Here is a 72,089-nt window from a genome sequence, read left to right as displayed (position 1 = left end):
AGTACGACACCGAGTTCTTATCGACGCAGGCTTCATCTGGACGTAAGTTTTGTTACGTTTAGACAGGGTTTGAATTTATGATATTGTCAGAATTGAATACGAATCAGATATGATGTTTCTGTCACAGTAGACATTGTATAACTGAAGTCAGATTAAAGAACAGACTGATTATGAAATTGTTATGAATTTCAGAATTTATTTGACTGAGATTCGATATCAGATTTGTGTTATCATTGAGATTACGAGTTATACCAGTATTGATTATGAGTTCTGGTATTATATTTGTGATGTTGAGATTGACGGAGTTATTCAGATTGTATTGTTATGCCGTCGAAACATCAGTTGATTTATATTTGATCAGAGTCAGTATTAAAGAGAGTGTACTGTTACGTTATTGACATTGATCAGATTGTATTTTGATTTGAGTATTAATCAGAACAGATTCTGAACTGAGATATATACTGATATTGTATTTATGTGATTGTCATTACCAGACTGGGTATGGACAGATTGGAAGACAAGACCTCATCTTCATCAGATCGAGAAGATAAAGGTATAAATAAATGTTGATTCGGGATTGCACAACTCGAGTTAGGTTTTACTTGAGTTTCTCTAAATCACATACTTTATTTTATTGCATTGATATTTGCAGATTATCAAATTGATATGTTAAGTTTATTGAATTATAGCAGAGCCAGAGTTTAAGTTTAGGGCAGATCAGCCTAGCTAGGGCAGAACCGCCAAGTCTTTGTCAGAACTGCTAAGACCCTAGACTTGTGGTATATCGATGAGCTTAGATGTAGATCGACTTCTATTGTAGACACTCGATATAGCATGCCCAAGTCTAAGTCTTTGTCAGAACTGCTCAGACCCTAGACTTACGGTGTATCGATGAGCTTTAGATGTAGATCGACGTCTATTGTAGACACTCGATACAGCATACCAAAAGTCTAACTTAGATCGGGATCCCAGGATTAGAATAAGAGATGAGCCGAGTCTTAGATATTGAGACTAGAGTTTGATCTACAGATCCGTATGAATTTATGTTTCGTAGATTACGATTCATGTTTCATTTACAGACTGGTATTGATACATGTTGTTTGAGTATGCTACATGTGATAAGATATCATTCATGCTTTTATGTTTTATATGATTGCATGTATACATTGTTTATACTGGGATATTTATATATCACCGGAGTTATCCGGCTGTTGTCTTGTTTTGTATGTGTGCATGACAACAGGTGGGGCAGGATCAGGGTCAAGAAGAAGATGAGAGATCAAGATTAGAGTGGTGATTCCGGACTTGGATATAGATAGGTTTTATTACTTGATTGTAGTAGTTAAACCTTAGTTAAACTAGATGCATGTTGTACAGGATTTGTATTATTATACTGGTTTGTATAATAGCATGATTCCATTACCTTCCGCATTTTAAAAGAAAAATTTTTAGACCCTGTTTATCTTAACCGATAAATAAACCCCAAAGAAGATTAAGAAGATGATTAGCGTCCGGGTCCCCACAAAGGTTGTGGCCGACATCAATACACTAAACACGATAAGCATCATGTCATTGTCTTAGGCTAACACAATCTAAAATTTTGAGATATGATAGTGATTATTAGCCCAAAAAAATTAATCGACATGCATTGTATTTAAGAAATTTTTAAAATTAGCGAAAAATAGTTTTTTTATATTTTATAATTATATTATTTTTTCAATTTAAATATCTATTCATTTTCACTAATTTTTAATAATATCATCCCGTGCATCGCACGAGTTAAATACTAGTATATTTAAAAGCAGAGTTATTTGACAAAAAAAACCTTTTCAGATCTAAGCGCTTTTTTATCAATATTGTGAGATCCGAAAATGTATTTCGAAGAGATGCCAAAAGTTAAGAAAACCATGAAGATCTGGGTGGAACATCACCAGATTTAAACAGATCTTGTGCCCCAGAAACAGATCTTTAGATCCTTTTCGAAAAAGGATGAATAATGCTTTAAAAAACATGTTTTAAAGCATTCATATTTCGGCGTGAAGATTAAAAAATCCGAGTATGCATCTGTACATCTAATAAAACTGTAGCGACTAATTTACCAGAAAATTTGATAGTAGATCTAAATAAATTAGTCACCGTATCATCATTTTTTCTGAGGTAGAGAAATAATGTAGTGCCCAAATTTAATACACGTATAACCCATGCATTCATTTAATTATTAAATCATTTAAATTAATTTTAAATGAGTTTCGACGATGCATGATTTATTTAAATGCATTATTTTAAATTAATTATGTTTATGCGATGCACGTTAAAACGTTTTTCGAGTTTCATGTTTCAGGCGATTATTCGAAGCGGGATTGAGGAAAAGACCCGGTGACGATTTTTGGCAATTTAAAATGTGGTATTTTATTTTAAGTTGAGGATGGGGAAATTTATTAAGTTATCAAGTTTTAATATTTTAAAACATTATTGTGTATTTAGATATTCAAGAGTTTGAAACTTTTAAAATTGGTGTGTAATTATTTTAATTGTAGAGTTTGATTAAATTAGTGTGTGTTAACTTTTATTAGTATTTTAAATAGTCTATTTAGCTAGAGTTTCTCCTAATTAAAACACACACACACGTTACACACACTCACACACACTTACACGTTTTTACACACACTAAACACACACACTCACCTTACGTTTCAGATTTTTTATTTTTAAGAGAGAAAATTCTAGGGTTTTTCTCCCCATAGCAGCCGCCCCCTCCTCTGAACTTTTCCAGCAAGCTTTGTGAATTTTCTTCAAAGAATTTTAGCGTCACAATCGTCCCGGATCAAGCCTCGCTCCATCTCCGCTTCGGTGTCGTCGTACGGTACTTTTAAATATCAAAAAGGCACGTATAATCTGTTCTTGCTGTGTCGATCAAGTCATATATTGTATTGCATTGTTTTTATGCGTAAAAGTTATGTATGATGATAGTAGTTTAAGCGGATCATGAATCGGATCAATTGCGAAGGAAAATTTTTAGATCTAAAACTCGTTTTTACTGTTCATGTCAAAACTGCGATTATTCCGTTCATATTTTGGGAAAACTTTCAACGGCAAAAACGTAGAAATTTTCGATACCTTTGATTTGATATATGATTCGAAATTTTTGGACGAAAAATGAGTGAGTTATGATATTTTCCGTGCAACTGCGCAAACTGAAATTTAAGAAAATTATGTTATTGATACGTTTCTTGAAGTTTTAAGTTGCAGGCTTCGTTGGAAATCGACGGGCGATTGTTGCTGCGTACGGGTATGTTAGTAATGATGTTAAGAGTGTTTTTGAGGTTACGTTTCATGTCGATAGGCACTCGAGCTAATTGGAAGTCGTAGGAGACAGTTTGATGTCAATTGCCATATTTTGGGTCGTGGGTGTCGTAGAGCGAACACTGTTGTTTTGAAACGTTTGTACAATTTGGGTTTATGTTATGGTATGCTAGGATGAGTCTCGAGGTGTTGGTGCTTGGTCCGTATAATCGAGTCTAGAAGGATAAGCATTGGGTGTTCAGAATTTTCGTAAGTTCGCGATCACAGTGGGTACACGGACCCTGACACGGGGTCCGTGCCTTTGTTTTCTCCTCGACGTCTTTTTCCAGTATCTACACGGACCCCTACACGGATGAGGGCACGGGGTCCGTGCCTTTGGGTTTCACTTATTGTCTTTTTCCAGTGCCTACACGGACCCTCACCCGGACCCTGACACGGGGTCCGTGCCTTTGCTTCCTTTCGGTGTCTACTTCCAGTACGTACACGGACCCCTACACGGATGTAGGTACGGGGTCCGTGTCCTTCTATTTTTTTGGGAAAAATAATATAGTTTGTTTTGAGGTTGATGTCATGATTTAGGGCAAGGATTATCGAGGTCGTGTCATGGGAAATTTTAGAACGTCCTAAGTAATGATCGAAATCGAGAGTAAGTATGATTTCTACGTTAAGTTATGTGAGTTGAGCATACAAGTTTATGTTAGTATGTTGCAGCAACGGCCCCGATCGAAGCCCAACGAATCCCTCAACGCCAAGTAAGTATGTATGACGTGCAATAAAATATGTTAAGTTTTTGAGGTATGCTAAATGTCTTGTGACCAAGTTATGTTAGGATTGGAAATCGTTAAATTATGAACGGGGACCAATCCGCTCGTTAAATTATGAACGGGTTAGATCGTGGTTGTGAAGCGTTAAATTATGAACGTGGATCAACTGGCCTGTTAAATTATGAACATTGATCTTATGTATGCGGCAGTGGATACGTCCATGTCAGCCCAGTACTGTGGTATAGTCTGATCAGGCTCTTTTACGTTATGGGTCACTTGCTTTGAAACATCCTCTACGCAAAAATGATGACGTTATTTATGTTTACGTATGCAGTATGTTTATGAAAGTTTGAGTTATGGCACGTCGAAGTATGTATGTACGTATGTTCAAGTTTTAATGCGCAAATTCAAGTTTCAATTATGTATGTCCTATTTTAAAGTTGCATGCGATCTTATTATGTAGTACTCGTTATTCCAGTTTATACGTGTTGAGTCTTTAGACTCACTAGACTTGATCGATGCAGGTGACTATGTTGAGGAGACGGGAGGTGATAACCAAGGGGCAGGCTTGGGCTGAGTGGCAGGCTAAACCCGATGACCGCAAGTTTATGTTTATGCAAATTTTTAAAATACTCTGATGTTTTGATTTGAACGTGAGACGTTTTGAGACAGTTTATTTTAGCAAAATTTTATTGGTAACGGATGATTGTGAGATTTATTTTTATGAATGTTGAGTGACGACCGTATGAATGTTTTATTTAAGAAAATTTTTAATTTTTCCGCAAATTTTAAGTAGTGTAAAATACGGTTCGTTACAGTTGGTATCAGAGCGGTGTTCTTGTAAAGGGTTGCGCCTACTGCCAGTCGCAAGAAGCTCTCGAAGTCACACCTCAAGTCTGTAAGTTTTAAAGTTTTGAGTTACGCTATGTACTATGCATTAGATCATGATTTCAGCATGTTTATGTTTTAAAGTTCAAATTTTGTGCATCTTATGATATTGGTATTATATTCATGCATGTTGGGTTTACGTGTTGGGTAATTGTTGGAACAGTATGCCTCCTAGACGTATGGTTAACCAGGAAGATAGGACTGAGGACAGGGAGCACCGAGAGGAGGAAAGAGCCAATCCTCCACCTCCACCACCACCTCCAGATATGCAGGCACAGATGCTTGCAGGCATGACGCAGTTCTTCGCGCAGTTTGCGAGGAACCAGACTGCTGTAGGCCCCGAGGAGAGGCCTAGACCTGAGGCGGTATATGAGAGGTTCCGGAGGATGAGTCCGAAGGAGTTTGCGGGTACCACTGACCCGATGATAGCTGAAGGGTGGATCAAGTCCATCGAAGTGATTTTCGACTTTATGGAGCTGGCGGATGCTGATAGGGTACGTTGTGCCATTTTCTTATTAACTGGAGACGCCAGGCTATGGTGGGAGAGTGCGTCAGTGGCAGTCAATTTACAGGTGCTGCCTTGGAATGGTTTTAAGGAGGTGTCTACTCCAAGTACTTCACTGAGGAAGTACGAACCCGACTCACCAACGAGTTCATGACGCTGCGGCAAGGAGATAGTAGCGTGGCAGAGTTTGTGAGAAAGTTTGAGCGGGGGTGTCACTTCGTGCCCCTCATTGCGAATGATGCCCAAGCAAAGTTGAGGCATTTTCTGAATGGTCTGCGGCCGATCCTACGCCGTGACGTCCGAGTAGCTGGTCCCACTTCTTATGCAGTCGCCGTGTCCCGAGCTTTGGCGGCAGAGCAGGACCAGCGAGATATTGAGTCTGACAGGCAGGGCAAGAGGCCCTATCAGGCTCCACCGCAGCCTCACCATCAGCAGCAGAATCAGCGACCCCACTTTAAGAAACCGTATCCGGGGCCGCCAGCGAAGAAGCGTTATCATGGACCACCAAAGGGCAAGGGTCCAGTTCAGCAGCAAGGGACGCCTCAGAAGCCCGTTGCCTTCCCCGTGTGTCCTAAATGCAATCGTCAGCACCCGGGACAGTGCTTGTATGGATCTGGCAGGTGCTTCAAGTGTGGAGCTACAGATCATATGCTGAAGGAGTGCCCGCAGTGGAAGCAGCCAACCCAGGGCAGGGTATTTGCCATGCATGCACAGGAGGCGGACCCAGACACTACTTTACTTACCGGTAAACTTTTCTACCTAAGTTCAGTACTATTTGATTTGCATGTGGAAGTTTACTTGGGATAAGTAGGATGCTAGTATTGTTTGAGTATATTTGGGTTACTATCTTGTTAGTGTCTTGGGATATAAGTTGTGTTGTGCTAACGCTTCTCAGGGAATATTTTCATAAAGAGATTAGCTACGACTGCACTGATAGATTCAGGAGCCACACACTCCTTCATATCAGAGACGTTTGCCAATCATTTAGACCTCAATTCCATTGGCCTAGACGTGAATTTTTTGGTAGTGGTCCCATCAGGGGAAGAGCTGTTAGCTACCAGTGTGGTCAGAGATATCGACCTAGAACTGCATGGCCACCTAGTGTATGCAGATTTAATCATATTGCCGATGCCAGAATTCGACATTATCTTGGGCATGGACTGGCTGACTAAGAATAGAGTTCTGATAGATTTTCAGAAGAGGTCAGTTTTAGTTAGACCGCCGGGCATGGAGCAATTTCTTTTTGAGCCAGCCAGATGGAGAAGCTTTCCTCGCATGATTTCATGCATGCAGGCGAGAAGTTTGATCTCCAAGGGATGTCAGGCCTTTTTGGCTAGTATTATTTCAGCGCCTGACGTGCCCACTCCATCTCTGTCAGAGGTACCTGTAGTCGAAGAATTTCCAGACGTCTTTCCTGATGACGTCATCGGCCTTCCACCAGAGAGAGAGGTGGAATTTGCAATCGATCTCGTGCCAGGCACAGCGCCAATCTCTAAGGCGCCATACAGGTTAGCTCCAGCTGAGATGTTAGAGCTCAAGCAGCAGATTCAAGAGCTCCTCGACAAAGGCTTTATCCGCCCCAGTTTCTCACCGTGGGGCGCACCAGTGCTCTTTGTGAAGAAGAAGGATGGGAGCATGAGGTTGTGCATCGATTACCGTGAACTAAACAAGGTAACGATTAAGAACAAATACCCGTTGCCTAGAATCGAAGACTTGTTCGATCAGTTGCAGGGAGCTACCGTGTTCTCTAAGTTAGATCTTCGATCAGGGTATCATCAGCTTAAAGTTAAGGATGCAGATGTTCATAAGACAGCTTTCAGGACCAGATACGGGCATTACGAGTTCTTAGTAATGCCGTTTGGATTGACCAACGCTCCAGCAATTTTCATGGATCTCATGAACCGAGTATTTCAGCCGTTCCTCGATCAATTCGTCATAGTATTCATTGACGACATTCTTATTTACTCGAAGAGCCATGAGGAGCACAACCAGCATTTGAGGACAGTTTTGCAGACCTTGCAGAGTCGCAAGTTATTTGCGAAGTTCAGTAAGTGTGAATTTTGGCTGCAGAAAGTTGCATTTTTGGGGCATATAGTATCCAGCAGTGGTATTGAGGTGGACCCATCGAAGGTGGCAGCTGTTAAAGAATGGGTTGAGCCAAAGAACGCATCTGAAATCCGCAGCTTTTTGGGTTTAGCAGGCTATTACCTGTAAGTTTATTAAGGGATTTTCGTCCATAGCAGTGCCGCTCACCTCACTAACCAAGAAAAATGCAAAGTTTGTGTGGAGCAAGGAATGCCAGAAGAGCTTCGACACCTTGAAGCAAGCTCTTATTTCAGCGCCAGTGCTAGCCATGCCGACAGGGCAAGGCGAGTTTGTGCTTTATACCGATGCATCTAAGCTCGGATTAGGCGCAGTGTTGATGCAGCAAGGTCGGGTCATAGCTTATGCTTCCAGACAGTTAAAGGTGCATGAGAAGAACTACCCGACTCACGATTTGGAATTAGCCGCCGTTGTCTTTGCATTGAAAATTTGGAGACACTACCTATACGGCGAGAAATGCCAGATTTTCACCGACCACAAGAGTCTCAAATATTTCTTCACGCAGAAAGAGTTGAATATGAGACAGAGACGGTGGTTAGAACTTGTGAAAGATTACGACTGCGAGATTAGCTACCATCCGGGAAAAGCTAATGTTGTCGCAGACGCCTTGAGCAGAAAAGTGGCAGTGGTAGCTCAGTTGACAGCTCAGAGACCACTACAGTCGGAGATTCAGAAGTTTGGTCTAGAGATTTATCGTGATGGCAAGCTCCTAGGCTGTCTAATCTGACAGTCAAATCTGATTTGCTAGACCGAATCCGAGCAGGTCAGTCTTCAGATGAGCAGTTACAGAAATGGAGACTGAAAGACGAAGCCAAGGGCAGTGTGCTGTACACAGTTTCAGACGGCATTGTGAGATACAGAGGTAGAATGTGGGTGCCTAGTGTTGGTTCGATCAGACAGGATATTTTGACAGAGGCACACGCATCTCCGTATTCCATTCACCCAGGAGGCACCAAGATGTACAAAGACCTTCAGTTATTGTATTGGTGGCCAGGGATGAAGCGAGACATCCGTAGGTTCGTATCAGAATGTCTCACTTGTCAGCAAGTAAAAGCTGAACATCAGAGACCAGCAGGGTTGGTAAAGTCACTCCCCATCCCCGAGTGGAAGTGGGAGAACATTACTATGGATTTTGTTGTTGGGTTGCCGAGATCAGTCAGAGGATCAAATTCTATTTGGGTTATAGTGGACCGACTCACTAAATCAGCGCATTTCCTGCCAGTGAAGACGACTTTCTCCATGACCCAGTATGCGGATCTTTATATCCAGGAGATCGTCCGGTTGCATGGTTTCCCAGTCTCTATTGTGTCCGACAGGGACCCGAGGTTTACATCGTCCTTCTGGAAGAGCTTACATGCAGCCATGGGGACGAAGTTGCTTTTCAGTACAGCGTTTCACCCGCAGACAGATGGCCAGTCTGAGCGAGTGATTCAAGTTTTAGAGGACTTGCTAAGGGCGTGCATGATTGATTTTCAAGGAACTTGGGAGTCTAGACTACCTCTAGTGGAGTTCACATACAACAACAGCTTCCAAGCATCTATTGGTATGGCTCCCTATGAGGCGTTGTACGGGAGGAGGTGCAGATCACCAGTTCATTGGGATGAAGTTGGTGAGAGGACAGAACTTGGCCCAGAAATAGTTCAGCAGACTGCAGACGTGGTGGTCAAGATTCGGGACAGAATGAAGACCGCCCAGAGCCGTCAGAAGAGTTATGCTGATAAGAGGAGGAGAGATCTCGAATTTTCAGTGGGTGATCACGTTTTCGTCAAGATAGCACCTATGAAGGGTGTTATGAGATTTGGAAAGAGAGGCAAGTTGAGTCCGAGGTTTATTGGACCGTTTGAGATCTTGGACAGAGTTGGGACGCTAGCGTATCGTGTAGCCCTTCCGCCGAATCTGGCCGGGGTGCACAATGTGTTCCATGTCTCGATGCTAAGAAAATATTTAGCTAATCCTTCTCATGTTCTGAGTTATGAGCCACTGCAGTTGACTCCAGACCTGTCTTACGAGGAGAAACCAGTCCAAATCCTAGACAGACAGGAGCGCAGACTTCGGAACAAGACGACCAAGTTGGTCAAAGTTCAATGGCTGAATCAATCGGTGGAAGAAGCCACTTGGGAATCAGAGGCCGACATGAGACTTCGCTACCCGGAGTTATTCGGTAAGACTTAATTTCGAGGACGAAATTTTTATAAGTGGGGGAGGAACTGTAGTGCCCAAATTTAATACACGTATAACCCATGCATTCATTTAATTATTAAATCATTTAAATTAATTTTAAATGAGTTTCGGCGATGCATGATTTATTTAAATGCATTATTTTAAATTAATTATGTTTATGCGATGCACGTTAAAACGTTTTTCGAGTTTCATGTTTCAGGCGATTATTCGAAGCGGGATTGAGGAAAAGACCCGGTGACGATTTTTGGCAATTTAAAATGTGGTATTTTATTTTAAGTTGAGGATGGGGAAATTTATTAAGTTATCAAGTTTTAATATTTTAAAACATTATTGTGTATTTAGATATTCAAGAGTTTGAAACTTTTAAAATTGGTGTGTAATTATTTTAATTGTAGAGTTTGATTAAATTAGTGTGTGTTAACTTTTATTAGTATTTTAAATAGTCTATTTAGCTAGAGTTTCTCCTAATTAAAACACACACACACACGTTACACACACTCACACACACTTACACGTTTTTACACACACTAAACACACACACTCACCTTACGTTTCAGATTTTTTATTTTTAAGAGAGAAAATTCTAGGGTTTTTCTCCCCATAGCAGCCGCCCCCTTCTCTGAACTTTTCCAGCAAGCTTTGTGAATTTTCTTCAAAGAATTTTAGCGTCACAATCGTCCCGGATCAAGCCTCGCTCCATCTCCGCTTCGGTGTCGTCGTACGGTACTTTTAAATATCAAAAAGGCACGTATAATCTGTTCTTGCTGTGTCGATCAAGTCATATATTGTATTGCATTGTTTTTATGCGTAAAAGTTATGTATGATGATAGTAGTTTAAGCGGATCATGAATCGGATCAATTGCGAAGGAAAATTTTTAGATCTAAAACTCGTTTTTACTGTTCATGTCAAAACTGCGATTATTCCGTTCATATTTTGGGAAAACTTTCAACGGCAAAAACGTAGAAATTTTCGATACCTTCGATTTGATATATGATTCGAAATTTTTGGACGAAAAATGAGTGAGTTATGATATTTTCCGTGCAACTGCGCAAACTGAAATTTAAGAAAATTATGTTATTGATACGTTTCTTGAAGTTTTAAGTTGCAGGCTTCGTTGGAAATCGACGGGCGATTGTTGCTGCGTACGGGTATGTTAGTAATGATGTTAAGAGTGTTTTTGAGGTTACGTTTCATGTCGATAGGCACTCGAGCTAATTGGAAGTCGTAGGAGACAGTTTGATGTCAATTGCCATATTTTGGGTCGTGGGTGTCGTAGAGCGAACACTGTTGTTTTGAAACGTTTGTACAATTTGGGTTTATGTTATGGTATGCTAGGATGAGTCTCGAGGTGTTGGTGCTTGGTCCGTATAATCGAGTCTAGAAGGATAAGCATTGGGTGTTCAGAATTTTCGTAAGTTCGCGATCACAGTGGGTACACGGACCCGTACACGGACCCTGACACGGGGTCCGTGCCTTTGTTTTCTCCTCGACGTCTTTTTCCAGTATCTACACGGACCCCTACACGGATGAGGGCACGGGGTCCGTGCCTTTGGGTTTCACTTATTGTCTTTTTCCAGTGCCTACACGGACCCTCACCCGGACCCTGACACGGGGTCCGTGCCTTTGCTTCCTTTCGGTGTCTACTTCCAGTACGTACACGGACCCCTACACGGATGTAGGTACGGGGTCCGTGTCCTTCTATTTTTTTGGGAAAAATAATAAAGTTTGTTTTGAGGTTGATGTCATGATTTAGGGCAAGGATTATCGAGGTCGTGTCATGGAAATTTTAGAACGTCCTAAGTAATGATCGAACTCGAGAGTAAGTATGATTTCTACGTTAAGTTATGTGAGTTGAGCATACAAGTTTATGTTAGTATGTTGCAGCAACGGCCCCGATCGAAGCCCAACGAATCCCTCAACGCCAAGTAAGTATGTATGACGTGCAATAAAATATGTTAAGTTTTTGAGGTATGCTAAATGTCTTGTGACCAAGTTATGTTAGGATTGGAAATCGTTAAATTATGAACGGGGACCAATCCGCCCGTTAAATTATGAACGGGTTAGATCGTGGTTGTGAAGCGTTAAATTATGAACGTGGATCAACTGGCCTGTTAAATTATGAACAGGGATCTTATGTATGCGGCAGTGGATACGTCCATGTCAGCCCAGTACTGTGGTATAGTCTGATCAGGCTCTTTTACGTTATGGGTCACTTGCTTTGAAACATCCTCTACGCAAAAATGATGACGTTATTTATGTTTACGTATGCAGTATGTTTATGAAAGTTTGAGTTATGGCACGTCGAAGTATGTATGTACGTATGTTCAAGTTTTAATGCGCAAGTTCAAGTTTCAATTATGTATGTCCTATTTTAAAGTTGCATGCGATCTTATTATGTAGTACTCGTTATTCCAGTTTATACGTGTTGAGTCTTTAGACTCACTAGACTTGATCGATGCAGGTGACTATGTTGAGGAGACGGGAGGTGATGACCAAGGGGCAGGCTTGGGCTGAGTGGCAGGCTAAACCCGAGGACCGCAAGTTTATGTTTATGCAAATTTTTAAAATACTCTGATGTTTTGATTTGAACGTGAGACGTTTTGAGACAGTTTATTTTAGCAAAATTTTATTGGTAACGGATGATTGTGAGATTTATTTTTATGAATGTTGAGTGACGACCGTATGAATGTTTTATTTAAGAAAATTTTTAATTTTTCCGCAAATTTTAAGTAGTGTAAAATACGGTTCGTTACAGTTGGTATCAGAGCGGTGTTCTTGTAAAGGGTTGCGCCTACTGCCAGTCGCAAGAAGCTCTCGAAGTCACACCTCAAGTCTGTAAGGGATTAATCGGGACACCGAGAAATGTATTCAGAAATAAAATTATGAAAATATGAGCATGCAAGACCGCACCCGCGGTAAGGGTTGGACCGCACCCGCGGTGGTGCTACTGGAAAATGGAGAAGACTGCCGAAGCAATACCGCACCTGCGGTAAGTAACAGCACCGCACCCGCGGTGCAGCAGCGACCGCACCCGCGGTGCTGCGTGTTGTGCGGAAATTGTGCCACCTCGTTGAATACATGCACGGATATATAAATATCATTCATTCCTTCGAAAATTCAGTAGGAAAATCGAGAAAAGTTGGAGAAACTTTGTTGGAAATCCTTACGCCTTTTCTGAGAAATCCGTCCGTCTGATTTTGAATCCGACTTCGGTATTGAGTTCCTGGCAACGTAGGCTACAACTGGACGTAAGTTTTAATACGTTTTGACATGTTTTAGAATTATGATATTGTCAGAATTGAATGGAATTCATATATGATGTTCTTGACATATTAGACATCGTGGAATCGAAGTCAGATTAAGAAACAGACTGATTATGGAATTGTTATGATTTTCTGATTATAATCAGTTGATACCGGACAGATTTGGATTATGGATTGATTATAGATTGTATTGGATATGAGTTATGGATTGTAACTGTTATCTGGTGATATAGTATTGACGGGGATATTGAAATTGTACCGTTATACCGTTGATTTGAATTAAATCCAGATTCATCAGATTGTTATTGAGTTGAACGGTATATTGACATGAGATTATTGATATTGTCATTGCCAGACAGGCTGTGAGTTCAGGACATCGACTGAGCTAGAAACCGACGAAAGAAAGGTATAAGTCAATGCGGTATTGGGAGATCGACTTGAGTCGGATTAGACTTGAGTTTCCCTAAATCACATACTTTACTTTATTGCATTGATATTTGCATTGATTTGATTGAGGTACTTGTTCTCTTGATTATAGATAGCAGGTATCAGATGAGTTATCTTGTGACAGAAGTTCCTGATAGTGGTGGAATCGCCACGAGAACATTGCACGATGTCTCAAGATAATGATAATAGCGATAGAGCTACAGTCCATGACGGATAGGCCAAGGACACCAGATGTTTGGTTATATCGAGTAATAGGAATTGGAATTCTTCTATTACGGAATTCGATATAGGAACACCGGATATGGTTATATCGAGTAATAGGAACAGAGTTCCTTCTATTACGGAATTCGATATAGGAACACCACATTTGGAAACCGGGATCCCTAGACTAGGATAGAGTCTAGTCTGAATTGTAGAATTGAAATTATGTTTCAGATTTGGATACATATTACTGTTACCTGATTACATGCTTTATATTTGTTTATATGATTGCATGTTTCGTTGATTTATACTGGGATTTATTCTCACCGGAGTTATCCGCTGTTGTCTTGTCTGTATGTGTACATGACAACAGGTGGGACAGGATCAGGGTCCAGTAGATGAGGAGAGATCGTGATTAGAGTGGAGGCTCCGGACTTGGATTAGAGATAGGGTTGAGCACTTGACATTAGTGGTTAAACCTTAGTTTATTTTGAATGCATGCAGTACAGGACTTGTATTGTATTTTATATACTGAGATGTATATATGTTTGATTTCACTACGTTCCGCATTTAAAAAAAAAATTTAGACCCTCTTTTAATTGATTAATTAGTCCCTAATTGTGATTAAGAATTTGATTAGCGTCCGGGTCCCCACAACAGGTGGTATCAGAGCGATAGATCCTTGAGATTGAGATAGGAGCTAGTGAGCGGGGTAGAATGAGTTTTCTTTCCTGCTTTTGATTGCTAGCATGATTTACTGCTTTATAATGCATGTTTATCTGTTTATCTGATTTGATTTGAAAACATGTATTATTGAGATTGAATCAGAACCGATTCTGGATCAGCAGTAAGATGATCGGAGGAGGACTGAAATAGACTTTGGGTTTGGGATTGCTAATCCTTCTGATTTCAGATATGCCTCCGAGGAGAATGCCAGAACAGGGGAGTACCTCGAATCCTCCCATGGATGTGACACCTACAGCAATGGAGAAATTGCTGAAAAGGTTTCAGTCATTTCATCCACCGACTTTGAAAGGAACGGAGAACTCCGTGGAATGTGAAAGTTGGTTGGACGACATTGAATCATTGTTTGAATCTTTGGAGTATACTGAGGAAAAGAGGGTGAAACTGATAATACACCAGTTGCATGACGTTGCTAAACACTGGTGGATCACGACTAGAAGGGCATTGGAACAACGAGGTACGGCCATTACCTGGAATGTGTTTAAGACTGAATTTTATCTACGGTTCTTTCCAGTATCTTATAGGAAGGACAAGGGAGCCGAATTTGCAAACCTGAAACAAGGCCAGTTAAACATTGAGGATTATGTGGCTAAGTTTTCGACATTGCTCCGATTTGCTCCTCATGTGGCGGGGAGTGATGAGGCCGTTGCAGACCAGTTTATAAATGGCCTAAATCCTGAGATTTTTACTTTGGTGAATACTGGAAGGCCAAACAACTTCACCGATGCCCTGAACAGAGCCAAGGGAGCCGAGGCAGGCCTGATGAGGCAGAGAGAGGCTTCGTTTGTGCTTCCAGCACCGGGACAGCAACCACCTCCTAGATTTGAAGGTGGCAGCAGCGGTAGCGGAAAGAAGGATTTCTTGAAGGCTAGATGGAAGCAATTCAAGAAATCAGGGACTACCTCGTCCAGTTCGAGTGGCTCTAGACAGACCGGTCAGAGCCAAAGCTATGCAGGACCGTACTGTGATACTTGTGGAGGAAGGCATTCCACATATCAGTGCCGAGGAGTAGTTGGCAGCTGTCGTATCTGTAGACAGCAGGGACACTTTGCCCGAGTGTGTCCACAGCGAGGTGTCCAGGGATCGCAGGCAGCTGAGTCATCTGGATCAATGGCTCAGGCAGGTAGACGACCATCTGCCGTTAATTCCTTTCAGCCAGTACCGTCTACTCTGTCACAGCAGAGGCCAGGAGGGGGCCAGACCGCGAGCCAGCCTCCTAGACAGCAGGCCCGATTGTTTGCTTTGACTGAGGAGCAGGCACAGGATGCACCTGACGATGTAGTTGCAGGTAACTGTTTTATTTCTGGTTATCCTGCATATGTATTGATTGATACTGGTGCATCACATACTTTTATTTCTGAGAGGTTTGCATTGAGTCGTGCATTACCCATTGAGTCATTGTCTGCGGTAGTGTCTGTTTCTTCCCCATTAGGAACAGGTTTGATATCAGTGAAATCTGTGAAACCTTGTATACTGCAGTACGATGGACATACGATTGAGCTAGACTGTATTGTGCTTGGTTTATCTGATTTTGATTGCATTATCGGTATCGATATGTTGGCCAAGTACCGAGCTACAGTCGATTGTTTCCACAAGATTGTTCGATTCAGACCTGAGATGGCTGAGGAGTGGAAATTTTATGGTAAGGGTTCTCGTGCTAGAATTCCTTTGATATCTGCAATGAATATGACTCGATTATTGCAGAAGGGAGCGGATGGATTCCTGGTATATTCAGTTGATTTACTGAAAGTCGAGCCCATCATTGGCGGACTTGCCAGTGGTGTGCGAATTTGCTGATGTCTTTCCAGACGAGATTCCTGGATTGCCTCCGATTCGAGAGATAGACTTCCGCATTGAGTTAATGCCAGGAACAGTTCCGATTTCGAGAGCTCCTTACAGGATGGCACCGATCGAGTTGAAAGAATTGAAAGAACTGTTGGAGGATTTACTGGCCAAGGGATATATCAGACCGAGTGTATCTCCTTGGGGTGCTCCAGTACTGTTCGTGAGAAAGAAAGACGGGTCGATGAGACTTTGTATCGACTATCGGCAGCTGAACAAGGCAACGGTAAAGAATAAATATCCATTGCCTCGTATTGATGATCTGTTTGATCAGTTGCAGGGTTCATCGGTGTATTCCAAGATCGATTTGAGATCTGGATACCATCAACTGAGAGTCAGAGACTCTGATATCTCAAAGACAGCATTCAGAACCAGGTATGGACACTATGAATTTATTGTCATGCCCTTTGGTTTGACGAATGCACCAGCAGTATTTATGGGATTGATGAACCGCGTCTTTCAGAAATACTTAGATGATTTTGTGATCATATTCATTGATGATATATTGATTTATTCAAAGAATATGATTGAGCATGCTAGTCATCTGAGGACTGTGTTGCGCATTTTGAAGGCAGAGAAACTGTATGCTAAATTGTCGAAATGCGAGTTTTGGCTGAAACAGGTTGTGTTTTTGGGTCACATTATATCGGGAGACGGTATATCAGTTGATCCCAGTAAGGTTGAAGTCGTGATGAGTTGGCCGAGACCTACATCTGTGCCAGAAATTCGCAGTTTTATGGGTTTGGCAGGATATTATCGCCGATTCATTAAATATTTTTTGAGTATTGCCAAATCGATTACGCAGTTAACTCAGAAGAATGCTCCGTTTGTTTGGTCAGAAGACTGTGAATCCAGTTTTCTGGAATTGAAAAAGAGATTGACCAGTGCGCCTGTGTTGACGATTCCTTCAGGTACTGGTGGATTTGTCGTTTACTGTGATGCATCTCACCGAGGATTGGGTTGTGTTTTAATGCAGCGAGGGCATGTGATTGCTTATGCCTCGAGACAGCTGAAACCTCATGAAACTCGTTATCCAATTCATGATCTTGAATTGGCAGCCATAGTCTTTGCATTAAAGATATGGCGACATTATTTGTACGGTGAGAAGTTTGAGATATATTCTGATCATAAAATCTTGAAATATCTGTTTTCACAACCTGAATTGAATATGAGACAGAGAAGATGGCTGGATTTATTGAAAGACTTCGATTGTGAAATCAAGTATTATCCAGGGAAGTCCAATGCAGCAGCTGATGCACTGAGTCGAAAGGTATGTGCACTATCCTTATCGACGATTGGTGTATCGAATTTGATTGAAGACTGCTGTTTGTCTGGATTAATATTTGAGACAGATCGTCAGCCTCTGAGATTGTGTGCTGTTCGAGCTGAACCAGAGCTGCTTTTGGAAATTAAAACCGCTCAGAAAGTTGATCAGAATGTACAGAATTCGATTGCGATGGTCAGAACTGGACATCAATCGGAATATCAGGTTTGTGACAATGTCTTGTATGTGAATAATCGTATTGTTGTGCCAAATGTTTCAGAATTGAGACAGCGAATACTGACAGAAGCGCACAACAGTCGTTTTAGCATTCATCCTGGTGGCAGGAAAATGTATAATGATTTAAAGACACAGTATTGGTGGAAACAAATGAAATCTGATGTGACTGAATTTGTAGCCAAGTGTCTGAATTGCCAACAGGTGAAGGCTGAAAGAAAGAAACCTGGAGGACTGTTGCAGAGTTTTTCCATTCCTGAATGGAAATGGGATCACATTTCCATGGATTTTGTGACGCAATTACCGAGATCCTCCAGAGGTTGTGATGCGATTTGGGTCGTGATTGATCGATTGACCAAATCTGCATGTTTTATTCCATACAAGATGACATATAGATATGATCAGATGGCCGATATCTATGTCCGAGAAGTGATTAGATTGCATAGAGTGCCGAAGTCGATTGTTTCAGACCGAGATCCTCGGTTTACTTCGCACTTCTGGCAGAGTTTGCAGCAAGCTCTTGGTACGAAATTACATTTGAGTACCGCATATCATCCACAGACTGACGGACAGTCAGAACGTACGATCCAGACATTGGAAGATATGCTGAGAGCTATAGTGCTGGATTTTAGCACTAATTGGCAAGAAGCATTGCTACTTTGTGAATTTTCGTACAACAATAGCTATCAAACGAGTATTGAGATGGCACCATTTGAAGCGTTGTATGGAAAGAAATGCAGATCCCCATTATATTGGGATGATATCTCTGAAGTTCCTGAGACTGGACCTGATATGATCAGAGATATGACTGAGAAAGTAAAATTGATTCAGAAGAAAATGAAGGCAGCTCAGGACAGACAAGCCAAGTATGCCAACATCAGACGACGACCGTTGGTATTTGAGGCTGGAGACCGAGTATTCCTGAAAATTTCGTCTTTCAGAGGAGTTGTCTGATTTGGCAAGAAAGGGAAACTGTCTCCACGATATGTCGGTCCATATGAGATTCTCGAAAAGATAGGAGATCGTGCCTATCGACTTGCATTACCGCCTTCATTATCTGGAATACATGATGTCTTTCATGTATCAATGCTGCGGAAATATCTCCCTGATGATTCTCACGTAATTCAACCAGACGAGACTGAGCTGGATGAGACATTGAGTTATGTCGAGAAACCGATCCGGATTATAGATCGTAAAGAAAAACAGCTCAGAACAAAGAGGATTCCTCTTGTGAAAGTTCAATGGACTCGTCATGGCGTTGAAGAGGCCACTTGGGAGACTGAATCAGATATGAGACAGGAATTCCCAGCATTGTTTCACTGATGTAAATTTTTGATACAGTTTCTGTATATATACTCCTTATTGATATGATTGAATGCTTGTGATTTCGAGGACGAAATCGTATCTTAGGGGGGGAGAAATGTAATGCCCAAGAATTAATCACTGTAATTAACGATGATTGATTTATCATTTCATGTGATTAGGAAGGGATTAATCGGGACACCGAGAAATGTATTCAGAAATAAAATTATGAAAATATGAGCATGCAAGACCGCACCCGCGGTAAGGGTTGTACCGCACCCGCGGTGGTGCTACTGGAAAATGGAGAAGACTGCCGAAGCAATACCGCACCTGCGGTAAGTAACAGCACCGCACCCGCGGTGCAGCAGCGACCGCACCCGCGGTGCTGCGTGTTGTGCGGAAATTGTGCCACCTCGTTGAATACATGCACGGATATATAAATATCATTCATTCCTTCGAAAATTCAGTAGGGAAATCGAGAAAAGTTGGAGAAACTTTGTTGGAAATCCTTACGCCTTTTCTGAGAAATCCGTCCGTCTGATTTTGAATCCGACTTCGGTATTGAGTTCCTGGCAACGTAGGCTACAACTGGACGTAAGTTTTAATACGTTTTGACATGTTTTAGAATTATGATATTGTCAGAATTGAATGGAATTCATATATGATGTTCTTGACATATTAGACATCGTGGAATCGAAGTCAGATTAAGAAACAGACTGATTATGGAATTGTTATGATTTTCTGATTATAATCAGTTGATACCGGACAGATTTGGATTATGGATTGATTATAGATTGTATTGGATATGAGTTATGGATTGTAACTGTTATCTGGTGATATAGTATTGACGGGGATATTGAAATTGTACCGTTATACCGTTGATTTGAATTAAATCCAGATTCATCAGATTGTTATTGAGTTGAACGGTATATTGACATGAGATTATTGATATTGTCATTGCCAGACAGGCTGTGAGTTCAGGACATTGACTGAGCTAGAAACCGACGAAAGAAAGGTATAAGTCAATGCTGGTATTGGGAGATCGACTTGAGTCGGATTAGACTTGAGTTTCCCTAAATCACATACTTTACTTTATTGCATTGATATTTGCATTGATTTGATTGAGGTACTTGTTCTCTTGATTATAGATAGCAGGTATCAGATGAGTTATCTTGTGACAGAAGTTCCTGATAGTGGTGGAATCGCCACGAGAACATTGCACGATGTCTCAAGATAATGATAATAGCGATAGAGCTACAGTCCATGACGGATAGGCCAAGGCACCAGATGTTTGGTTATATCGAGTAATAGGAATTGGAATTCTTCTATTACGGAATTCGATATTGGAACACCGGATATGGTTATATCGAGTAATAGGAACAGAGTTCCTTCTATTACGGAATTCGATATAGGAACACCACATTTGGAAACCGGGATCCCTAGACTAGGTTAGAGTCTAGTCTTAATTGTAGAATTGAAATTATGTTTCAGATTTGGATACATATTACTGTTACCTGATTACATGCTTTATATTTGTTTATATGATTGCATGTTTCGTTGATTTATACTGGGATTTATTCTCACCGGAGTTATCCGGCTGTTGTCTTGTCTGTATGTGTACATGACAACATGTGGGACAGGATCAGGGTCCAGGAGATGAGGAGAGATCGTGATTAGAGTGGAGGCTCCGGACTTGGATTAGAGATAGGGTTGAGCACTTGACATTAGTGGTTAAACCTTAGTTTATTTTGAATGCATGCAGTACAGGACTTGTATTGTATTTTATATACTGAGATGTATATATGTTTGATTTCACTACGTTCCGCATTTTAAAAAAAAATTTAGACCCTGTTTTAATTGATTAATTAGTCCCAATTGTGATTAAGAATTTGATTAGCATCCGGGTCCCCACAGTAGATCTAAATAAATTAGTCACCGTATCCATTTTTCTGAAGTAGAGAAATAAAAACTATGAAAATCTGGGTGGAACATCACCAGATCTAAACAGATCTTGGGCCCCGAAACAGATCTTGAGATCCTTTTCGAAAAAAGATGAATAATGCTTTAAAAAACATGTTTTAAAGCATTCATATTTCGGCGTGAAGATAAAAATTTCCGAGTATGCCTCTGTACAAGCCATGGATTTCGGCTTGAAGATTAAACACTCGAAAAATATGAAAAAAAATCCGAGTATGCATCTGTACACGACATGTAATTTTAGATCTAAATTCTTTTCCATATCTTCACGCCGTAACCAACGTAATTTCAGTCATGAAAAAAAAATTAGATCGAAAAATACGAAAAATCAAAATGTAAACATTCTTCATGAATCAAAAAACGAAAAACAAAAACACAAAAATCGTGATTTTCGGTGCAAAACAAAAATAAGAAGAAAGAAATGAAATTTTTTTGTGTTTGAGATAAAATGTAGAAAGAAATGAAGGGATACGAAAAGTCATCCCTGGAGCCGGTTTTTTATGTGAGTTGTGTGTGGAAAAAAATGAGGGCAAGTCTAGAAACATCCCCATAAATATAGACTTGATTTAGGGCTTATTTAGTTGGGTTGGGCTATTTTAATGGTTTTTTAGTTGGATTGGGCTTCTTTTATATTTATTTTGTTGGGTTGTTCATTTGTTGTCTTCAAAATTGTGAGGAAAATTAATGGGCTATTTCAATACCATGACACTTATGTATAAATATAAGTTTAGTATAAGATGTTATTGTATAGGCACTGCATCCGTGTTTTCAAAATTTGGAGGAAAATAAATAGGTTATTTCATAAAAAAATAGCCTGATTTTAAATTTTATTTTATTTTTTAGGTCTAATATATTTAATTCACTGATAGTATGAAATCATAATTTTCGTTTCAATTTATCAACTTTAATCTTATACCAAAATTTCACCAATTAATTAAGATGAATAAAAAATAATCGTACGTCAAAGAACTATATACTTGAGATAATTTTTTCTTGTGAATTATCATTCTAAATGTTTCTTTTATAATTAGTTCCAATTATTTTTTGTTGTTAATATTTTAACAGAAAATATGGATTTGAGAGCCAGAGTATCTCAACAATTTAGCTTTCATGGTTCAGTCAAAATGCTGATTCCAACATCAATATCTCCGTTAAGTGATATTACAAATGGTATGATTTATTTAAATTAAATAAAATACTTTTTAAAATTTTTCTAATTTATAAATTATTGTATTTAATATTTATCATTTTTTGTGCAGTTAATCCATCAAACCGAATGGTCAAAAAATGTTTTGAAATACCTAGCAGCTCAACTACAAATCTCTCAGAAATCATTGATCTAACAAATGGTGATGTTTTCCATATCTCTTCTAATAAGATTCTTCATAAATTGAAGTATGTTGTCAATGTAAATATTTAACTAATGTTTATATTTAATTTAAAAAATTTGAAAATATACTCTAATATGTTATAATAATTAATTAAAAAATTTATTTTTAAAATTAACATTTTAAAATATATTTAATAATATTATAATTTTAAAATATAGTTTTTAACATATTTATTGCATTATTTAAATAATATTTATTATTCTTTGTTGTTTTTTGCAGTTGAAGAATCTGGTTCAGTTCATATTAATTCAATTTACATATCGGACAATCAACACGATTGCAATAATCATGACAAAAGAACCTCAATAACGTCAATCGGTACAGTAAAATTTTATGTTTTTATTATTTTTCAATTAGAATAATTTAATTTTTTGTTATGTTATTACATGTTTAAATTTCTTTTATTTTTTTTCATACAATTTATATTTAACAATGTCCTTTTATATATAGATTATTGGGATATAGGGGATCCAACGTACAAATGTGAATTTTGTGGTGCGATGTTTTGGTATGAAGAGAGATTATGTCGATGTTATAAATCTAGAAATCCTAAGTACTCTCTATGTTTTATGAAAGGAAAAATACAACTTCCTTCTTTAAAAAAGCCTCCTCAAGTATTGCATGATTTATTGAACGGGGTGAGTGATAAGAGCAAACATTTTCTGGAGAGCATCCGATCATACAATAATATGTTTTGCTTCACGTCGATGGGAGGGAAGATAGATTCAAGTTTAAATCGAGGTGGCTCCCCTCCAATTTTTAAACTTCATGGTCAGAATTATCATTTAATCGGAAGCCTACTTCCATGTGAAGGTGCATCCCCGAAGTTTGCTCAGTTGTATATTTACGACACAGAAAACGAAATTTCCAATAAGATTTCTGCTGTCAGGTATATCTCAAAATCTATATATTTCATTGAATAGATTTTATTTTCTATTTTTTTGTCTTGAAATTAATTTTTATTTAATCAAAATATTTTTCCAAACAAAATAACGACACAAATAATCTGCATTTAGAGATAGTTTCTGATCTGAAGGTAATGTTGGATGAAAACAATGTTTTGGTCAAGTGTTGTAGGATGACCAAAGAAAGAATTATGGTAGAAGGACGATCCGATGTGAAATTAAAGTTGATTGGTAGAAGAAGTGGGGACGGAAGGAGATATAATCTTCCATCTGCTTCTGAGGTTGCTGCATTAATTGTGGGAGATTTCAATGAGTCTTTGGGCAACCGAGATATTTTAGTAGAAACGCAAACGGGGCAACTCAAACGTATCAATGAGTTGAATCATGCGTATCTTGCTCTCCAATATCCTATACTTTTTCCATATGGTGAGGATGGTTATTGAAAAGATATTCCATTTTCAGAATCTAAGTCAAGTATTGGAGGAAGAAAAAAGGTGAGTCTAAGAGAATTTTTTGCTTATCGACTGCTTGATAGAGATTTTGAATCTTCGAGTATTTTGTTTTCAAGAAGACTATTTCAACAGTTCATTGTCGGTGCATACACAATGGTTGAATCTGCAAGGTTGACATATATTCGGATGCATCAAAAACAATTGAGATGTGAATTGTACAAAGGTCTTCATGATGCGCTTTTGCATGGTGAAACAAACGTAGCTACACAAGGAAGACGTATTATCTTGCCTTCTTCTTTTACTGGAGGGGCAAGATATATGATTCAGAACTATCAAGATGCGATGGCTATATGTAAATGGGCCGGTTACCCAGATTTTTTTTATCACATTTACATGTAACCCAAAATGGCCAGAAATTGTGAGATTTATCGAGAACTATGGGTTGAGGGCAGAAGACCGTCCAGATATTGTTTGCAGAATCTTTAAAATGAAGTTAGATGCCTTGATTAAAGATCTCCGAAAGAATAAAATATTTGGAAATGTTAAAGCAGGTAAAAAAAATTATGATTTTTTAAATTGGATTTTAGAAAATTAATATATTTTAGTAAATATATTTAATTCTTTTTCTCATATTGTTAGTAATATACACCGTGGAATTCCAAAAGCGAGGATTACCGCACGCCCACATTTTGCTTTTCCTCTGTAAAGAAGACAAATATCCAGCAACAGAGGCAATAGATCATGTCATTTCTGCTGAAATTCCTGATGAAAAAAATGATCATGTTTATTATGGTGCAATACGGGATCTAATGGTGCACCGTCCATGCGGCGAAACAAGAAAAAATTCTCCATGCATGTCTAACGGTCGTTTTTCAAAGCATTTTCCTAAAAAGTTCGTTGAAGTGACTTCAATTGACGAGTATATTGGGATGAGGTAGGAGAGCGAGCAGAGTTGGGACCGGATATTGTTAGACAAACAGCAGACCTAGTGGTCAGGATTAGAGACAGGATGAGGACTGCTCAGAGCCGTCAGAAGAGTTATGCTGATCGGAGACGGCGACATCTTGAGTTCGCAGTAGGGGATCATGTTTTTGTGAAGGTCGCACCGATGAAGGGAGTGATGAGGTTCGGGAAGAAGGGCAAGCTCAGCCCTAGATTCATCGGACCATTTGAGATCCTAGAGAGGGTAGGGACACTCGCATACCGAGTTGATTTACCACCGAGTCTGGCGGGAGTGCATAATGTGTTCCACGTCTCTATGCTACGTAAGTACATGTCGAATCCTTCACATGTGCTTAACTATGAGCCACTTCAGCTGACACCGCACTTATCCTTCGAGGAGAGACCGACTCAGATCTTGGATAGGCAGGAGAAGAGACTCCGGAATAAGGTGATTCAGATGGTCAAAATCAAGTGGTTGAATCACTCCGAGAAGGAGGCCACGTGGGAGACAGAGACCGAGATGAGGATTCGCTACCCGGAGTTATTCGGTACGTTCTAATTTCGAGGACGAAATTCTATTTAAGGGGGGGGAGAGTTGTAAGGTCCAGGAATTTAAATTCGCGTAATCCAAGTGCATGCAATCTAGGATTTTAATTTTTAATTACGTACTTAATTATTTTTAGGCATTCTATGCATAATTCATGAATTATAGAATTTAATTCACGAAATTCATGCATTAGGATTTTTAGGTGCATTTCACGATCGAAGAGGAACGGAGATCAGAGAATTTTCAGAAAAATTATTTTATTTCACGATTTATTTTTATAAATTAATATAGGGTGTTTTAAGGGTATTTTTCAAAAAATGAGAATTTTTGGGTATTTTTACCCGCATGATTCTTATTTTTACGGTACGCGAATTTTATCGAATCGGGAGTCGTTTCGAGGCTTCGACTAATATTTTTAAATTCTTTTCAACACAAAATATTTTTTTGGAGTGCGTTTAAATTTAATGGGCCTATTCTAAGATTGTTGAGCTTAAAACCCTTAATTATTTTATTAAGACCCATTAACCATTTAATCAATCCACTAATTATTATGAGTTAAATTTGACAACCGTAATCCCACGCTGTCATATACGTTACATGTCTACTCAAATCTCCTCCCCAATCGGTTTTAAAATCCAACCAGACGACACCACTCAACAATACCAAATCTCCTCTCGGTTTATCATCTCCAGCTAGAGACACCATCGGTTTTGGCTTGTTCTTGAGCTTCACACTCCAAAGGCACGCTTTGTACCCTCTTTTCTGCATCATTCATGTCATATATATCTGCATTGTATGTTTCTTTGCATGAAATATTCTCGATCTATCAAGAAAATGGAGGATTTTCGGTTTTTGTTCATGGCATGTATTTCTTTTATTTTTACTCACGATTTCTGGATTGTGGTGTAAAGGGGCTGCTGTACTAGGATGGTAAGGGATTGTACAGATCGTGATTTATGAGGCTTAGGTGCTGGTGTGTGCTGCAGGGTCTAGATCGATGAGTTTTGAGAGAGGGACAATCGGGTATTGGTGATTTGTGAGAATTGGAGTGCTCGGTCGTGTTCTTTGGCTCTGCTGCGTGATGGAATTTTCTCCAGCCCTGGACCAGAACCTGGTGGGTCTGAGATGGGGGCTGGAATGGCTAAATCAACGCTGGAGTCGAAGGATCAACCAATCGTGCCATGTCGGAAAGGGTAGTCTCGGTAAGGAGTTCGTTGGTGTTCCTCGGACTCAAGCTGTTGAGAGCGTGCATGGTGATGGTTTCTTGGTTCTGATAAGTGCCTTAGAGTCTAGTCTAAGTCCTCGGAAGGCTGGTTCATGGTGGAACGAGGGGTTAGCTTTAGGGCGTGAGATTTTAGGAAGATAAGAACACATGAGGTGGTGAAAGGGGAGAGGACCGAGAGTTCCTGTAACATTCTGGAAATTTCAGCGTGAGTTTGGCAACTTCATGACATTGTATTAGTACCAATTAAGTGTTTTTAAGGTAAGGTAAAAGTTAGGGAAAATTTGGGTTAAGTATCGAGTCGATTCGGGTTAAAACCGGGACGCGGTCCAAGTTTTAAAACGAATCGGTTCAGTTGTATTTTTGGCTCGAAATTACGTCTAGGAATATTTTTAAATATGTTTTGGATATTTTAAGGAGTTTGGTAAGCTTCGGGTCAATTTTACAGGTCCAGGATTAAAACGAGAATTTTCGGGTTTTCAGGGGCAAAATGGTCATTTTGCACCCGGGGTTAGATTTTGGTCCTAGCAGCGCCCTGAGCACAAATATATGATATTTTAAATGTTTATGCATAATTTTTTTACGATTTTCATGCAATTATGATAAATACATTGCATGCTTGGTTTAAAGGAAAAGTTACGTATATGCATGTTTTTATTAAGTGATGAAAATGAAGATTTTTTTGAAGGATGTGATTTGGTTGTGACTGACGATGTATATGTATACGATGACATAAGATATGATGAGCTGAGGCCCGGGCTCAGTGGGCGGGTAATGCTGTCGCTGATGTCCCTCGCCGCCGGGTACCACGGTTTTTATAGAGGGATCCATCGATAGAGCTGATTCGATAGAGCTGATACGAAAGTCACAACTAATGAACTGAATTCAATTAAAAGAAAATGTTTAAGTGTATGATGACACGATGAGCTGTTTTGACACGTATATGAAAATATGAGCTGACATGAGATGACATGAGTTGACACGACATGATTTTATACGACACGTTTATGTTATGCTTTTAAGTTCATGAAAGATATATTGAGTATGATATTTTTCACTGCTGTGTGATATGTATATGTACTTGTTATTAATGGTACAGGTGTGTTGAGTCTTTAGACTCACTAGGCGTGTGTGATGCAGGTGAGTTCGATGTCGAGGAGACTGGAGGCGCTGGACTCTGAGTCAGTGGACCTGGTGGGCGACACTACCCGAGGACCTATGATTATTCCGCATTATTATGATTTCATATTTGAGAGGATACGAGTATTTTAAGCTGTGTTATTTTACAATTGATGTTAGGATTTTCCTCGTCTTCACTTCGGTATATTTTATTGGCAATTACTCATGATGATTTTTAAATGACGTTTTTAAAATAGGAGTGCATGTATGCGATTTAATTAAATGGTTATTTTCAAAAGGAGAGTTTTTTTTTAAAAAAAAAATATTTACGCATTTTAAAACGAGTAGACGTTTCAATAATGAAAGCAGTTGTTTCAAATAAGGGAGGAGTATTCTTTGTATATGGATATGGAGGTACTGGAAAAACATTTGTCTGGAAGACTCTGTCCGCATACTTGAGATCGAAGGGGGAAATTGTCTTGAATGTGGCATCAAGTGGTATAGCATCTCTTCTACTGCCTGGTGGAAGAACTGATCATTCCCGTTTTGCAATTCCATTTAATCCCAATGAGGAATCAACATGCAATATCAAACAAATGAGTCATCTTGCAGAGCTTATTTTAAAATCTAAACTTATCATTTGGGATGAGGCTCCAATGACACATAAGTTTTGTTTTGAAGCTTTGGATAAAATCATGAAAGATATAATGAGATGAGTGAGTCTCATGTGAGACCGTCTCACGGGTCATAATCCGTGAGACGGGTCAACCCTACCCATATTCACAATAAAAAAGTAATACTCTTAGCATAAAAAGTTATACTTTTTCATGGGTGATCCAAATAAGAGATCCGTCTCACAAATACGACCCGTGAGACCGTCTCACACAAGTTTTTGCCTAATGAGATTTGTCAATCCTTCAAGCCTTCATTTGCCTTTTGGAGGCAAAACTGTTGTTTTTGGTGGCGATTTTCGACAAATATTGCCTGTTATTCCAAAAGGCAGTAGACAAGATATTTTTCACGCCACTATCAATTCTTCATATCTTTGGAGACAATGTATATTTTTGAGATTGACGAAAAATATACGATTACAGAATTTAGGTTCTGATGAAGAATGTGCTAAAATCAAAAAAATTTCAGATTGGATTGCTAATTTAGGAGATGGAAAAATTGGAGAAATTGGAGAACAAAATGAAAGTTATGCGACAATAGATATTCCTGATGAACTTTTGATCAAAGATTGCAATGATTCTATTGCAGCAATAGTTGAGAGTACGTATCCGTCATTCGACAACAATATCAACAACAATGAATATTTTCAGCAAAGAGCTATTTTGGCACCAACACTTGACGTCGTTCAGTCCATAAATGAATACATGATATCTCTAAACCATTCAGAGGGAAGGTTGTATTTAAGTTCCGATACGACGTGTCACTCAGATAGAAACGTTGATCTGTTGAATGTTGTGCATACCCCTGAATTCTTAAATGGAATAAGATGTTCTGGAGTACCGAATCACGAGTTAAATTTGAAGGTGGGAACTCCGGTTATGTTGCTGCGGAATATAGATCATTCTCTTGGATTATGCAACGGCACAAGATTGATCGTGACAAGGCTCGGAAACCATGTTTTGGAAGGACAAATTCTAACTGGAAGTAACGCAGGTCATAAAGTGCTTATTCCAAGAATGTCATTGACTCCTTCTGATCCAAGACTTCCTTTTAAATTTCAACGAAGACAATATCCTTTGATTGTATCATACGCAATGACAATAAACAAAAGTCAGGGGCAATCATTGTCTCATGTAGGACTTTTTTTGAAGAACCCAGTTTTTAGTCATGGTCAGTTGTACGTTGCTGTATCCAAAGTTACGAATCCTAATGGTCTAAAAAGTTTGATATGTGATAGTGATAGCAACCCGAAAAAATCAACGACAAATGTTGTATTTAAGGAAGTTTTTCAAAATTTGTAATTTCTTTTTGTTTTTAATTGTATGATCTATAATCCATTTAGTTTATTAGTATTTTAATTTTAATTATTTATTCAAATGTGCATTCTTAATAATTTTAATATTTAATTATATAAACTAACATCTCGTACATCGCATATATATACACAAGCAAATTTGTATGCTCAATTTAGTAAAATTCCCCAAAATGAATTTGTTGAATGAAAAAATTATGTATAATGTATGTATCTGTTTAACATATTAATTGTTTAATATAAAATATATAATTTATATGTTATTGTACCAATTTATTATGTTATTGTATCATGTAAATTCGATGACTTTTCAAATTTCAAATTTAAATTAGAATATGACCCCTTATTGAAATTAAAACCCCATTATTTTTATTACAATTTTTGTTTTGTACATAGTACATAAATTTATATGTGTATATGATATAATTGATAAACACATTATATCATTCATTGTCCAATACAAGCGTGTTCAGCCAAAATACAAAAATAACTCTTTTATTCAGTGTTTCATTGTTAAGCTCTATAAGTATATGAAAACAATAGACATTTCAGTTTGATAAACAGTCACGTTATGGAGAAAGTGAAACAGACTATCATACTTAATAATTTTAATCATTAATTAGAAAAAATAATTGTCCGTGCATCGCACGGGTGAAATACTAGTATATATATAAAAGCAGAGTTTTTATCAAAAATAGTAATTCCCGCCAAAATGTCAATTCTAAAAAAGGAAAGATATATCATGAATATTGAAATATGTGTACTGCAATAAATGATAACTTCAATTATTGCTTGCATTGATTATATCGATTTATTTAGTTCAAATTTGAATTTAATTTTTTTTATATTATTCAAATATAATTTATGTATTATATGATTTTTATTTTTTTATTTAAATTGAAACTAATCTCTATTGAAAACATAAACTATATTAAGCATCATGTCATTGCCATAGACTGACACAATCTAAAATTTTGATATATGATATTGATTATTAGCCAAAAAATAATCGACATGTATTGTATTTAAGAAAGTTTTTTAAATTCTATATATATATATATATATATATATATATATATATATAAAAGCAGAGTTTTTTGCCAAAAATAGTAATTTCCCGCCAAAATGTCATTTCTAAAAAAAGGAAAGATATATCATGGATATTGAAATATGTGTACTGCAATAAATGATAACTTCTTGGTTGCATTGATTATTTAGTTCAAATTTGAATTTAATTTATTTTTATATTAATTCAAATATAATTTATGTACTAAATGATTTTTTTTATTTAAATTGAAACTAATATCTATTGAAAACATAAACTACATTAAGCATCATGCCATTGACATAAGATAATACAATCTAAAATTTGATATATGATAGTGATTATTAGTCAAAAAATAATCGAGATGCATTGTATTTAAAAAAGTTTTTTAAAATTAGCGAAAAAATAGTTTTTGTTGAAAATTAATATTTAAAATGTGTGTATTGAATATTTAAATGTTGAATATTTGAATGTTGAAAATAAGAGTTGTAAATATTGAAAATTAGTGTGATGATGTAGGTAATGGTGTATTTTATTTTTGGATTATTTGTAAAAAGATTCTATAAATAGGCTCACCGTTTGTGAATAAATTCACAATTGAGTAGAGAGAAAAATATTATAAAGTGTGTAGTTTGGTAAATTTTGAGAGTTTGAGATTTTTATTTTTTAGCATAAATTTTTAGTTTTTCACAACAATTTTTATAATTATATTATTTTTTTAATTTAAATATCTATTTATTTTTCATTAATTTTTAATAATATCATTCCGGTCGACGGATTAAATGCTAGTTGGTAATATAAAAAAAGCCCCAAAAGGTGATATATAAAGAAATAGGGGTGGCAGCAAGGGTAGAAATGTAAGTGAAGCAAAGACTCCTGTGTTGGGTATGGGTGGGCGGAGAGAAATCGCATAAAAAAGAGATCGGAGAGAAGAAAGAGAGAACGGGGGAGCTTTAGCGGTTAGGGTTTTTCCAATTGATCCCATCACACAGCCTGACGTCATAGCTTTCTCTCCTCTCCCCTTTTCCTCTCCACAAAACCCTAAATTTCTATTCAAAATCTACTTCACCAATTCAATCTATCTTTGCGCGGGGCAAAGCTATTCATTTCCATGGGCGCTCAAGAGAAATCGCCAAACTCCAGCAGTTCCATGCAGGTCAGGATACTGATATGAAAGTTAAGCAAGGATTCTTGTGTTCTAACGAGTTTATCCGAAATTCCACCATGTGCTTTTATTTGACAAAGATGAATTTTCCCCTGTATTTTTTTTTTAATTTCCAGCTTCCAAGTGCATTTTAAGCTGCTCATTTAGCTAGTTTTTTGTTTAAATGGAGAAACATCTGGTTTGCTTATCCTAAATATTTGATTGTTTTCTGTTGATGTGGTACGTTTACCGTTACTTCCGTTGATTCTGTGTAGTTTTGGTTTATAAATGCCAGAGGCTACTGCTCCTAAGAATAAATTATTTGCTTTTGTCTGCAGCATATAAAGGAATTATAATCTCTTGATAACATCTCAGGGCTACTCACCTGTCGAACTTTCAAAATGTGGATCTAATCCACAATTTTGAGCTACAGTAGTTAGTTGTTAATCTCCAAGAACTAGTTTATATACTAGCATGTTGTGACTTTTTATTTAATCTAAGTGTCTGTATAATGCAATTACTATGATGAAATAATCTGGTCGAGCAAAAAAATGATTGGCAATTAGCCTAACATGCTTCATTGAGAATTGAATGGTTGTGGATATCTGTATGTTTTATGGGATTCATGGTAAGAAAAGGCATTTGTACGATATTATGGTCTTTCATCAGCATTCATGGGTAAGCTGTCAAAAGATGCAGGATGCACCTTTTGATATAGTCATACTTGACGATCATATAGCCATGTCTAGAATTTATTGGTATCATAATTGCGAGGTCGGCCAAGGAAAATATTTTATCCTGACAGCCTTGGACGCATGCTGGCTGTCTTGTTTCCTACACTCTTATGTGGTTAATAAAATACCACAAGGGCATTGAAGCTAACCTTTGCATATAAAGATATGGCAAGGTGTATCTCTGTAGTTAGAAGCGGGTCTTGGATGTAAGTCACACATATGTCCACACATCTTGATGTGCCTACAGGCACAATGTTTCAATTTCGCCTTAGTTTAAAGTATTGTGTTGCTGAAATGGAATATAGCCATGCTTCACTTGTGCATTATTGATTGTTTCTTTGTTGTTTAATGCTTTGTGAAGTCTATATTCATTACAAAATTTTATTCACATGTTTAAATTCTAAAAAACTATTCCTCAGTGTGCTGTGCGCCCATGCCTTAGTAAGACATGGCTCAGCATGTGCCTTAGTGTTCTTTGTCCTTAACAACTTTGCATCCTTCCTCTGCATCCATGGAAGATACGGCGTTTTACCATTTTTTCTACCTGCATCAATTGATTCGTAATATAAACTTAAAAATTGCTTTAATACATTCAGTTGTTTGTTACCTAATTAATATTTGTATACACGGAAATTTGTTCTCTCATACTTCACCTGTTTTTGTCTTTCTCTTAGCGAGTTAAAGTATATCGCCTGAATGAGGATGGGAAATGGGATGATCAAGGAACTGGCCATGTCACTGTTGATTATCTGGAGGTTTGACATCTTTGTGGTTCCTTTTGTCAAAAGTTTTTTCTTAACATTATAACATTCCAGTATGAGAGATAGAAACGTTGTCACTTGTGTTCCAGAGGTCTGAAGATGTGGGACTGTTTGTTATTGATGAGGAGGACAGTGAAACATTACTTTTACATCGAATCAGCTCTGATGATATTTATCATAAACAAGAAGGTATCTCTTATTATATTTATTTCCCTTTACGAAAGGAAAACTCATGCTTCTTCCGGTTTCTATGGATTATATTTGATCATATACCTTCAGATACAATCATTTCGTGGAGGGATCCTGAGTTCTCAACTGAATTGGCTCTTAGCTTCCAAGAGACTACCGGTTGCTCATATATATGGCTAGTATCAGATATATTTTATACCTGTTTTGTTTTTCCTTTCTCTTGCTATTTAATTTCAGTGTTTAGTTTATCTTATTTTGGTTCATATGCTTGTTTGTTTAGGGATCATATATGTAGTGCACAAAGGAATATGCACTTTAGCTCACTTACTGGTATGTGATGTTGATTTCTTGGTTTTTCTGTTAATTTATTTTATGCCTTCTCTTTACTCTCTTTGCTTCTCAAACTTTGGCCTTCGTACTAATCTAAGAGACAGCATGGTATAATGAAAACCTTATGTGTTTGAGAGGGCAGGGAAGAATATTAAAGCCATTTTTATTTTCCTTGTGAATGATTTAAAGTGAGACGAACAGCTATAGCCTATATGTTGGATTCTGAATTACAGTTCCTTTTTTCAATTAGTTGATCACCCACAATGGCAGCCTTATCAGATTTTGATCTCACTACACTATTGAAGCTTACATGTAGGCTTTAAGACTCAATTCACTTCTAACTATAGTTAGTCAGCTCTTATAGCGTCACTTATAAGTACCTGTGTTTTTTATAATCTGGAATTTTTGGAATGGATTCAGCCTTTTTTGTGAAAAATTTCAGTTTATAGCATATCCTGGCATAAATATATAGTTGTGATGCTCCATTTATGCTAAGCCATTTTTCAGATGAAACATACCACAACGTCGACAGCAAGCTGAGGGAGTTGCCTTCAGTTGAGCTGTCCACTCTTCCCTTGATACTTAAGGTACCTTCTGTTCTCCGGCATGTCCTTCCCAAAAAAAAAACACATGATTTTGTGGTTGTTTAGTTTTCTTTGTGGCTCTAGTGACACATGAAATTTACATATGTTAATGTACTCGAAGTTACTGCTAGGTTTCTTTTCTCTTTGCAGACAGTGGTTGAGAGTGGCATTGCTGATCAGATTCACGTTACCGAACTTATATTGCATGATGTAAGTACTCTGAGTAGATGACTTGGACATTATGTTTGTATTCATAGGGTTCTTTTAGGACAGTGTTTGTGTGTGGTGACTTTTGGTAGCACAATGCATATGTGATTGTTTTGTTGAACAAAGGCTTGCTTCAATTGTTATTTGGTTAATTTCTTATATTCCTCTTGTTCGGCTTTTGTTCTTTATCAAAGCAATCTCAACAGTTAGTTGCAGCGATCAAAATGGTCTTTGTTAGTGAATGACTTGGAGTTACTTTGTTGTTTTAAATTATAGTTCACCCTTTGTAGGGATTTGTGGATAGTTTCCTAGAATGAGCCGATGAAATAAATTATTGGATTAAATGGTTGATGATGTTCTTTTGCTCTTTTATTAATATTTTTGAACATCCAATTTCCGAGGATTAAGTTGTACTTCAATTTCTTAATTTTTTTATCTGTCATATTATTTGCTGGCAATATTAATTTTATTTTTCATCTTTGCTTGGCTCAAGTTATTAGTTGTTAATGGAACTGAAGCTCATCTGTGATGCAGCAAGATTTTTTTCGGAAGCTGATGGACTTGTTTAGGATGTGTGAAGACGTGGAAAACATAGACGGTCTTCGCTTGATTTTCAAAATTATCAGAGGAATCAGTAAATCTCATTGCTACTGCGTTTTGGCATGTTATTTCTTTTTTGTGGAAAAGTGTTTATCTAATAATGTTTTATGGACCTTGCAGTTTTATTGAACAGTCCTCAGATCTTTGAGAGAATATTTGGTGACGAGTTGATCATGGATATAATCGGCTGCTTTGAATGTATATCCTTTTTCTAATCCCAAATCCTCTCCTTCCCTCCAGTCTTATTACTTTTTTTTCCCAAGTAGATATCTGAGTTTCCCAAGGTTTTATTGATCTTGTCCTGTGGCTACATTTGTCGAGATAGGTGGTTAAATCCTATCATTGTTAATTGTATTTGTTTTTGATACGTTGTTTTCTATGTTGTAAGCTCTATTTTAAGGCTAGTCGTTTGGAATGTTATGTAGATATCACCCCAATCTTATGACTTGTATCGCTCTTGCCATTGTAAATGACCACATACTTATGTTAAATCTTACAATTACTCGTGTTGGTATCATGTGATGTTTTATTTTGAACATTGAAGTTTGTAGATTATGGGGGCTGATACAGTAAATATATTATTTTTCGCCCGTTGAAATTTTATATTAAATTGAATCATTAAGATTCTTTTTCTAACATCTTTTTCTCATTAATTACACTCTTTCATAGACTTTTGAACCTTTTCCCTCTGTTCAGCTTTATCTCCATGTATTATATAGTCATTGGTTACAGCTTTAATATGAACTGAAAGTTGTCTCCAAGGAACTGGAACACGATGAATCGTAAGTGCATGCCTACTCCACCATACTAGGAATGCATTAGGCATTACAATATTGTGTTGTTAGTGCATCCTGGATGTTTCGAGTGTTATCCTGGCTCTCTCTGTGGTTGCCACCTTTTTCTGTGTGTAATTGAATTGCTTCAAATTTTCTGCACAGATGATCCAGATGTACCTCGTGTTCAACATCGCAAGTTTCTAGAAGAGCATGTGGTATTTAAAGAGGTACACTTTCACTTGCTTCTTCATTCTGCCTTCCCTACCCTACCAGCATACCACGTAGAAGTGATAATGCAAATTTGCTGACAAGGATGTTGCTAATTAGTGCTGGGAGTTGAAGCGGTCCCTTAATATCTCCAATTCTGCTCACATGAGCTTGTTTCAGGCCATACCTATTAAAGATCCTGTAGTTCGTTCGAAAGTACATCAAACTTACAGAGTTAGTTATCTGAAGGTATACCTGTCAAATACAGATCGTATTTTCCATTTAGTTGCTTTAAAGAATTCTATTTACACCTTGAATTGCCTCTTCCAGGATGTGATTTGGCCTAGAGCTCTGGATGAAGCAATTACTGCTAATTTTAATTCTATTATTCATTCCAATAATGCAACTGTAAGACTATTTTCAAATTTCTTTGGCACTTCATATCTTTTTTGTTTTGTAAACCAATTTTATTTTGTTTGATTTTTTTGTTGTAGGTTGTTTCTCTGTTGAAAGATGATAACACTTTCATTAAGGAATTGTTTTCAAAGCTGAAGTCTCCTAATACTGAAATGGAAACAAAAAAAACTTTGGTAAACATTGATCCCTATTTAATCTTTTTGCACATATTTAAAGATTTAGCACGTTAATTATATGGCAAGTTGATGATGTGGAATGGTGACATCACTCATTCACCATGGCAACCATGATGTTTTAACTTGTAACTGGCCAATTTGCTCTCACTTCAAAAGTTTACCTTTTAAAATTCTCTTGGATATGCAGCCTGCTTAGAATTTGTATATTAGTTTTATATATCAACTAATCATTTTAATTTTGGTAGTGTTTTTGCTTCTCATTTGATCGTTTCTTATCAAAAAAAAGTTTTTGCTTCTCATTTGCAACTTTTTAGACCCTCCCATGCAGAATATGGCTATAATACAGTACAAGTTATTGTCCTTTATGGGGTTGTGTTGGAATAGCCGAATAACACTAGCATGTTTGCTTGTGGAAATAAACAGTTGCATATAATAGGATATTTTCTGTTTATTACCAAAATATGTTGGTTCAAATTGTGCCAGAGGTTGGTCCAATTTCAACATTTTAACTTGAAAAAATTTCCACGGGGAGCCTAATGCCATCGATTGTTCAAAAATAACAGCCCAAAAGATTAGAGATTGTTCCATGAATCAACTGTACTTGAAATATAATGAACTGATTTAAGTGACAGAGTCAAGTGCTATTTATATGGCAAAAAAGTTTGCAACAGGTGGAACATATGATTCCAAATAGCTCTTGGACTTTGTAATTGCTGTGTCTACACTCTACATACATCGAATAAGTTGTGACTTCACAACCTATTATCAAGCTTCTGGATTCTCAAATCCTAAGGAGTGTGTTGTATTCAATCTTGGAAATTTAATTACTTTTATTGACTTTTGTAGAGTTTAAAAGTTTAGAGGTATTGAACATAGACTTGTATTGAATTGTGATTTTTTCATATATTAAACATATTTACTTTTTAAATAAGTAAATTTATTTCAAAGTGAAGATGTTATTTATGTTAAATAATTATCAGTTCAAAAAAATTATATATAATATATATATATATATATATATATATATATATATATATATAAAGTACAAAATTTGCACCATTAATAAAAAAATTTGCAAATATCTACCAAAATCTTGTAAAAGTTTACGAAAGTCCATGTAATTTTGTTTACAAATATGTGAGATTCTATAAGAGTCAATAAAAATCTATCAAATCCACATAAATCTATCATTTAAAAAAAGTCATTAAATTTCTACATTGAATACACCCCACTAGGTTTCTATAATTTTGTATTGTGTAAAATCAGTTATTGCTATCTCGGGGTCCTTGGTGGGCCTGAATTTCCACTTCAGATTACCAGAGAGGAAACTGTAGATATTGGTTAGTTCAAATTTTTATGGGCTTGTAAATGACGAACTTTTTTGGAATGGAGCTTGCTTCTCAATTTGGACAAATAGCAAAAGTTATAATTGCAAAAGCAGTTGATTGAGTCTTTATCTTGCGGAAATGGTTTCCAAGAATGATGAATGTGCTATGTGGATTAAAATATTTTACAGGCATATGCTGCATATCGTGTGATTGCACTTACAAATGTTAAGCAGTGTCACAGAAGTTCTACCTTCAGTGAACGCCCATGTTTTGGTGATTTCTTCTTTTTCGTGCGACTGTTCTTCAACTCCCCAATGTAATCAATCGGGCTAGTGTCTTTAGAAACCTAAGCAAGGCATTTAGGGAAAATTGTTGTTTTTTTTTTATATTTGTATATGAAACTGAATTCATGTTATTATGCGCAATTGATATCCAATATGATTTTTGTTCTTGATGAGATGAATGTCTGAATCATTTTAATTTTTCCCTGTATTATAAGATTTATATTTAAGTGGTCAAGAGAGAACCTGGAGGCATAGGTGCATGAATCTTCCTGTCTCAACTCGAACCTTTAGAAACTAACATTGTTTGAGCACTTTATGTTGGCGTAGGTACACTTCTTACATGAATTTTGTACCTTAAGTAAGAGTTTACAAATGGTCCATCAGCTTCGTCTATTTAGGTAAGTTAAATATTATTATATCACTTGCTGTGCTTTTGGAATTTATTAAACACATTAAATATGTTCTAAATAGGGCAGTTTTAAAATTTCAGTGTAGTCTGCAAACATCTTTCTTCAACATGTTTTTGGTTTCTTTATGCTTCTAGGGATCTTGTCAGTGAAGGCATATTTGATATCGTGGCTGATGTCTTGCAAAGTGAAGACAAGAAGCTTGTATTGACTGGGTGATGAATTAAATCATTAGTTTAGGAACCTATTTTTTTTCCTCATCTCATTTAGGTCTTTGTTTTTGATAATATATCATGGTAAATTCTTGTGAACATGCAGAACAGACATCCTCATTCTTTTCCTAAATCAGGATCCAAATATTTTGCGTGGTTACGTGAGTCAGCAGGAAGGGGTTCTCTTTGGACTTCTTGTAAGTTATGAGATTGAATATTTAGTGTCGAGATTTCGTAAACTATGCAAATTTTTGGTACTTTTTAAGGTGGTGGATATCATGTTTTTGTGGGAAAATATTATTAGTGTTTTTATGTTGATTATTGCATCATCAATTCTCCTAATTAGGTGTTCGTCACAGGTTTTCTATATATATCTTTTGTGTTTTTAATAAGGATTAGAAGCTGTGTTGAAAATTTTAAAAAACTATAGGAAGGAAAAACGCTTGAAGTTTTATCTTTTTTTAATAAGTGTGTTAAACTTTGATAATTACAGCATCTTCTCAATTTGTAGGTGAAAAATATGTTAACAGATTTTGGAGATGATATGCATTGTCAATTTGTGGAGATTCTTCGTAGTCTTTTGGACTCTTATACATCTGGATCGCAGGTGCACTGCTTGATTCTCATTGAATACTGTCTCACCCTCCCTCTCACTCTCTCCTCAATTCCCCTGTGATCCTTTCTGTTTATCTAAAATATTGGTGTTCCTTGTCTTGTTCATGATTTAATTTTGTTGCAGCGAGATACTATTGTGGAAATTTTCTACGAGAAACACTTGGGACAAATAATTGATGTTATAACATCTTCATGCCCTCCAAACAGTGCTGGGGAAATTAGCAGTAAGTACACGGGCTCAGATGGAGGACCCAGAAATCAAAGTCATGTGAAGCCTGAAATACTATTGAGTATTTGTGACCTTCTATGCTTCTGTGTTTTGCACCATCCATATAGAATAAAGTAATTTCTCTGTTCCTTGCTTGATTTGTTTAGCTGTATATTTGACATTAGATTTCTTTTTGAACTTGTGCGCCGTTGTTTTCAGATGCAGTTTTCTTCTGAATAATGCGATTGATAAGATTTTGTATCTGACAAGAAGAAGAGAAAAGTATCTTATTATTGCCGCAGTTAGATTTGTGAGGACGCTTATTTCACGGAATGTAAGTTAACAGTTCTACCTTTCTAACTCTCATGAGTGATGTTTTCAAGAAAGAGATTCCATTGTATTGAAACTTTTTATTACCTTGGTGAGCAAAATTATGTGAAAAAGTTTACTAGCTTATATGCATACATTTATGTTATCATTTTTATTGTAAAGTTGTTTTCAGTATTTACTTATTTCTTGTTGACTTGCAACATTTCCTGATTATGTAGAGAACAAACCTTCAAGATATGTGATTGTTGTATTCAGTATTTACTTTTTTCTTGTTGACTTGCAAACCTTCAAAAGACGTGATTGATTAGTTTACTGCATTCATGCATGCGAAGTTTACTCACAGATTTCATAGATGACTATAATTTACATCTATTTCTTTCCTTCCGCGAATTTGACATTCTAATTATATGCCTTGATAAAAGAACCCTGTGCAAGGAGCAAATGAAATACGTTCTTAAAAGAATTTGAACTTGTTATGTTCGGCCTCTCCCCCTTGCGCTTATTAAGTAGACTGGTTCTAATGAAATTTTTTATGAGTGTGTGTTTGAAGTCTTCGTAAACTAGAGTCGCCACTGGAGTGTTTCTGCATTTCTTTGAACTACCAATTCACCAGTGATTGTTTACCATTTGTTGCAGGATGAGCATCTGATGAATCACTTTGTGAAGAATAACCTTTTCAAACCAATAGTGGATGTATTTGTTGCTAATGGGGATCGTTACAATCTTCTGAATTCTTCTGTTCTTGAACTATTTGAATATCTTCGGAAGGTGGGGGTTATATTCACATAAGTCATTTCATTTGCTCACATGACTGATGCATCCATCTGCTTGTAGCAATTATATTTCTGAAGCATATCTTCTGCAGGAGAACTTGAAGATATTACTCAGGTATTTAGTTGATACATTCTGGGACGAGTTGTCCAAATTTGAGGGTTTATCTTCAATTCAAGCTCTGAAAGTTAAATATGAGCAGGTAAGTTTTTACCTTGTCTGAGGATCCACCTACACTAAAATCATGTGATTATGATACATCATGCATTTACAGTCTCTAGAAAATGTGCGTACATCAAGTACTGACAATCTGCTAGACCAAAGAAAACGAACTGACGAGCGTGCTTTGGAGAAAGAAGAGGAGGATTATTTTAATGAGGGCAGGTTTGTGTTGCATTTACCACTGAATTACATTCTTGTTTGTAGAATGCAAACTGCATATGTTGGAAATTGGAATACTGATATTTCTGAGTGACAACGTGGATTCAAATCAGTGATGAAGAAGATTCAGCATCCGCACAAATGACAAGTGCGGAAAGATCCCAAATTCAAGCTTCAGTTGTAGCTAATGGGTCTGCACCTGGCCACCCATCACCCAGGTACTTTAAGGCTTCACTAGAGTTTTAAAGTTAACTTCGCAAGTAAATGTTTTGCTAAGTACACCTGTGCATGAAGGTCTGGTGGACTTGTTGATTACGATGATGATGAAGATGATGAGGAATATAGGCCGCCACCTCGAAAAATGACAGATGCATCTAATGATGACGAGGGAGTGCGAGAATTTCCCTTGAAACGTAAATCGGTTTCAAAGGAGGAGCCTGAGGCCAAAAGGTTGCAACGTTCTCCAAAAAGCTTAAAACCAAGGGAAGGTGTTTTCGCTGCCTTGTGCTCAACCCTTAGTCAGGCAGTACTACCCAGTAAGAAAACAGCCACTATTGCGTTCAACATTTCCCAGTTGGATGCGAACAAGAACTCTACTGAACCAAATCATGAAGAGAGAGGATATATTAAGTCGTCTGGCAATTGTCAAAATGTTGAAGTGGAAAACCACACGGACATGGAAGAAGCTTCTTCTAGAAGCTTCTCTGATAGTTTGCATGATTCTCCTGACAACAGGCAACGTGGGGATGACTTGCCTTTGCTACAATCAAAGTCCTCACCAGAAATGGCTGTGAGTGGATCTTGAGCTGCAATGAATGAGCTATTTTTGCCATACATGATAGTTTACTACTATTCAATTGTGGTGGGGTCCGAACGCATCAAATTTTCAAGAGAATTCGACCATATAAACAGTGAAGGGTACAAGCAAACAAAAAACCCTCGATTCTGAGAGAGGATACTGTACAGTACCATGCAAGCGTGCCGAAGGATGTGTGTTAAGTAGGCTGTTCTTGTTTAGGTTTCATTGGTTTCGGTTCAGTAATTGTGATGATGTAAGAATTTCATTAGCTATAGTTTTTGCTTCTCTAACTGTCCCTTCTGCTGAAGTCGATGTTACGTCTTAGTTTTATATGAATTATATATACATTTGATATAAGGTAGGCCAGTAATCTTATTCTGCATATGAGATTTGGATTTGGTACAAACTGGCAAATGGTAGGGACCCTGATGGAGGCCAGTTTTGTTTTCCATGTGTATTTCTTCGAGGAAATGTAGATTATGATAGTTGTCAGGAAGATTATGTTCATATGGTTTGGCTGAAGCCATGTAGCTATTTATATGGGAGTACCACTGAGATGATTTAGGCAAGAAGAAGATTTGATGTATGAAAGAAATAACTAATGGTTTCTCTTTATTTTTCTCTCATTCTCCTAACCTCCTTTGTATATCTTTCGTTTTTCTCAGTGGAATACATATACCTTTGCTGACTTAATGGTCACGTGGGAAACCTGATGGGTGAAATTAAAGGTGTGGCATGGATAGTTGCCCTGAGGTTCCGGTAGCAAGTAGCTTCATTTTTTGTCAAGATTGGTTCTTGTTTTGATCTAAAGTGGCTCTAAAATCCTTGGGGTTTGGAGCATCGGGGAAAAACGAAAAACTAGAAACATAACAAAACAAACTACTATTGATATCCTTGAAAGCTTAGGGTTCTATTGCGTCTTTATATCATATAATTTGATATTCGGGAACACACTTCAACAGATATTAGAAACATGACCAGAGAGTTCTTATTGTGTGAATTTTGGGGTGTTGGGTGAGGGGCTAATATTGTATTTGGAGGAAGTTTGTTTCTGTTGCTATTGTTGATTGATGCTCACTCGGATTTTGGCATGCTTGATGAGCATGTGGGCGAATTAATTGGGTTTATAGTTGTGAAAATTTGTGAGGGATGGATGAATTTTGGCGGTAAATAGAAACTAAACCGGACGCAACTGGGTTTGTGCCCTTTTGACTCGAAACGCAATACCCGGTTAGTTAGGTGTCAAAGTCTCACTTCTTTTCCTTTTTGAGAGAGAGAAACATAGTAGCCTCTTTTTTAGTGGGCTTGGCGTAGCTGCTTCCCCCACCAACAATCTATGATGATTTGATCTCACGAATGGTGGAAATGAGAATGTGGGGGGCGGGCGGCTATCATCTTCTTCCCTCACAAAAAGTCTAAACTCAACGCACCTTTTGCTCCTTGTCTTTATGTACATCAATTCCATCTTCTTGTGACCACCATTTGGTTGTTTCATCACTTGAGTTTTACGAAATATTTTAGCTGTGTTATTTTATTTATAAATCTTATATAATACATAACTAATTTATCTCATCTCATAAAATCAAACAAATGTTTGAGATTTTGTAAGCTCCAAATTCCCAGTCATTTGAGTAGTTGAAGTGATATGGGATGTATAGCAATAAAACGATTTTTTTTATTAAAAAAAATTCAAAATTAATCTTTTGACTTTGAATATGTTAAATTTGTCAATAAATAGCAAACTTTGAGCTAACAGCAAAGTCAAACCACGGATATTTCCAATTAATTAATGGCTAAGGATTTTGTTTTAATAATGGGAGTAGTTGATTGATTTTTTCTCAATAATTGTAGACACGTGATTGATGCTTATCATTAAAGTCTGCGCGCGCACACACACACCTTTGACAAGTCAGAGTTGCAATGTAGGAAATATTTAGATAGTCAACTATGACGAAAATACACTTTTATTATATATGAACGTTACTATCTTTGACAACAAACAGATCTGTCCTCAGTCCAAAACAAAATCAAAGATGGATTATTTGTCCTTGTTCAAGCTCCTACTGCTGCTCATCATCATCCTGCAGCGTTGTTCGGCCGCCGCCGCTTCTTCCTTCCCCAAAGAAGCCCTCCCCACTAAATCAGGCTATCTCACAGTCAACTCCAAAACTGGTTCTGCTATTTTCTACACTTTCTATGAATCTCAAAACGCCTCACTTTCTCAAACACCGATCCTCATCTGGCTTCAAGGTGGCCCCGGATGCTCCTCCATGCTAGCAAACTTCTTCGAACTCGGCCCATGGCTTATCAACCAAGACCTTTCACTTGAGTACAATCCAAGATCTTGGAATAGGATTTTTGGCCTTCTTTTCCTTGACAATCCAATCGGCACTGGCTTTAGCATTGCTGCTTCGCCTCAAGAGATTCCTAGAAACCAATATGATGTAGCTAAACACCTCTTCGTTGCAATACAAACGTTTATTGGCTTGGACAAGTCATTTAAAACTCGGCCAATTTACTTGACCGGCGAGAGTTATGCTGGGAAATACCTCCCAGCACTTGGATCTTACATAATAGAAATGAATGCCCGTTTGCCGAGGGACCGTAGGGTGAATTTGGGTGGTGTTTCCATAGGAAATGGATTGACTGATCCAGAAATTCAAGTACAAAATCATGCTGTCGTCTCTTACAATTTGGGTCTGATCAATGAAAAGCAAATGATCCTCTTGGAGAAACTTCAGTCGGAGGCGGTTGGATTTGTCAAAAATGGTAAGTGGAATGAGGCTGCAAATGCAAGAACTAAGGTGTTGAATACACTGACAAACATGACTGGTTTAGCCACTTTGTACGACTTCAGAAGGCTAACCCCTTACCCAAATCGTGTTGTGGTCAAGTTCTTGAACAATGTGGAGGCCAAGAAGGCATTGGGAGTCAAAGAATCAATGGTTTTCGAGCTGTGCAGTGCAGCTGTGGCGGATGCGTTGCACGATGATGTGATGAAGAGTGTGAAGCCTATGGTTGAGTTCTTGATCAAGAACACAAGAGTGCTGTTGTATCAAGGGCAGTGTGACTTAAGAGATGGTGTGGTGTCAACTTCGGACTGGGTAAAGACTATAAAATGGGAAGAAATGGGTAAGTTCTTGGAAGTGGAAAGGAAGATTTGGAGGATGGATGAGAATTTAGCAGGGTATGTGCAGAAATGGAAGAATTTGACCAATGTTGTAGTACTGAATGCTGGGCATCTCGTGCCTACTGATCAACCTTTGAATTCTCAAGTCATGATTGAAGATTGGCTGTTGGAAAAGGGACTGTTTGCTCCTTAGAACAGTAAAGGAAGAACCACTGATTCTAGATGACATTCGATTCTGTTGTTATGATAAGAAGTGAGATAGTTAATTCTTGCAAGTTTCCTAAACCGAGAATAAAAGGAGAGACTTTGGAAGGTTAATGCAATTTATTCCTTGTAACCTCGTAAAGTTCACTCCCATCCTCTCCTTCCTCAACCCCATGCATATGAATTATATTCAATTTCAGTATTTCTGGATTTTCATTCTCTCTTTTTAGCATGTAACTTGGCCGCGTGTTGGTTTCCATGTTAGAAGTAGATACATACAATAAAACATCACGATTAGGATCGGAAGCATATCAAAATGGCACAAACACAGCATACACACACACACGCATATCACGACATAAGTTGTGTAGGAAAAAACAAAAATGTACAAACATACTTAATAAATAATGGTGGATTGATTCACATAATTAGCCGGTATTTTGTTTTGGCATGGAAATTAGAGAAGTATCTTGATAGGGAAAATGTATACACATAAAACATGCTGATTCCGCCCGCTTCTGTTTTTTTTCATTTTCATCATTTTTCAAACATTTTGCAGTGGTGTCAAAAAAGAAGAGGGCCTCTACCAAATTTGGAGAGTTGCAATTTGCCTCCATCTCAATCGATATCATAATACACGGATCCAACTTTCTTTTAACTTTGATCACATGCTCCAGCCTGTCAGTTCGCCCAATCATACTCGTTAACGTGTAGGGAGCATACACAGCCTGTTGAGACATCGTGTTCTCGCACTCAAGACGCAGCGGAGGTTTAAAAATTTTTGTTTTTGGGCGTCGTGTGTTTAAAAACATTCATAAGACGTTTATGATTATTTCGCGTTCTTAACGCTGGACACAAACTATTCCGATGTTTAGGCAGATATAACTTTTCTTATAAATTCCTACGAACGGTTCTTCTCATTTGATCGCCCAATTAGGTCTACGATTAGAAGCATTGTCACTCGTTTCGATTGTACTAGAAATCGCAAGCTACTTGTGAGTTGAGACCGCAGCCTCCAAATTTCCAAAATTCGGAGTCGGTGCTGCGCGGCGTGGAAGAAAACACTTGGCCGAATTATTTATTCGAAAAAAACTTTGTGGCCGTGACTTTTACTTGAGAATTGGAGAGAATTTCCTTTTGTTTTGTATGCAAAAATTAGGTTATGTATTATGAGTCCTAGTAGTGTATATATAGAGTGAGACTACTAATCTAATTAGGAATTCATCTCCCACAAGAACTATAATAATTTCATTATATTTAAACTCTTATATAATTAATATATAATGTATTTATTAACCTTTAATAATACAGGACATAATAATATCATACATACATATTTTATATCATCGTATAAAATATATGCATATATATGTATATTGAATTAAATAACCATTATTTAATTTATAAATTAACTCATTGATTAATTTAATTCTAGACTCATCTATAATATTTATGGGAATTTGTACATGTTAGTAGTCACCACTACTAACACAATCATTTAATTTGTAAATTCCTAATTCACTAAATAAATGATTTTAAACTCATTATAACCCTGATCGACGATTCGAGAACGCCGATGTACCAAGGATACAAATTTTGTTCATATAATGAAAATTGAAAGTTTCGAAGATCAAAATTTTCATTTGTCAAATTTAGAACTTACCATATATGACAGTTACCATATTTGGCAGATGCCAGTTTTAGTGAACTCCTTCATAAGACAGGCAGTTCCACTCTCTTTCCTTATTTAGCAATCATGTCAACGTCCATTTGTTCCATCTTTTGAAATCACCTCATAAACTTCTTTATAAGCTTCTTGTTTGATCTCCATCAAACTATAGTCGCCAAATTCCAACTTCTTGAAATTTGATTATCTCAACGAGAACACAAAATCCGATAATTGTGTGACCCTCAATGCTCCAGGGATACAGCTAGCCGTGAGTTCACATCTTCATGTGATTTAGAATAACATTTATTCGTATTCTGGTTTACCCTAGTTAACCACATTCTTTCATCAGCTCCTCGATCAAGAATGTCAGAACTCATTTCTGATTGTACCCATCGGATCATGATAAGAGCGTCTAGTAGCATCGCCCTATGATCTCCTAGGTATCACTGATAGTGCCTGCAAGAACATTTAGTCATGGTTAGCGTACAGTACGGTCCCTTCAACACATATATCCCGATCGAATATGCAAACATTGGTATATCGAGAGTTGCATATGAATTCGATAACGACGGGATTTATCTTTGAGTACTAATAGTTTCATGGTATGTGCAACTACGAAAACAGATTTCCCTAAAGCACATTTCTTGCTCTGGCCAGAAACTCCTTGCACTATGAACTCATCATATCATAGGATATCTTCACCCGTAGGCGAACAGTAAATGCCCGACTACAATGCATTTGCTCTTACGTATTTCAAAAATACACCCAACATCGCCACCTGATGACAATCAAAAGAGTCGGTAAACGGATCAAAGTGAATGCTAGTACGTATAGACTTTACATTGTCCCGGATCAAAGGACTAATGATGTACAACCATAACTGCGAATTATTCCACTCGAAAATGAAAACCACTTGGATAGTCTGAGGGAGGGTTGTTCAGTGCATCATCATATGATCACTCATCTGTTTGAATGGACATCTCCATGCCCTTGCCAATGAAACATGACATTTCATCACAAATGCTAGTATCAAACTCGAGCGACCTTTATCCTTGTTTTAGGCGGATGATTCGACTGGGAACCTGTTTAGAATATACGGTACACTTCCTAATGAGTTCCATGATCTTACGTTCCGACGCAGACCTCGTGATACCTATTGTATATTCAAGGACTTTATCTATGCAGTTTGCATGAGTATACAGATAAGGTATAATGCCATAATCAAATGAAATCGTAAAATATTATTAAAATAAAGATTGTTTTACATTAGAGTCAATAAAAATTCGAACCATAAGTTGGCTTGCCGGGCACCTCATAAGGATGTAAAACTTCCAAAATAGATTTTCCATAGGGTGTTTAGTAGTGCAAGAGAATTTGACTTCTCCTTAACCTTGTTCCCGTTAAGTGTGCTTCTCCACAAACCTGAAAATCTGTTGGGGTCCTATCATATTTGTATTATAAGATCTCAAACTTTCTCTTAGTGGTTAATGAGAAGATGACCAAATTATTGCATTTATTTTATATCCAATTATGTTAATCTTCTGATTTACGATCTTGAGATTTGCAAAAGATTTTGTAATTTCAGCTTTCTTTTATCTTTTTTTTTATGGATAACCAATACTTATTAAATTATATCATAAATTTTTCTTTAAATTCTGATAAATTCCAATTTAATAAATCCATATTTCTACGGAGTGGCCTACGTCATCATAAACCGGCCCCAATCTCTCAACTCTTTGACCCGGCCCATGATCGTCGATTTGGCATGCGCCATCAAGACTCTGAGTTCTGATGATTCGGTCCGGATCATCATATTGTCTGGGACCGGGAGGGCCTTCTGCTCCGGCGTAGACCTGACGTCGGCGGAGGACGTGTTCAAGGGGGATTTCAAGGATATGGAGACCGACCCGGTCTACCAAATAGAGCGCTGCGCCAAACCCATCATCGGAGCGATCAACGGCTTCGCAGTCACGGCTGGTTTTGAGATTGCTTTGGCTTGTGATTTCTTGGTGGCTTCTAAACAAGCTAAATTTATCGATACCCATGCAAGGTACTAGATTTCCTACTTGTGTTCCAATGAAATTGCTGATTTGGTTGGTGGTATTGGCTGTTTAATTGATTGTTGAATCATCGAACTTATATCCAATCTTCACTAGTGTTGTTTCACAACTGAAGGGAGTTGCAAGTCTTGATTTTTATTCAGATGGATTTGAATTGATTTTGGGTATAATAAATAATCAGGTTTCTTTGTGACGTTAAATATTGTTTGTACCTTTTCAAGTGATTAATGGCTTAGCGCAGGTTTGGAATATTTCCTTCTTGGGGTCTGTCTCAGAAGCTTTCTCGCATAATAGGGCCGAATCGAGCTCGCGAAGTGTCTATGACAGCGATGCCTGTAACTGCTGAGCAAGCTGAAAGATGGGGTTTGGTTAATCATGTAGTAGAAGAAAGTGAAGTACTGAAGAAAGCTCGAGAAATTGCGGAATCCATGATTAAGAATAATCAAGACTTGGTGCTGAGGTATAAAGCAGTTATAAATGACGGGTTCAGAATGGATCTGGGTCATGCCCTTGCGTTGGAGAAGGTAACAAGTGTTTCTGCAGTTTCCTTTTGCTGCTATAATTTTTCTTTGATTTTAACCATTGCTTTGAAATTGAGTTGTATGTGAAAATGCTGGATTGGATTGTTATATATCATCATGATTTTGTTCACAGGAAAGGGCTCACCAATATTACGATGGAATGACTACTGATCAATTTAAGAAAATGCAAGAATTCATAGCCAGCCGGGGCTCAAAGAAACCATCTTCCAAGTTGTGAAATTTTGAGTGTTTTTATTGCAGATTATTAAAATGTTTAGTAAATAAATTTGGCGGATCCAGATACACAAATGCTTATTCATTATGCTCCTTCTGTACAGTGCTCATGTGATGGGAGGTAAATGAACTATTTTCTCTGAGTTTTGTGTAAGGTCTCATTTCTATTTAAGCTAGAAAGGTCATGGTATTGGTAACACACCTCCCTTGACTTGTAAATATTATTCACACGACAAGCTAATCTGGAACCTAAACATCCTCAAAACTGAGAAGGATCTTGAACAAGCAGAAACCAACCGGGGAATGGAGCTAAGGCTTTCTGTTGTTCGTTAAGCGAGAAGAAACAACAGATGGTGCAAAACCATGGATACAAAAACTTGATCCAGATCAAAACAAGGTCCAATGGCTACATCAGTAATAGTCGCTTTTGCGAAGCTGCTGAATGGCTTGGGAGTGAACGGAATTGGGAAGCTGATGGTAGCTTAATCTCTCCGTAACTCCAATTGCTCGTGAAATTTTCTTTGATAAAATCTCATTTGGGAAGTCCGGGTACTGCAACATGCCGGTGTTGTATGATGTCATCTCCTGTTTGCTGAGTAAGGTTCGGAATTGCTGAGGATAGTGTGGATCCATCCTTGAAAAAATTTATAAATATGTACATTAAACATAAGCAAATATCTTTACTTACATTGCATAATAAAGAGTAAAGTACACATACCCTACATTTCCATCCACAAAATCTGATGAAATCCTAGCAACCACCGCAAGTTCACCAACGATGATCTTCTTCACATAGATTAAACTGGCCTACAGCATTTTCTAGCTACAAGTAGATATATATCTTCCAAGAATCAACACCGTTGTCCCAGTACCAAGCCACACTACTCTTTTCCATTCACTTGAAACACGCATTGCAACTCATGCAATCTTTTTTGGTCACCGATTCGGCGTCTTTAAGTAAAAAAACCCAAGGCATTCCTTTTTTTGAAAAAATAAAAATGATGGCATGTACTGAACCCCTTCACCCTTACAATAACAACACCAGAAAAAAAAAAAGGACAACACCACCCTAAGCAGTACCATGGAACAAAACGATGGTTTCCTCCTATTCATGACTAGATCAAAAGGTTTCATGAACACATGCATACATATCAGTATTATCAACATGAGTGATGAAAAAAACAAAGTAACAAGCGTGCCTTAGATGAATTCCACGCAAGAACGGCGAAGAGATGGGCAACGGGGAAGCGCCGGAGAATTTTGTTGCAAGAAAAATGCTAAACCGAAGGCCCTTGTTGCTGAAAGCTCTGAAAACGAGAGGGGAAGGAGAGGGGAGGTGGTGTCGGCTGATATAATTATTAGGTTTAGGTTAATTGTAGTTTAGGTGATATATTATAGATGACGTATGTTTAAAGTTAATAGTGTTGTAGGGGAGTAAAAAAAATTCTTTTCGGTGATACCTTGTCACTTATGTACCATTTATTGTCCTTGTCTCTGTGGGGTTCTGAGTCAAAAGATATGCTGCCATACAAGAGTCCATTTGATGGTTTTTCCTTGAGACTTGATAAAACTTCATTTATCCTTACTTAAAGCATCGTCGTCCGTTTTCATTATAAATTTGGCAGACAATATTTTTGTCTGTTCAAATAGAAAACATGAAGCCATCAACAGGGAGAAATAAAGTTTAGTGAATTGTATTCACAAGAAGTATTTCACTTGAAATATAAAACAAACTAACCTACTGCATCCAATAATGAGGACTCACTTACTCTCCATATAATCCTAGGACTTGATTTTGCCAATTTATTCAAATAAATTCTCAATCATACCTAACTCGCTAACTTTTCATAACTTAATCAAAATAATCCCCGTCATAGCTAAATTGCGAAGGGTTCTCCTCAAGATAGTGCAAAGATATCTGTAACTTGATAACTCGAAATAGGCCCTTGGTTGAAACGTCTACCACCTGATGTGCGGTTAGAACAAATGAAGTATGGATCATTCTTTTTCAAGCTTTTCTTTTATCAATTGTCAACATCACACCATGCTTAGTTCTATCACGTAGAACAGAATTATGAGCACTCATGATGGCAAACTTCTCATCAAGTGAAGACTTACTTGCACATTTTGTTCTTCTAGAATTCTTTCCAGCCAAAGATCCCCACACACTCCTTGAGTCAGCGATCTAAATTCAACTTTTGCACTACTTCTAGCAATGGCATTTTGTTTTCTCCTCCGACAAATGACTTTAACTGTCCCGTTAAATGAACAGTACCCTAAAGTTGACCTTCATCAGTAACTTAACCTGTCCAATTGGCATTTGTATATACTTAAATTTCCCTTTTATTCATTTCCTCTATTCTTTCAGATACTTAAGATCGTCCAAGCTTCATATCAACTTCTATTGGAATGTTCAATGGTTATCTACACTCGTCCCAATTTTTTGCAAGAGATCTTCGATGTACTTTCATTGAGACACTACAATACCATCCTTCGACCTGCTACTTCCATTCTAGAAAATGCCTCGACTGGCCCAAATCATTAACCTCAAACTCCTTGGCTATACTTCAATCTGCTCACCAAATGTGTGTTTGTTGTATGTTGTCCAACTCAGAAAGATTACAAATGTTACAAGACAAAACAGCTGAAAACAAAAGAGGACTCTACTCTGTCACATAGTATGACTTTGAACATAGACAAAATCAACCAATAGAACCTGTGCAGCCTATCAGGTAATTCTTCATCTCCTTCAGCTATTCACACAAAATTTGTGCTATTACTGATCAAAATGCTGAAATATGAGTTTCATGCATCTAGACACAAAATTAGGTAATACACATCAAAATTCATGCATTTCTAAAGCTTTGAACACATACTTTCAGATATCGAAGCAGCAACCACTAACGGTTAAGACAGATCTTGCGCGAACACAGTTACTAGCACTAATAACTAGTGTAAGAGTGAAGTGGGCTACCAGTTCATCAGCCACAGTTTTGCTCAATTGGTGATTTTGCTCTCTCTGACGACGCAAACACAAACACAAACAAAAAATATTACATACTGTTAGAGAGAACTTTTTGGTCAGGTAATGCCGGTGATGTAAAGGGATTAAATCAACAGCACATATAACAGTCTCCATCTATGATAGCAGGTGGTAGTCAAAGAAAATGTGAATTATTAACCTCGTTCACATAACACAAGGATAAGAAAATTCCGGCACCATAATTACTCAAGTTGCATATTGGTTGAGTAGACTATTTGAGGCATAATATACGATATCAATCATTTTACACATTGCCACCAACATAATGCATAAATGGCTTGCAACTCTAAATATAAATCATAGTAATTAGAAACACAAGGTGCACTAGAGCTTAAACGTAGAGCCTAGGCACAAGGTGAGACACACACCTTATTTAAGTGAAGATCCCTAAACAACAGTAGGCTGGAATCTAAATATTTGAAGAGAATTTGATCACACAAAATGCATTATGTACTTTACAAATTATTAAAGAATAGTAAAACAAAATTCATAAGTATGTAAGTGAAAATATATGTTCATTTCCTTGCTTCAATTGCTGATTTACTATTTCCACATAGAATTGTGTGCATAGAAGGGACTTGAGCCTTTAAAGTGCACCAAGATTTATGCTTTACGATTGAGGCACGAACTTCATTAAAGGACAATGCTTTACCTTGAGTCGTGACAGAAAGGCAAAGCCTTGACAATCTTAACTCTAGGCACAAGCCTTGTGGCCTTCAGTATGATACAAACATATATCTAATCCCACTTTCACAAAACTCTTAATATAGAACATTTGAATTTCAGAATCCAAAAAATAATACAACCAAAAAAAAATACGCTTGCATGGAGATATAATTGGTGTGTGAGTTTTATTAATGCAATCAACTTTAATGCATTCCACAGTAGACATTTTAATGATCAATGTAGCATCAGTCATAAATGTCAACTCACAAAAATCAACTATTCCTGCCTCTCAAAAGTCATTTATTTGCCATGTGTTCTAATTTCTCTTGGGAACTATGGATCTTAGGAACAAATATTTCTCAAAGAATTAACGCATTTTAAGACCAAAGAGATGCAAAAACATGTACTAATGAAAGTGTCCATTAAAGATTGCTCCCTTCCAACTCTTAGAATTAATTAGCCTCACTTCTCTTCAATGAGGACTGTTGAATATCACTAAATAAATATATTCACTATAGAATCATGAAGTGTCATAGGAATCAGTCAGAACTTATTGCTATCAGGAACACCATGCCAGTGTCTTTCTAAAAAATCCATATAATCTTTGATAACATCAATTAACAATATCATGCCTCCTAATCACCTGCTCAAGAACAGCACATCATACACCAACATGTCTGTGTGAGTCTATGAATGTGTGTTTATATAAGTGATCTAAAACCTTTTTTTTTCCAACCAAAATCATCTTTTTCAGTTTGCGCTCTTGAGATTATACGGATTGATAACGAGTTGCGACTAGCAATAACCTACAGACATTGAAGGAATATAACTAAAATTCACCAATCAACTTGACTAATAAAGAATTTGAACCCAATATAAATCATCTGGTAAGCAAATAACGTGATGGGCTGAATTTTTACTAACAACCGAACTCAATCGAATCCCACTAGAATTTTGGTTCGCCCCAACTTCATGGAGGTATCCTTTCCTATCAAACCATACAATAAACCTACTAAACAAAATTTGAACAGTGCAAGAGTTGATTGCATGAAGGAATATTGATAAATTCCCTGCAAGACAAACTAATATTATATCATGAGGTGAATAATTCAATGAATGAAACATTACTATTGTTATAACTTATAAGTGAGCCTTTTAACTCATCATGCTACTTTCATATTATTTTGACGTTCAAACACGATGTGATATGTTATGGGTACACATTAAAAGGATTTGGCTATTAAATTTAATTTCTTAAGTTGAATTCGCGATGTCAGAAGCACTGTTGAAAAGAAGAAGCTGGCAAATTACCGCCTGATTCAGATTAGCCCTCCATGACAAGCTTTACATCTTCTGATTTCATGGAAGATGTGACATAAACTACAAATTCTGACAAAGAACCACCCATTCCAAACGCATCTCTCTGTATGAAGTCAGAAAAGATTCATTTACATCTTTCCATCAAAAAAATCATAATCAAAATCTTTACCAATTGGCTGGCTATTTCACCAGGCAAATGGAACATAAATTGGATATAAACAACTGAAATGGTAACATTTTATCATTATTTTTTCAAAGGAAAAAATTCATAGACCCATTTAAAAATCTATAACAAATGGAACATAAATTTAATATAAACAACTGAAATGATATCGAAGAAGACGAAATCTGATCATGTCATCGAGCTGAAGGCGGGACTTGATGGCCTGAAAAGTGTTGGATTGGAAATCAGTAATAGTGATTTGTAGAGAAGCTGAATCACTCTGCAAGGGGATGCACATGAAATAGAAAGGGCTCAAGTGAGGTACCAGAACAACTTTGTTTCTTTCACCTAGAATGTTAGAAGCCGTTTATTGCCACCTCTTGGCATCGACGATTACAACTCGCCCTCTTGAACCTAGGCGTCACATGATAATCCAACCTTTTATAAAAAAAAAATTATAAAAAAGAGGTTTAAGACCTCAATTACTTAAAAAAATTAAATAAAAAGATAAATCGAGTTCAAAACCCCGACCCCTTAAAAATATATATTTTTTTTAAAAGGGGAGTCAAGGTTTAAGACCAGCCCTTCATAAAAATATTAAATAAAAAGAAAAGTAGAGTTCAAGAATCCGACTCCTTATAAATAAATTGAAAAAAAAAAAACAGGAGACGAGGTTTAACATCATGTCCCCTCATAAAAAATTAAACAAAAAAAGAAATCGAGTTCAAGACCTTGGCCCCTTATGAAGAATTTTTTTAAAAAAGTGGAGCCGAGTTTAAGACACTAGCCTTCATAAAAAATGAGAGAGAAGTCGAGGTTCAAGACCTCAGCCCCTCATAAAAAATAAACCAAAAGAGAAGTCAAGCTCAAGACCTCGACCTTATAAATAATTTTTTTAAAAAAAGAGAGGAGCCGAGGTTCATGACCTTTGCTTCTAATAAAATATTTTTTTTAGAAAAAAAAGTTGTCGAGGTTGAAAACACCGTCCTCTAAAAAAAATAAAAATTAGAAGTCAAGTTTTAGAACTTATCCCCTTATAAGAAATTAAAAAAAGAAAAAAAGAGCATAGGTTTTACCCCAGCCGCTCACAAAAAAATTAAATAAAAATAGAAACTGAGTTCAAGACATCACCCCTCATAAAAAATTTTAAAAAAAAAGCCGTGGTTCAAGAGCATCACCCTTCATACAAAATTTCATTTTTAGGCCCCCGAGAAAGTTAAAATAGTGCGATTTGGGTGTTTATTCATTGTTATAGCAATCCCGCCAACCCCAATTGCGGAGCGTTGTACAATTGAAATTTAGGCACCCATATTGTTATGTTTAACAAATTCAAGGACTAAATGGTACTTAAAAAATCACTCCAAAAAATAAAAAATAAAAAAAGGAAAAATAAAAAGAGTTCAATGGACTCCTAAAAGACGACTGTTTTACGAATTACTAGTTAGCTGTATGATTTTGCTGCTGTTAAAAAATACACACCATTTTTTATTTTTATATTCTAATGAAATTTTGTATCATTTCTAAAAAATACCCTATTATTATGCTGTGAGACCAAATATACTGCTTTAAAATAACAACATTACATATACATATACATACATACATGTGTTTGGAGATCATGGGCAAGGCTTAGGTGATGTGTTATCATACCTTTTAGTAATTGTAAGTTTCTTTTAAAATATAATAAATAATTAATTTCGTTAAAAGTTTTAATTTTTTGCATTGTATTACTATTATTTTCACAACATAATGATGTATTGTGGTCATGATATAGTCCCCTGGAAATGAAATTTCAAGATCGAAAGACATACAACTTAATAATTTTGAAAAAAAATTGATAAAGATATGTTAGGGCCTTTAAGCTTGCCTACCATAACTTCGGATGCTACTTTTTGCAAAAGGTGCTTTGATATTTGCGGAGGCAAGCTAAAATAGTCTTGATAAAGTTTTTAATAAGTGTTCGAGTTTGTGAACTATGTGAAAGTTTGATTAATAATAATGAATTCGATTTTTCCTACTAAATGTATTATTCTCGTCTCACGTTGATTAAAAATGAATCTTTTAAATAGTTTCTAGCGATTTCAATGGACTCATAAAGTAAGTTGTGCTGGCCATTTTCGTAAAGAAAATACGGATACGAATTACTTTCTATAAGAGTTCATTGTGTAATCATGCAAGCACGGAATTGACCCCGAGACGTGACATAATTGTATCAAAATGAGTTAACAATTAAAATTAATTATGTTATCTTTATCTTTCAATTTGATTAGATCTTCGTCATCTCATCCATGAGCTTGAGATAAATTAAAACTAATATAGTGTTTTAGTGATATCTTTATTGCTCTCTAATGGGATAAAAAAATGAGTAATATGTGAGACGAGTCAACCCTACTGATATTGACAATAAAAAATAATACTCTGAGCATAAAAAGTATAATTTTTCATGGATGACTCAAATATGAGATCCCTATCACAAAATACGATCCGTGAGACCGTCTCACACAGGTTTTTGCATAAAAAAATTGTACAAGATGTAATATATTTAAATATAATTCATCACATAGATGAGATATGTGGTTTGATTTAAGTTTAAACACATAATAATATATTGGTACTGTAGTAGCCCGAATTCTAAATTGGGTAATTAACGGAGTAATGGTGATTAAGAAGGTTTAAGGTGTAATTTTGGCTATGGTCATGATCGGACGGACCGAAGAGGGTTCGGAAGCACCGAAGAGTTCGGACGATCCGAAGTGTAGTTCGGTGAATCCGATCATAGGTGTCAAGTGTTGATCGACACGTCATTTTCCATGCATGTTCGGACGGTCCGAAGTGTATGATCGGAGGATCCGATCATGAGCTGTCAAGAGCCAATGGACACGTAGCGTTCGGACGTTCCGAAGTGTTGTTCGGAGGATCCGAACATGGCCTATAAATAGTGCTCGGATTTCCTCATTTTGACTTGCTAATTTCTTGAGTTTTGCCTCATAGTTGAGAGGATTTGGAAGGTTTCTAGGGTTAGTTGTTGGTCGAGCGATAGCCAAGAGCTGCCAGGAGTAGTAGCGTAGCAGCGCCTGAGTTTCAAGGCAATCGACATCAAAGGGCTGTCGACGGACGAAGGTAAACCCTAAACCTTTGGTAGTACTAGGGAGTGCTGGTTTTGCTAGTCTAGCATGGTAGTATTGTTGATTGAGTATGCTTTTGATGCGTAGGCTTGTGCTAGACTTGATTAGCGGTGTTGCGTAAGGCTAGGCTTGCTGTGATAGAGGTACGAAAGTACTATCCGAGATATCCTGGTTGAGTATACATTCTTATATGTGTTGCATGATTATGTGGTGCATTGATATATGTCATATGATGCATGCTATTATGTCACGTTTATTACTGCACGTTGCATTTCATGTTGAGCCGTATCTCCTTCGAGATAGCCTTTACTGTTGAGCTGTATCTCTTTCGAGATAAGCTATATCTTGGGGCCGCTCAGCCCTGTCTTGTGGACGCATGGACACCGAGAGTACACAGTGGCCGACGGGTCGGGAGGGCTTCGGTGGTCCGGGACATTTTAGGTCCACGTCTGTCTTGTAGTGGATGCAGTGACCCAGAGGTTGGACCGCGCGGCACTATCCACTTGGCGCCTCTAGACTGAGCATTTTGAGATCCTTTATGATTCCTGTTTCTTGACTACCCTGGTATCATATCATAGCATGTGCATTTCATATAGGTTTGTAAACTCATACTTTTGTACTGGGCGTTCTTATCGCTCACGTCCTCGGTTTTGTTTATTCTTGGACACCCCATTCCCACGGGGCAGGCCTCAGGTTGGATGGCTCAGGAGGAGCAGGAGGAGGACGTTGAGTAGCTGGTTGGTTTAGTTTTCAGTGTTTTCCATTTGATTCGATATGGTTGTACTGGATATTTCATTTTGAGTTAGTCTAGACTTCGATTTCGATTGGGTTGTATAACTATTGTTGTTGGCCATATTTCCGCTGTTATCTCTGATTATAATTGATTAGGTTAATTGCATGCTTAGTTTTTGATTAGTAGGTGATTCTGGAACGGGTCACTACATTTATGGTATCAGAGCATGCGTACGATTTTGGGATATAGATTCTGTTTTGGGATTTCCGTTGACCATTTTACCATTTTCCCTATTCTATCTTGTAGCGATGGCTGACCATTTTGATGACGGGAGTAGTCAGGGGAGTGTAGGTCGATGGGGTGACCAGGACGATCATAGACGTCATCGTGAGCATCGTCATCGTCGGGATGGTCCTAGGCGTTTCGATATGCATCGTTTCATGCAGATGGGGCCTAAGCCTTTAGTTGGCGGTGAGACTCCCGATGATGCGGAGGATTGGTTAGAGCGCATGGAGAGTTGTTTCCGCGCATTCCAGTGCACCGATGAGCAGAAGATGGAGACCCTTAGTTTTCTTCTCGAGGGCCGTGCTCGCAGGTGGTGGCGATCGACTTCTGCGCCGATAGTTCAGTTGCAGGGTAGAGCGACTTGGGTCGATTTCCGTGCAGCGTTCATGCAGCTGTACTTTCCTCCAGCCCTTCGCCAGGCCAAGACGATTGAGCTCCTGAACCTTAAGCAGGGGAGTATGTCTGTTGATGAGTATCAGCAGAAATTCTTTGAGTTGTTACCCTTCGCTCCTCATATCAGTGGCAGTTCTGAGGCCAAGTATGATCATTTCCTCCAGGGCCTTAATCAGGAGATCTTTGATCGAGTCACTGTCTGTGATAATCCTACTTCTTATGATGGGTTAGTGAACCGGTGTCGCCAGGCAGAGATCAGTCTCCAGCGTGGTAGGGCTATTCTGTCTTCTTCTAGACCTCCGAGTACTTTGAGGCCTCGATCTCAGTCATTCAAGAAATCTGGTTCATCTTCTTCTGGATCTGGATCTCGATCTAGTGGTGTTTTCCGTTTTGGTAAGAAGAAGGAGTCTTGTGCGCATTGTGGGAAGAACCATCCATCGGAGCAATGCCGAGTAGCCGCAGGAGCTTGTTATCAGTGCGGAGAGATGGGGCATATTAAGAAGAATTGTCCTCAGTTGCGAGGTGGAGCAGGATCCGGTTCTGGATCTCAGACGACTGTTCAGCAGAGGAGGCAGGGTCAGGCAGTGGGTAGTTCGAATCTTCGACCTCGTGCCCAAGGTCAGGTTTTTGCGCTGAACCAGGATCAGGCTGCAGATGAGACGGAGAGAGTCATAGCAGGTACTTTTCATTTATGCGGTATTCCTGCTTTTGTTCTTATTGATACAGGAGCCTCTCATTCCTTCATTTCTGCACGATTTGTTAAGCGTCATAGGTTACCCTATGTTTCTCTAGACGTCATTCTTTCTGTTTCTACTCCGATGGGTCATTCGGTGTTAGCAAAGCGTCTAGTGATGGGTTGTCCTTTAGATTTTGAGGGTAACGAGTTGACTGCGAATCTTATGATCCTAGAGATGGAAGATTTTGATTGTATCTTGGGTATAGACTTATTGACTACCTACCGAGCTACTGTGGATTGTTACCAGAAGCTTGTTCAGTTTCGTACGACTGAAAGCTCTAGTTGGTTTTTCTATGGTGAGGGAGCGCGACCTCCGATGCCAGTGGTATCTGCTCTGAAAGCCTGTCGTGCTTTAGAGTCGGGCGGGGAAGGCTACCTCATCTATGCGATTGATTCATCCACAGGTAGTGTTGGTCTAGAGGATATTCCAGTGGTTTGTGAATTTCCTGATGTTTTCCCAGATGAGATTCCTGGTTTTCCTCCGGTTAGAGAGGTGGAATTTGGCATAGATTTAATGCCAGGGACTGCACCTATTTCTCGTGCCCCCTATCGTCTTGCTCCGTCAGAGATGAGAGAGCTGAAGCAGCAATTGCAGGATCTTCTTGATAAGGGTTATATTCGCCCGAGTGTTTCGCCTTGGGGAGCTCCAGTCTTGTTTGTCAAGAAGAAGGATGGATCGATGCGGTTGTGCATTGATTATCGCCAGCTGAATCGGGTGACGATCAAAAACAAGTACCCTTTACCCCGTATTGATGACTTGTTCGATCAGCTTCAGGGTACTTCTGTTTACTCCAAGATCGACTTGCGATCGGGTTATCATCAGATGAGAGTCAGAGATGATGATATTTCCAAGACTGCATTTCGTACTCGTTATGGGCATTACGAGTTTCTAGTTATGCCATTCGGATTGACGAATGCGCCAGCGGTGTTCATGGATCTGATGAACCGAGTCTTCCAAGATTTTCTGGATCAGTTTGTGGTGGTTTTCATTGACGATATCTTGATCTATTCCCACAGTGTGGAAGAGCATGCCCAACACTTGAGGATTGTGTTGCAGATTCTTCGCGAGAAGCAATTGTATGCTAAGCTGAGTAAGTGCGAGTTCTGGATTGATCGTGTGGTATTCCTTGGTCATGTGATTTCCAAGGAAGGAGTTTCTGTGGATCCCAGCAAGATTGAAGCAGTGCTGAATTGGTCACGTCCGACGACGGTGGCTGAGATCCGTAGTTTTCTAGGTCTGGCAGGGTATTATCGTCGCTTCATCGTGAATTTCTCTCAGATAGCCAGACCATTGACGCAACTTACTCGGAGGGATGTTCCATTTGAGTGGTCATCCGAGTGCGAAGATAGTTTCAGAGAGCTTCGTCGACTTCTGACTTCCGCACCTGTTTTGGCGTTACCGTCAGGATCTGATGGTTTCAGTGTTTACACCGATGCCTCCACTCAAGGCTTAGGGTGTGTATTGACGCAAAACGGTCATGTGATTGCTTATGCTTCCAGACAGCTGAAATCTCACGAGGAGAAGTATCCCACTCATGATCTGGAATTGGCAGCTATTGTGTTTGCGCTGAAGATTTGGCGTCATTATTTGTACGGTGTTCAGTTTGAAATCTTTACTGATCATAAGAGTCTGAAATATCTGTTCACTCAGGCTGAGTTGAACATGAGGCAACGTCGTTGGATGGATTTGCTGAAGGATTATGATTGCGAGATCAAGTACCATCCAGGTTCTGCGAATCTCACAGCTGATGCGCTTAGTCGCAAGGTGAGAGCCTCTGCACTTCAGACTTGTGCTATGACTAGTGCCATCCAGGATAGTTGCTCGTTGGGGTTTAACTTCAAGCATCGGAAAGGTATGGAGAGCATTCGTGTTGCTACCATTTTATCTGAGCCCAATTTGTTCACTCGGATTCGAGAAGCTCAGATGTCTGATCTCAAGACTCAGAGATTAGCTCGGTTAGTTGGTGGTGATAGTAATTTCCATTATCAGTCCAATGGTCTTCTGTGCTTATCTAATCGGGTTGTAGTACCAGAAGATGACACTTTGAGGGACGAGATATTGTCTCAGGCGCATCGAAGCAAGTTAAGTGTTCATCCAGGAAGCAACAAGATGTATAGAGACTTGAGGATGCGGTTTTGGTGGAAAGGGATGAAGCGCAGCGTGTATCAGTTTGTCTCCAAGTGTCTAGTTTGCCAACAGGTTAAGGCAGAGCACCGTCGACCGGGAGGATTGTTGTTGAACTTACCTATTCCAGAATGGAAGTGGGAGCATATTACGATGGATTTCATTACTCACTTGCCATTATCTTCGAGGAACAGCGATGCTATCTGGGTAGTGGTGGATCGACTCACCAAGTCTGCTCATTTTCTGCCGTATAATCGTGATTTCACTTTCGATCGTATGGCTCGATTGTACATTCAGGAGATTGTACGTTTGCATGGAGTGCCTGTCAGTATTGTTAGTGACAGAGATCCTCGTTTTACCTCACGGTTTTGGGGTAGTTTCCAGTCAGCTTTGGGTACTACACTGAGTCTGAGTACTGCTTATCATCCGGAGACTGACGGTCAATCAGAGAGGACTATCCGTACGCTTGAGGATATGTTGCGAGCCTGTGTTATGGATTTCGGACCCGCTTGGCAGGATCATTTGCCTTTGATTGAGTTCGCGTACAACAACAGCTATCATCGTAGTATTGGTATGGCACCATTTGAGGCGTTGTACGGGCGACGTTGTCGTACTCCATTATTCTGGGATGAAGTCGGGGAACGACAGGTAGAGGGACCGGAGTTAGTCCAGCAGGCTATAGATAAGGTTGCAGTAATCAAGAAGCGGATTAAGACTGCTCAGGATCGACAGGCTAGTTATGCGAACACAAAGCGTCGACCTCTTCATTTTCAGCCAGGTGAGAAGGTGTTTCTCCGAGTTTCGCCTTTTCGCAGGATTTTGAGATTTGGTCTCAAGGGTAAGCTGTCTCCGAGATTTATTGGTCCATTCGAGATACTGGAATGTGTGGGAGATTTAGCTTACAGACTTGCGTTGCCGCCGTACCTATCAAGTATTCATGATGTGTTCCACGTATCCTTGTTGAGACGTTATGTAGCAGATGAGTCGCACATCTTACATCCATCTGAAGTTCAACTTGATACGGATTTGTCTTACGTGGAGCGACCAGTTCAGATTCTAGATCGCAAAGATAAGGTGTTGCGGAATAAGATCATTCCTCTTGTCTTAGTGCAGTGGCAGCGTCGAGGCACTGAAGAAGCCACTTGGGAGTTAGAGAGTCGTATGCGTTCGGAGCATCCAGAGCTCTTTTGAGTTGTGCTTTGTATAAGTTTGTGTTTTCAGTTGTAATCATAGTATCAGTTGTATTCAACAACAATTGAGATGTATTAATGATGTTGTTATTTCATTTTGTTCATTCTCTAAGCCTGATTTCGAGGACGAAATCTTTTGAGGGGGGGAGAATGTAGTAGCCCGAATTCTAAATTGGGTAATTAACGGAGTAATGGTGATTAAGAAGGTTTAAGGTGTAATTTTGGCTATGGTCATGATCGGACGGACCGAAGAGGGTTCGGAAGCACCGAAGAGTTCGGACGATCCGAAGTGTAGTTCGGTGAATCCGATCATAGGTGTCAAGTGTTGATCGACACGTCATTTTCCATGCATGTTCGGACGGTCCGAAGTGTATGATCGGAGGATCCGATCATGAGCTGTCAAGAGCCAATGGACACGTAGCGTTCGGACGTTCCGAAGTGTTGTTCGGAGGATCCGAACATGGCCTATAAATAGTGCTCGGATTTCCTCATTTTGACTTGCTAATTTCTTGAGTTTTGCCTCATAGTTGAGAGGATTTGGAAGGTTTCTAGGGTTAGTTGTTGGTCGAGCGATAGCCAAGAGCTGCCAGGAGTAGTAGCGTAGCAGCGCCTGAGTTTCAAGGCAATCGACATCAAAGGGCTGTCGACGGACGAAGGTAAACCCTAAACCTTTGGTAGTACTAGGGAGTGCTGGTTTTGCTAGTCTAGCATGGTAGTATTGTTGATTGAGTATGCTTTTGATGCGTAGGCTTGTGCTAGACTTGATTAGCGGTGTTGCGTAAGGCTAGGCTTGCTGTGATAGAGGTACGAAAGTACTATCCGAGATATCCTGGTTGAGTATACATTCTTATATGTGTTGCATGATTATGTGGTGCATTGATATATGTCATATGATGCATGCTATTATGTCACGTTTATTACTGCACGTTGCATTTCATGTTGAGCCGTATCTCCTTCGAGATAGCCTTTACTGTTGAGCTGTATCTCTTTCGAGATAAGCTATATCTTGGGGCCGCTCAGCCCTGTCTTGTGGACGCATGGACACCGAGAGTACACAGTGGCCGACGGGTCGGGAGGGCTTCGGTGGTCCGGGACATTTTAGGTCCACGTCTGTCTTGTAGTGGATGCAGTGACCCAGAGGTTGGACCGCGCGGCACTATCCACTTGGCGCCTCTAGACTGAGCATTTTGAGATCCTTTATGATTCCTGTTTCTTGACTACCCTGGTATCATATCATAGCATGTGCATTTCATATAGGTTTGTATACTCATACTTTTGTACTGGGCGTTCTTATCGCTCACGTCCTCGGTTTTGTTTATTCTTGGACACCCCATTCCCACGGGGCAGGCCTCAGGTTGGATGGCTCAGGAGGAGCAGGAGGAGGACGTTGAGTAGCTGGTTGGTTTAGTTTTCAGTGTTTTCCATTTGATTCGATATGGTTGTACTGGATATTTCATTTTGAGTTAGTCTAGACTTCGATTTCGATTGGGTTGTATAACTATTGTTGTTGGCCATATTTCCGCTGTTATCTCTGATTATAATTGATTAGGTTAATTGCATGCTTAGTTTTTGATTAGTAGGTGATTCTGGAACGGGTCACTACATGTACATAATATATTTTGAATTTGATTTAAAAATGCATACGAGTAGGGTTATTTTGGGTAATTCACGAAGCATCTAGTTTGACAAACCAAACTTTGACCTTTAATTAAAACAAAAAATAATAAATGCAACTGGATTCAAATTGGGTATTATTAATTCCAGAGGCCCCAATTCAATCACTAATTCCAGCTTCAACTGATTGGTAAAAGCCCTAACTTTTTGCTCGACTTTGGATTAACTACAGTTTGTTTTTTTATCAGAAAGTTATTGTTTTATGTCTTGTTCAGATATTTTTATTGCTGGAAAAGGTCCAGATTTGATTTTTATTTTTTGCTCAACTATGGTTGTTTCTGTATTTGTATTTGTGGGTTTTTTTTTTCGATTTTTATCTACTTTGATTCTGTTTGTTTTTTTTGTTTACCCATTGTAAGTTATTTTTCTATGATAGTACGTACCTATACATGCTTGCAAAATACAGTGAATTGAATTTTTGGTATGATTATTTATATGCGAGAAGAGAAATGGAGCATGGAGATGAGTTTTAATTTGCTGCAAGATAGTAAGGAGTCCTAGTTCTTTACACCTGGGGGAAAGAGTTCCTGGGGATAGAGTTCCTCCTTTTTATTCTTGCACTTGGTTGACTATAGTTTCAATTTTTGTGCTTTTTTATAGCTTATTCCAAATAATTTGGTTGACTATAGTTTCAATTTTTGTGCTTTTTTATAGCTTATTCCAAATAATTGTCCTACTTGTAGAAAATAAATTTGTTTTCGTGGTCCTTGATGACGAAGAGATCAGTTTCGAGTGCTTTATACGAGAAACGTGTAGTTTATACTTCGAATAAACATTTTCTCGTAAATGAGCTGGTGCATTAACTACCGTGGTTGCATGCGAGACACGGTTGAAGTATTCTTAGTGACATGCCTGCATTATGAAATGACTCGTATGTTAGTTTGTTTCAAAAATTAAGGATAAAATGGGTAACCTTTAGTTCTATCCCCATCCATTACTTCCATTTTGAAGCTCTGAAGCAATCTGTCTTTGGATGGAGAATTTACGGAAGCATCATTGGCCCGGGCTTTTGAACTTTGTGGTAAGTTTTTCTTTGATTTTAAGTTCTATAATACGTAATTTGTTGTGAAGCATGGGATGCAAACTGAGATTTAGAAATGTTGAGGTCTCTTGTTCTTTACATTCTAGATTTCCAGAAAAGCAAGCATGTTCCACAGGTTTGCAAATCATAACACTGTTTTATTCTTCATCTTTTCCTTGGTTGTAGATATGTGTATATTTTCTTGAGGGGTGAGCATATATGTTTAAAATTCTACCTTATTTTACCCATTTGAATTTGCCAATATATATGAGATAAGATAAACATAACCACAGATTCTATAAATGAAAATATCTTATTCCTTAAAGAAATGTTTATTTTCCATTTTCCTATTAAGATTTGGCACTACATTTGGATTCCATCACAAGCAAACTTTTCGTTTTAGTCGTTTGTTTTAAAAGTTATGCAGCACGGAAGTACACTGTTTATCCATGTCTTTCAGCTTTATAATGTTTTATCATGTTGAGGGTTCATGTTAGTTTTTATCGTATTTCTGTGTTTCAGGGGCATTGTCTTTGTTTCAAGCACTTTTCATGCTTTGTCTCTTGATAGCATTATAAAATTATTCTGTGGCTAATCTTGATTATTCAATAATGGAGACACTCGTGTCCTGTGTTGCTGAAGGTATAGTGATGCTGAACCTTGATTATAAAGGCCATCAATCAGAAATTCAATTCTTAAATTTTTAAAAATTTAGAGTGTCGTGCTTATCATGTGTTACTGGTGATTTTAGGGATTTTGAAGAGTAAAGGATTTCCGAAGATTATAATTTGTAATGGAGCAGAAAGGAAATGGACAGTCGCCAGGTATTGGGGTGGTGGGTAGCTCTGCTCAGATGCCATATTGCATGATGTCATATCCGGCCAACCAAATGGCTGGAACCTCTTCTCCAGCACCGGTTGGATCGATTCAATCGTCCCAAGCTGGTGGTCTTTCTGCTATCCAGCTCAGATGGCAGATCATCATCTTGCCTACCAGCACATACATCATTAGCAGCAGCAACTCCAAAATTTTTGGGCTAGCCAATATGAAGACATTGATCAGGTAACCGACTTTAAGAACCATAGCCTGCCGCTGGATAGAATCAAGAAGATAATGAAAGCTGATGAAGATGTTAGAATGATCTCAGCTGAAGCACCTGTTATCTTTGCACGAGCCTGTGAGATGTTCATCCTTGAGTTGACACTGCGTGCATGGAACCACACTGAAGAGAACAAAAGGAGGACGCTTCAGAAAAATGATATTGCTGCAGCAATTACAAGTACAATAAGAATGCTCGTCGCTGTTTTATGTAGTTAGGTCTTCGGCTAGCCACATTCTCACAAACAATAATGGCCGGTGCTTGTATTGTAAACCATATTCTTGCGTGTGTAATCTTGGTCCAGAGACGATGTTGTAATGTAAAAAAGTTGCAGTTGTTAGCTTTGAATGTTGTAATGATTAATCTCATCATTTCGATAATAATAATAATCTTTGCAAGATCATGATAATTTTATTCCAAGTACCTATTCCTTTCCTTCTTTAGTCCTGACGTTGCCAACATGTGCATATAAGTAACAACCGCAAGGAGTAAGATTGAGTGAAAGTGAAGTTGATACCACTCATTCTTCTATTTTAAAGTTCAAATGAAACGAATTCCTTTGAAATTGAGATTGGCATAATTTTTGGATTTAACGTTCTCTCTGCGAGTCGAGACTTGAAATATGATAGTATTTGCAAAATCATTTTTTTTTTTTTACATATGTTAATCAAATATACAACATGAAAACTGGCAACAAAAATTTTTTAAATTCTAATTTCGATAAATTATAATTTCAGTTATTTTTTTAAATGAATTATAATTTCAAGAAAACTAGATAACTCAAATCATCCACCAGCTATCAGTCTAGCTAAAGGTAATTAATACTCTTTTCATATTCAGATATTGAGTAGCAACTTGTGAACACACAACACTATACATAATAATAATAATAATAATAATAATAATAATAATCGGTACCAAAATTGGACTATAATAATAATAATAATAATAATAATAATGATAATGATATTAAAAAAAATGTTAACGTTGCAGAGGAAAAAAATTAAATAAAATTTAAAAAACTCGCTCGAAAAATGATTCCAAAAAATGGGGCTGCGTATAAAGAAAAGGCAGTTAACCTCTTTTCAAAAAAAATTTCCCCTCCGCTCTTATGATGGAAAAAGAAACGATCGCCTCAACCAGCAAGAAACTCTTTCAGGACATGCTTCCTGAATCTGAAAACTCATCAAATGAAATCGAAATTCTACACCCAGGTGGAAATGCGGAAACTTCTCTTCCGGGTATTCAAGAATCTGTAGTTCTTCAAGAATCTGGAATCGAGGTGCCTAATCACGAAAATTCTTATGCAGTCCAGGATATTAGGATCGGTAATATCGTAAATGAAGATTCTGGCCTCATGGGTAATAGCGAGAATTCTCGCCCCGTCAATTTGGTTGTCGAGAATCTTCATATCCGCGGAGGCAATAATATACCTAAATCCAGGGCTGGTGGTCTCGGAAACGCAACATTGAAGATCTTGTGTGGAATTTCTTCAATTGTTCACTGCTGTGCCGTTGTTTTCGTGGCGCTGAAGATTGGGCAAGGGGTTGATGGTTGGAAGAAATCTGGTTTTGCCATCAAACCAAAAATAACAATTTTCGGTCGAGGTAAATAGATATATGTGCTAAATGGGATTTTTTGTAGTTTCGGTTTCTAGTTGTAAAAAGATATTTGGAAATTGATTTGTTCCTAGCAATCACTCGTTCAAAATTTTATCAGTCCCCTGTTTAGTTCGTTGGGAAAATTAAAAAAGAAGCAGGAAAAAGAAAGTTGGAATATTATAATGCATGTGAGTGGTTGTTGTGGTCGGACCTGTCAAGGTGGCCCAACGCCGTCGCATTTTAATGATCATTCCTCTCAAAACTCATTTTATTGCCATGTGTTCTAACTTCTCTTGGGAACAAATATTTCTCAAAGCATGGAAAAAAGCATATTAAATGTAAAAAAAAAGATAAATCAGATTAAATTTGCACTTTAATGTATGTATATCTTAAACGTAGATTTTTTAAAAAATTTGATAGCAGACGTCTCGGTTATTGCATGTGTTATTCCATTAAAAATCAATTTTTTTAAGGCAAACATCATATCAAATTTATCCTTTAATCTTGATATCATAATAACATATTTGGAATTAAATTGCTTCAATATACACAGTTCCTCATTGAATAATTCAAAAGATAAAAAAAAATACAATGATCGCTGAACAAGAACACAAGTACATAAAAAGATAAATAACAAAAGATAATAATAATAAAATTGTTATTTTAAATTTTGTTGGAGTTCTTTTTATTATAATAATATTATTAATTTTATTCTATTATTTATATTTATTAAGAAAAGCTAAAATACATAACATAAAACATTTAATTACCATCTGCATAAAGTGTAATAATTTATTTGAGGTGGATACATGGAGAGAGAAACGAAATGTTATTAAGAATATATATTTAAGTTATAAAAATATATAAGATTTAATAATTAACGATATGAATTTAAAATAGGCTAGGACAAATGCTAATAAAACGTGTTCATTTTTTTCTGTAATTTCTAATTTTAATCTTTTAGTAAATCTTTAATTTATGAGCTTACAAAATATTTTATGTCGTGATTGCTAAACAAACAATTCAAATATTTTGTCCAAAATTTCCCAACAAAATAGTGTATGCACACTTTTACCAAGTGATATAACAAACAATATGATTTAATTGATAACACAATCGACACATCTTAAATTATGCATACACTAATATTTATTATTTGATGTATACACTCTCTAATATTTATTTGATATTTAATTGTTCGTCGTTGTTTCCCGAGTTACAAATCTTAAAAGTCTCAAAATTTTAATATGTAATTTAGACGATAATGAAGGAAACTTAATACAAATTGTTGTACTTAATGAAGTTTTTCATAATTTGAATAATAATTTTCTTACATTACATATATTATTCACGATCAATTTAGTTTTTATTTACGTTTTAATAACACATTAAAAATTATCATAATATCCAATTTTATCAAAATTCATTTATCTAATAAATGACGAGAATTTTGATTTTTTGAAAAATATTTATTTATTTTTTAAATTTTTGACAGACAAAATAATATATAATTTTCTAAATTTTTTTATATTTTTTTATTAATAGTAGTTCCACTCATGTAAGATATCGAATGCAATGATAAAAAAACAACGTGACGGTAGAAGATTATTATTCTCATTTGAGCATTTTACTATGCAACTTAATTATCAGAAGTTTAGTACACTTTTTTTTTAACATATTCTAAAAAATATTGTAATTTTTAATCAAAGTAATTCATCTAATAAATGAAGAAAAAATTTTGAATTTTTTAAAAAATATTTATTTATTCTATAAATTTTGATAAACAAAATAATATATGATTTTATAAATATTTTTTCTATTATTTTTATTATTAGCGGTTCAAATGATCCAAGATATCGAATTCAATGGTAAAAATTCAAGATTATTATCTTCTTTTAAGTGTTATATCAAATGGTATAAACATTTTTTATATAATAATATTTAAATTTTAAATACATTCATTACTGTTAGGATCGATTTAGAGTTTGGAAGGGGTGAATAAAAACTTTAAAGATTATTGGAACTTTAAACTGTTCTTAACAGTTTTTAATCTGTAAAAACAATTCTTGGAACGGATAGCTTTACTCTACCACTTTAAAATAGAATTCGTGCAGCCAGAAACATACTGGTTTGGCTAGTGATAAATAAACCCTTGGCAGCTTAACAGAGAGAATGACTGGATCCTGAAACAGCTAAATGCTGTTTATTTTGTCAATTACCAAAATATAATGGTAATAGAAATATTCTAACAATTTCTCCATTTTTTGATGATGATAAATTCAAGTCGCAAAACTATACAATTAGTTAAGAAAAAATATCGTAACTGAGATTTAAGCAAAAACTAGTTATATTTCATTGAGATAATAAAATTAAAATGTTACACGTGCGTAAAATTTGAAAGCCTATTACATCTATTAAGTAAAAACAAAATATTCTAATGCTCGAATCGCCTCTACCTCTACCTCTTCTTCTCCTATCTTCTTCGGATCGCCTCTTGTCTTCTTTAAATTTAGCTATGTCATCTTGTCTTTTCTGCTCTTCTAGCTTTTTTAATCCAATGCTTCCCCATTTTTTATATCACCAGGTTACATATGATCAATAATTTCTTGCCACTGACTACCAATCGGGGGTTGGAGATGATCAAACCGGGGGTTCATGTGCTGTTGGGATCGAGTTATTTGACTTGATAGAGTTATACCCAAATTTTAGTTTGACACTTGGCTATGGCTAGATCAGTGGCAAGAAGAATGAAGTTCTTGTTCATAGAGTCAAAATCACGGAGAACACCTCTCCAAAAATTGTCAAAATCAACAGTATGAGAAAAATATTTGATCTCGACATTGTTGATGGCTGTGGAGAGATTCTTGATTTGCATGTGAACTTGATCAAGTATAAACTTAGAAGAATTATCATCGAACTCAGAAAATACATTTAAGTTGATACCAGATGGAAAATATTCTTCACGAATAGGATATCTTGATTGGAGCTATAGATGTTGGAGAAGAGAAATA

General features: G+C 37.4%; 3 protein-coding genes, 3 long non-coding RNA genes and 2 pseudogenes across 7 annotated transcripts; 5 read left to right on the top strand and 3 right to left on the bottom strand.

Annotated features, from left to right (window-relative positions):
- Nucleotides 1-22,089: 22,089 nt before the first annotated feature.
- On the top strand, nucleotides 22,090-29,570 carry LOC140831451 (uncharacterized; annotated as a pseudogene).
- Nucleotides 29,571-31,469: 1,899 nt separating this feature from the next.
- On the top strand, nucleotides 31,470-42,721 carry LOC140833115 (uncharacterized). 2 transcript variants are annotated; one of them, XM_073197549.1, is made up of 24 exons: nucleotides 31,470-31,782; nucleotides 33,179-33,259; nucleotides 33,355-33,454; nucleotides 33,545-33,629; nucleotides 33,735-33,784; nucleotides 34,292-34,371; nucleotides 34,519-34,578; nucleotides 35,110-35,209; nucleotides 35,296-35,373; nucleotides 36,114-36,178; nucleotides 36,339-36,407; nucleotides 36,489-36,566; nucleotides 36,653-36,748; nucleotides 38,691-38,761; nucleotides 38,908-38,985; nucleotides 39,089-39,179; nucleotides 39,494-39,589; nucleotides 39,722-39,939; nucleotides 40,025-40,139; nucleotides 40,772-40,903; nucleotides 41,001-41,108; nucleotides 41,181-41,290; nucleotides 41,401-41,505; nucleotides 41,582-42,721. In XM_073197549.1, exons 1-24 carry the CDS (start codon nucleotides 31,738-31,740, stop codon nucleotides 42,090-42,092), a joined length of 2,622 nt encoding a protein of 873 aa, XP_073053650.1. In that variant the 5' UTR covers nucleotides 31,470-31,737; the 3' UTR covers nucleotides 42,093-42,721. The 2 variants fall into 2 exon arrangements, with proteins under 2 accessions (XP_073053650.1, XP_073053649.1); XM_073197548.1 differs by having other exon boundaries at nucleotides 36,279-36,407.
- Nucleotides 42,722-44,067: 1,346 nt separating this feature from the next.
- On the top strand, nucleotides 44,068-45,571 carry LOC140833114 (serine carboxypeptidase-like 50). The gene has a single exon (XM_073197547.1). It carries the CDS (start codon nucleotides 44,120-44,122, stop codon nucleotides 45,407-45,409), a length of 1,290 nt encoding a protein of 429 aa, XP_073053648.1. The 5' UTR covers nucleotides 44,068-44,119; the 3' UTR covers nucleotides 45,410-45,571.
- A 3,213-nt stretch (nucleotides 45,572-48,784) lies between these two features.
- Nucleotides 48,785-50,047, top strand: LOC140833116 (probable enoyl-CoA hydratase 1, peroxisomal). Its single transcript, XM_073197550.1, has 3 exons — nucleotides 48,785-49,139; nucleotides 49,391-49,673; nucleotides 49,804-50,047. The coding sequence occupies exons 1-3, from the start codon at nucleotides 48,838-48,840 to the stop codon at nucleotides 49,906-49,908; spliced, it is 690 nt and encodes a 229-aa protein (XP_073053651.1). The 5' UTR covers nucleotides 48,785-48,837; the 3' UTR covers nucleotides 49,909-50,047.
- Nucleotides 49,911-51,480, bottom strand: LOC140833119 (uncharacterized). The gene is made up of 2 exons (XR_012118295.1): nucleotides 50,623-51,480; nucleotides 49,911-50,538 (listed from the first exon to the last, which is right to left on the bottom strand). It is a non-coding gene; the product is annotated as an uncharacterized lncRNA (long non-coding RNA).
- Nucleotides 51,481-55,148: 3,668 nt separating this feature from the next.
- LOC140831797 (uncharacterized) lies at nucleotides 55,149-55,502 on the bottom strand. Its single transcript, XR_012117946.1, has 2 exons — nucleotides 55,422-55,502; nucleotides 55,149-55,319 (listed from the first exon to the last, which is right to left on the bottom strand). It is a non-coding gene; the product is annotated as an uncharacterized lncRNA (long non-coding RNA).
- Nucleotides 55,503-65,425: 9,923 nt separating this feature from the next.
- Nucleotides 65,426-67,876, top strand: LOC140833112 (nuclear transcription factor Y subunit C-4-like; annotated as a pseudogene).
- Nucleotides 65,679-66,376, bottom strand: LOC140833113 (uncharacterized). Its single transcript, XR_012118294.1, has 2 exons — nucleotides 66,035-66,376; nucleotides 65,679-65,980 (listed from the first exon to the last, which is right to left on the bottom strand). It is a non-coding gene; the product is annotated as an uncharacterized lncRNA (long non-coding RNA).
- Nucleotides 67,877-72,089: the final 4,213 nt, after the last annotated feature.

Source organism: Primulina eburnea, chromosome 5 (assembly GCF_022965805.1).
Source record: "Primulina eburnea isolate SZY01 chromosome 5, ASM2296580v1, whole genome shotgun sequence".
Lineage (NCBI taxonomy): Eukaryota > Viridiplantae > Streptophyta > Magnoliopsida > Lamiales > Gesneriaceae > Primulina > Primulina eburnea.
This window is presented reverse-complemented; position numbering and strand designations above follow the sequence as displayed.

Coding starts and splice junctions, on each gene's coding strand:
- LOC140833115 (XM_073197548.1), top strand. CDS start 31,738: ATGGGCGCTCAAGAGAAATCGCCAAACTCCAGCAGTTCCATGCAG. Junction 33,785..34,291: donor GCACTTTAGCTCACTTACTG/GTATGTGATGTT, acceptor GCCATTTTTCAG/ATGAAACATACCACAACGTC. Junction 40,140..40,771: donor GGACGCTTATTTCACGGAAT/GTAAGTTAACAG, acceptor CATTTGTTGCAG/GATGAGCATCTGATGAATCA.
- LOC140833114 (XM_073197547.1), top strand. CDS start 44,120: ATGGATTATTTGTCCTTGTTCAAGCTCCTACTGCTGCTCATCATCATC.
- LOC140833116 (XM_073197550.1), top strand. CDS start 48,838: ATGATCGTCGATTTGGCATGCGCCATCAAGACTCTGAGTTCTGATGAT. Junction 49,140..49,390: donor TTTATCGATACCCATGCAAG/GTACTAGATTTC, acceptor GGCTTAGCGCAG/GTTTGGAATATTTCCTTCTT. Junction 49,674..49,803: donor ATGCCCTTGCGTTGGAGAAG/GTAACAAGTGTT, acceptor TTTTGTTCACAG/GAAAGGGCTCACCAATATTA.